Source organism: Felis catus, chromosome A2, assembly GCF_018350175.1.
Source record: "Felis catus isolate Fca126 chromosome A2, F.catus_Fca126_mat1.0, whole genome shotgun sequence".
NCBI classification, from domain to species: Eukaryota; Metazoa; Chordata; class Mammalia; order Carnivora; family Felidae; genus Felis; species Felis catus.
Genome location: NC_058369.1, coordinates 122,510,862 through 122,582,950, shown reverse-complemented (window position 1 = coordinate 122,582,950; position 72,089 = coordinate 122,510,862). Strand labels below are relative to the sequence as shown.

General features: G+C 41.3%; 1 long non-coding RNA gene across 2 annotated transcripts; it reads right to left on the bottom strand.

The window, feature by feature from the left end:
• Positions 1 to 23,941: 23,941 nt before the first annotated feature.
• On the bottom strand, positions 23,942 to 64,131 carry LOC123383931. Of its 2 annotated transcripts, none has more exons than XR_006594360.1 (3): positions 63,999 to 64,131; positions 62,102 to 62,156; positions 23,942 to 24,572 (listed from the first exon to the last, which is right to left on the bottom strand). It is a non-coding gene; the product is annotated as an uncharacterized LOC123383931 (long non-coding RNA). The 2 variants fall into 2 exon arrangements; XR_006594359.1 differs by lacking the exon at positions 23,942 to 24,572 and adding an exon at positions 27,691 to 28,440 and having other exon boundaries at positions 63,999 to 64,130.
• Between the last annotated feature and the right edge of the window lie 7,958 nt (positions 64,132 to 72,089).

Below are 72,089 nucleotides of genomic sequence, written 5' to 3'. Positions count from 1 at the left end.
AAGTGTTTGCCTCTCCAAGGCTGACAAACTACTCCAGTGAAGGTGGGACTAGCTTCTGATGATTACTGCAAGCACACCATCCCCAGGGGTGGAGCCATCTCTGTATCCATCTTTCCAATAAGCCCTTCAGAGACCAGAGAAAAAAGAGATCCACACAATTCTCAGAAGTGGCAACCTGCTGGGCACAGCTGCAAGGTATCATCTATCAGGGCTGGGAAACCCAATGCCTGGCCACGAGTTTGTTGGGGCATATTTGTCTGCCCTTATCCTTGGGATTTCTCTTCCTAACTAGAGTCCATGGCCACCGACTGGGTCATGCGGCCAAGTCTCCCCAACTCCACCCCAATACTGGGGCTGCTGCCACTGCTACTGCTATAGTTGTCACTCTCCAGCGCTTCTCAGAGCAGCCCTGTGGCCTGCTGCACACAGACTCTCACTGGACCTGGCTCTGAGCTCTAGCCATAGCCACCAGCCTGCCAGTGATCAGATGAACCAAAGGTCGGTGTGGCAGGTGTCTGCCCAACCCTGCTCTCCGCAGAGGCTGGAGATTAGGGGAGCAGGATGCTCTAACACAATGACTCAGATACAGTTTTTTAAGTTTACGACTGATGGGACAGAATCAACAGGATAGGGGAATACCGTGGGACCCACACCTTTGCCCGGACCAAGAGCTTCTTGTCATTAACTCCTCCAAGAGGCAGTCACCTCCCTGGCTGACCTAAGAGTCAGTCTTCTGTGGCCCCTGGATCAATATACCTATCTCATTATATTACATACATTTAATTATGTGTATTATAATGATAGTTCTAATTTTATGATTTTCATATATTTATAATTTAATATTATAATTATACATATGTGTACTTGTCTCCTATCTTAGACTATGAGCTTCTTGAGTACAGGGACTATTTATCCCGCTCCCTCCATTGGCTAGCACAGTGCCTGACAGACAGGAAGCAGGCAATAAGTGTGGGTTGCACTGCTCTGATTTCATAGGAAAGAACAGGGTTATAAATTTTCAAGGATTGTTTGTTCTTGTTAAGGCCTAGACTAATGTGTCATATTGGAAGTGTACTTTTAATACAACAGTAAAACCGTCTAATTGTTATATTTCAAATTAGGTCCCCCCAGGCATCCCCCCAAAAAATACCTTAGTGAAATTATTTTATAATTAAAATCATTAAAAGAAAACGTGTACGTCCTTATATAATGTTACGGTATTGAGGAATGCACACGAAAAGCCCACATCACCTTTGATGGGATGCCAGTAGATAACCCTCTGCGATTCTAATCCACATCCCTTTTATCTTCAATTAACAAAAAAAAAGGAGGTGAAAAGTTAAAGTAGAATAATATTGCTGTGTACACAGTTTTTTTTTTCCTTCCCAGTGTTTTTCTCCTCAATGCGCGCAATTGGTAATTAAATGTATTTCTGCTGGTCTTGTGGCCATATGCCTACAATATGTAAAAATACATTTGCGCTTTTTTTCCTCCATTCCTTTTGTTCCCAGTGCTGACTGCTGTCAGAGTGAACGGTCCAGATTCCCGTGTGCTGGTATCCATGGGCTCCGTCTTGCCAAGCTGCCAGTCTGGAGCGTCACACCTTACTGCCTTTAAAGATTGCCCTGCAGAGATAGAGGGAAATGGCAATTTTTACATGATGCAGTCTGGCGACCCAGGAGATTTGAAGTCAGAACTGGTGCCAAGATTTACCCAGGAGAGCAAGCAGAGGCAAAAACAGAGAACCTGGGCCAAGAGGAAAAAAAAAAATAAAAGAAGAAAGAAGAGGAAGGCTGAGGGGGATGGGGAAACCACCATCAACTCTCTCTGGGGGTTCTCTCCAAAGGCCGGAACTTAAGGCCACTGAGTGGGTGATGGCCGTGTTATTAGGAGTGTGTGGGTCCTAAAGAAAGTCAAAGGGAAGAGGTCGGCTTTTTTTGCATGCCCTAAATTGTAGTAGATTGCAGAATGTAAATGAGACAATTATTACACCAACGCTCATCAAGCTGGGCTGGAAAGACTTCAATAGCCTGATGAATATGCATGCAAATTTGTTAATTAAGTTAATTATTCTGCTGAAAATTCATTTGTCTTCCAAGGACATTTTCCCAATGATTTTAACATGCTAGCGCCATTAGTCATGCTCCATGCTATTTAACATTACTTTTTGTCCACTTTCTTTTCCCCCCACCTTTTTTTTTTTTAATATTTTCAAGTTTTAAAAACAGTTGATTGGATCTTTTAATTGACCCCTGCAATGTTGGAAGACACCTAGAGCCAGCTCTGTAGGCATTCTCGGAAGTACGTTTTAGTTAAATATTTCCTTGATATATAAAATGTCTGCAAAGTGTCACATTGGTGGGGAGGAGAAGGGCTCTATCTGGGATCATTAAAGCCAGAATTTGAATCGTTCTCCATAGTGACCATAAGAGGTAATCTGTCCCTGCTGTGGGCGATTTCCCCAGCTCTGAGTGTTATTTGATACATGGGTTTACCTTGCTGTGGGAGTGCCGTGATTCCAGCCTCCTCTGTCCTGCTGCTGCAAGGCGAGACCCCATGAACATGTGTGTTCAAACAGGAACCAGTACTGTGATACTTTTCTGTCACCCATGAGGGCCCAAACCTGTAACCATGGCAACCAGGGGGAATAGTGTGTTTAAAATCACATCTAAATGGCAAATTGAGATATTTGAAAGACACAGTTGAGTTTAATTTTGTTAGCCAACAGTAGCCAAAAAATTGTAGTATGGTATTTTTCAAAACTGCATGTTATTTTGCTGGGTACAGCAGCTTTATTTAATTGAGACCTTCCTTGTGGGCCTCAAAATTAGAATCTTTGTGGGTCAGAATGAGCTTTATTCCACCAGATTCTTGATCTTAAGGCACATAGACACGCATAAAGCAGCCTATAGAAATCTTCCAAAAATCTATGTTACAACGATTATTACTTCTCATCTCAAGTCGAAAATCTGAACATGTGGTCTGATAAATGCAAGCATTCTTAGTGAGACAGTAAAATAGGATATTTGAAATCAAGACTTCCAGAAAATCAGAGGAATATGGTTGCCTGCATACATGAGGCGATCACGTTAAAATAAGAGAGGTTAATCTGTGCGTCACTCAGGGGACTTTGATATGCATGTTTAAAGGTCTCTCTTAAGGTCATTTATTTTCTTCTGAAAGAAGGTAAATTCAGATTCTCCCCCCATCAGTCATCCTAAAAGAACTCACCGATAGTTTTGGGTTAGAACCGGTATCTTCACTTCGGGTTGATCAGACCAGCTTGGAGCTAGGCTAATGGAAAGGGGATTAAATAAGGAAGACAACATGATTTAATTGAGAGTTAAAGAAAAATTAATTGGTATACTACCTCTTTTGAGCCATCCGTATATATTTTATACAGTATGAATGGCACTATGTGTCACATAGATCGTAAACCAATTAAAATGATATTTTAAACCCTGTGATTTCTATAATTCCATCTGTTTTAGAAGGTTTAATTAGCGAAGTTACAAAAGCCAAATATATTTGAATATTTTGAAAGCAGACCGAACAGCAAAAGCTGAGAAGTTCCCATAAGCATTTAACCACACGACCGTGTACATTTCATGAGAGTATACCTTAGTTAAAATGTGTGGATTTTTTAAAATTTTACCAACAATAAGTCACATCTCCCCCAAATTATGATCATATGTTAGGCTGGGTAAATTAATTCAGGGTTTTTTTTTTTCTGTTTTTCATCAAACTTCCAGAGATTTCTTCTGATGAAACTCCCATACTTGTCATTTGAACTCAATTGTGGGCCTAAAGGAGAGACAGCTACATAAAACTAACACTATTGAACTTTCCCTTAAATATTATTTCCATAGGTTTACAGGAGAGGCTGGCCATTTTGCAAGTGGAAGGGAAGATTTTTCAGATATATCCAAAAACATTTTTCAGCCTACCAGCAACCTATTTTTGAGAAATAAGAGTATAAGTAAGATATGACACGTTGTGTCATCTTTAAAATTTGAACACAAAATCCAAAACTGCACAATAAAGAATTCAACCCATTTCTCCACTGCAAAAGGAAAATATTATTTTGAATTTTTTAAATAATGGGTCAAACACAAGATCTTGCTACGTTCTTTGGTTTGGATGCTGTGCTGAGCAGCTGTGCATGATTCGGGGCCTCATATGGCCGCAGTCACCAATGACTGACAGAAGAGTGGTGACAATGTGACGTACAATATTCTCTCTTATCAAAATGCTTGCCATACCATGATTGTGACTCAGTGGGTGTCCAGCTCTGTCTTTCCTTTCTACTGGATTTCTGACATATAACAAGATGTAATTAATTTTTTTTACACACTTGTCTTTTTCATTACCAGAAATACAGTGAGCATAATTTATTATGAATTCTGTTCCTATTCCATACTATTCCTGAACAAACTACCTTTGTTTCCATTTGTACTTGTACACTGTCAAGTGGGGGGTGGGGTGGGGAAATGGCTAATAAAGGCAACGGGGAATCAAACCTGACTGTGCTAAGTATATACATTGTGCTGGAAAACTGACATTTATTGAGGATCTACTATACGATTGTGTTTCAGGGGCATCATCTCCTTAATCGTTGCATCAATCACCCAAGAAAGGTATAATTATCCTCATTTGACAGGTGAGTAAAGCGAAACCCAAAGAATTTAAGTCCCTTGCTCAATAAAAAGGAAGGAAATGAACATTTCCAATAAGCGAGCAGCAGGAGCAAGATTTGGAGCCAGAAAACATATCCAGATTGTTATGTTTTACCCCAAAGCTTTCAAGTGTTCTGATGTACCTGGCTACCACTACTACTCTTCAAAAACTCATCTTTGGAAGGCCAGAAGAGATCCAACACTTAATATCCTTATTATATTGCAACATCTACTTTAGTCACAAAATACCACCTAGGCTCCCCATGTTTATTTCATTGTATTGTGTTAATCATGGACTTCCTATCTTTTAAAGGGACCATCTTTTCCACTTTGATGTATTTTGAATTTTAAAAAATGGTGACTATTCCCAAGAAGGAGGTTAAATAGATTTTGTTTGTAAATAGTTGAGCAGTTGCAGGAGGCATCTGTTACTCTTGTACTTCACCTGCGCTTCTCTTTCTTTGGATCTGCACTTCCTCCCCACCTGCTACATGGCTGTCATCCGGAGAGGCTCCATCTCCCCCTCCTGCCCTCTTCCCTGGGTAGGGCTGCCCAGAGTCCTGGAGAGAGGGGATAAGTATGTCAGAGGAAAGAGGTTCTTTCTCCTTCTAAAATGATGAATAGTGACAGTTGATGGAGATAGGGGGTGATCTTTGCTGCTGTGAGGTGCGAGATATTTCCTGATAAAAACCAGCAGAGAGGGAAGCAGAGGAGAAAGAGCGAGACAGATAAAGAGAGAAAGAGGAAGAGACAATCAGGAAGTTGATGACAAGTCAGCTTGTCTAGAACCTCTCAGTGACAGGAGACTAAAATTTCTCTCTCTCTCTCTCTCTCTCTCTCTCTCTCTCTCTCTCTCTGTGTGTGTGTGCGTGTGCGTGTGTGTGTGTGTGTGTGTGTGTGTGTGTGTGTTGCTACTTTGACTTGGATAATTGTCCTAATATAGACATCTGCAAAAGTTGGATGAAGTATTATGCACCAATTTATATCTCTTAATTCTGTAGAGGTTTTACTCAAATTTTATGAGGGCAAAGTGGATAAGTATCTCATAAGATCTATATATGTTCGTCTTAAAAGGGTATTCCACTAGCCCATCTTTAATTATCTGTGTCATTTTAGTTACTGATCTGTGTTTATCAAATATTTCAATAGTCATGAGGAATCCTCCATCCACCATAGCAGTGTATCAATTTGTAATTATATGCCAGAGTTGAGTTTCCATACTAGAAAGATTGGCCATGAGACAAAACTGAGTCTTTTTATAGTCTATGCCTGTTCGGTAACACTTTGAGTCTGACATTTGGCAATGATCATTGTGAAATGCTAGCCAGAGAATTGAGACCAAAGAATCTACTCGAGGCCTGAATTGCTTGATGTGCTTGTCTATGCTAATGAATTTAACTTAACAAAAAAATGTTGTATCCATATTTCCAAAGTCCTAAGAAGGACCTAGAATTCCACCGTGCCCTTGGGAGTTAACGTTTCTCTGTCAGAGATGTTTGAACCTTATTTTGTAACGATTTAAGGAAACTTACAATTTATCATTAGAAGACTAAGTTGACAAGCAGTAGAAATAGTACAGGAGCTCAAAACCTGGAGTCAGAGTATAGATTTCCATAGGTTCAAAGCCTGGCTCTGCCACTTAATGACATTGATGTGATCTTGGGCACATTACTTCAGCTCTTTATTCCTCAGTTTTGTCATGTTCAAAATTGGGATAATAGTAGTTTCTACCTCACAGGGTTCTTGGGATTATTAAAGGAGTTAATCATTGAAAAGTGCCTGCAACAGTGTCTGACACGTAAGCAGAGCTCAGGAAATATGGAATCTTCTTATTGAGTTTTTAATTTACTAATGGAATAGCTTCTTTTAGGAAACTCCTTCCTGTCCCATTAGCAGAATACCCAGCAGCTAGTTAGTTAGTGTAACTAATGATAACAATGTGCAAAATCCTGACTAAAATCCTTCATATTTCTTAGTAGCCTTATTTCCACGAATTATCCAAACAATTGACACCTATTCAAATCTATTTGTCTGAATGGAGTCCTTATTATTCACATGCCAGATGTACCTTGAAAAAAATTCTAATTTTTTTTATCTTATAAAAGGTATTACATATCTCCTATGTGCAAGGTACTGTATTGAGTGTTTATGAAACACTGTCACGGAAATACATCATAAAGCGTTTTCGGTAATGTGCTATGACAATGGGGGTGGTGGCAGGAGGTAAGACGTATTTCCAGTGGGACAAACTCCTTTAGGTATTACATGTGGGTTGTCTTCTGGCATCAGAGTATCCCTTATCACAGCCTAAGGCCCCTGGGCCCCTTCACTCAGTACTTGCTGGACCACCATTATCACACCCTTTTGTACAATGGGTATTGGCTCGCCTGGCTGATTCACATGGGACAGTCCTTGAATGTGACGGTTTTGTGCAAGTCTAAAACCATCACAAATGCTTGCACTCAACTACTCTTGTTCCTACAAACTTTCCTCTTTGGGATAGCATCTCTCTCCATCTTCATCGCTTATAGACCAAAACACCAAAAGCAAAGTTTAAAGAAAAGATTTTTCTACACGTTTGACATTCAACTCCATGGGTTGGGGGCAGGGGAGAGTGCTGAGTTTACTTGATCTTTCTACTTTCCAGAAATGTAAGACCCTCTAGTTATTCATTATTCTTTCATATGCTCCAGTTGAGCTTGACTAGATAATAGGAAAGGATTTAAGCTTCCCAATTCTGCAGACTAACCTTTTTGGTAGAGGGCTTCCAGCTACGTTCTTGAGGTCCTTGGCAATGTTGATGCTCTTTCTATCATCTGCTTTAAGCTGTGCACTAAAATTGCTTGTTGTTATAACTTTGCTCCCACCTTCTGACTAAAACACCTTACCCTTACCACCCGTCTTAGCTCACCTTTCCCCAAATTTTTTCCACCTTTCTGAACCAAGACAGAGTGACGCTTCCATAAGACATCAATTCCACATACACTAGGCAACTGCGAGGCAGGACTGTAGCCTCTCAAACTTCCATTTCTCACACCACCAAGAAAGATAAGGAAGATAAGCAAGTGTCTGGAATGGGCCAGGCTGAGTGGTAACATGGAGGTGCAAAGGACACACTGAGTACTGAGAGGAAAGGATGAGAAATGTCTTCCCTACTTCTGGCAGCCAGAATCCATCCTTCCCGCCACAGGGCCCCTTGGACACAGCACTCTGTGGGGTACAGGGGTCTGAAGGTCACTGCTAGATTTCTCCTTCTGGTCAGCATCACATCGTAGACAGCTTTATTTTTGTCGTTGTTGCAGCACCTGTCCCATTGCCTTGCACACATGTGTTCTGGCAGTGTTTTCTGAACAAAAGATGGAAACTCTGATTTAACTTTCCACTTGTTCAGTATCGTTCCAATTGTTATATGAAAACTACAGAACCCACTCAGTGTATTCTCTTCTCAAAGCAAAGCCCAGGACTGCCCTTGACTGGTAGAACCACCTTTCTATGGGTCCCCTGTAGGAAAACGGTGTCTTTTTCCACACCTGCTTTTTCTTAGCCACTTTCTCCAGATTCTGTACCATCACCCTCCAGCTCCAGCTTATCCCAACACAGACATTCCTGAGCTAGAGATTCTAACTAGAAGCTAGTGACCACCTCTCCCATTCACCTGATTAGACCTTTTTACTGCTGACTGGCCAGGGCAGGAGGGCCAGTGACTCTGAATCCTGACCTTAACAGAATGACTCTGTCACCACAAAGCCATAACGGTTCCTTTCCTGGAGGATCATCAACTTGTTCTCTAGGGGCTAGACCTTATCTTCCTTCTATGATGCAGTAGGGCATAGTATCTGTTTTAAGCAAACATTAATGGGACACAGTCCCCTCTCCCAAAAGAGGCCCCAAGTAAGAGTACAACCTTGAAAGAATTATAGACTATGAATTGTTTCCGGTGGAGATCAATTTCTGCAACTAAATCTCAGTTGTTTCTGTTTCTCTTGTGATTAAGGGGTTGTCTTTTGGTAAGGAAAAAAGAGATTTAATTATAGAGCTAAACATCATTGAAATCCAAGCCAGATTTTTTTAAAAGTGTGGTCTTCCCTAAAAAGAAATAGTAATGACAATAATATTAATGGTGATAGCAACAATATGGCAAATTATTGAATGAAATGGATTAACTTTAATAAAATTCTGCCAATTGTCTTCTGCATTCAAAAAACAAAAGGTCATAGAGAAAATGTGGACCCTGCCACCTCATATTAAGAATAAATTAGGGGGCTGGGTGGCTCAGTCGGTTAAGCGGCCGACTTCGGCTCAGGTCATGATCTCACGGTCCATGAGTTCGAGCCCCGCGTCGGGCTCTGTGCTGACAGCTCAGAGACTGGAGCCTGTTTCAGATTCATGCTCTGTCTCTCTCTGTCTTAAAAATGAATAAACGTTAAAAATAAATAAATAAAAAAAAAAGAATAAATTAGGAATTTTATGATATGCACACACAAAAAGGCTAGAATGCAATGTCTAAAGTGAGACATACTGCAAAGAGAGGTGTTAGGGGCTGGCCTGTGTCCCCCTAAAATTCATATGTTGAAGCCCCAACACCCAGTACCTGAAAACGTGACTGGATTTAAATGCAGGCTTTTTGCAGAGGTAATTAAGCTAAAATGAGGTTATCAGGGTGGGCCCTAATCCAATGTGACTGGTGTCCTTTTAAAAAGAAGACATTATTGGGCACCTGGGTGGCTCAGTCAGTTAAGCATCCAACTTCGGCTTAGATAATGATCTCACAATTCATGAGTTCAAGTCCCGCGTCCGGCTCTGTGCTGACGGCTCAGATCCTGGAGCCTGCTTTGGATTCTGTGTGTGTCTCTCTCTCTGTTCCTCCCCTGCTCATGCTTTGTCTCTCTTTCTCTCAAAAATAAATAAACATTAAAAAACAATTTTAAAGATAAAAAGAAGAGGACATTAAGAAGGGACATAGACACGCAGAGGGAAGACCATGTGAAGATAGGGAGGAGACGGCCACCTGCAGGCCCAGGTGAGAGGCCTCAGAGGAAACGAATCCTGTGGACACCTCATTCTGGTCCTTCTAGCCTCCAGAACCGTGAGGAAATAACTTTCTGTTGTTTGAGCTGCCTTGTCTTTGGCACTTTGTTATGGCAGCTCTGGTAAATTAATACAATAGGTAAAAGAGAAAAAGCATGTTACCTCGATCAAAGCGCTGGAAGTGTCCTTCCAGCTGGGAGTCTTGGAGAAAGCTCTGTCTAGGTGGTTTGGATAATGGCCTTTGGAGTAGAAGATGGGCACATGTAGCTGGAAGAGTGGATGTTTTTCACATGTTAAGCACACGACTGCAGAAAAGCAGAGGTACCAGCTGGGCAGAGGGAAGAAAGACTGAGTGTAGGTCAGGGCCAACATAACAAGATTGCATTTTAGGCTGAATGCAAAGGAAAGCCACTGAAATATCTTGGTGGCACTGTAACAAAATCACAGTTGTGTTTGCAAAAGGGTAATCTGGAAGTGATATGATGATCAGTTGGAAGAGGGAAGGGCTGGCAACCCAATGCAATAGAGCAGAGTGAGTGGGTAAAGAAGGCCAAGAAAAGACAGACACAGAAGTGGTGAACTCATTGAGACCCAGCAGATGGCTTTGCCATGGGAGACAGGGGAAGGAAGAACTGAAGAGCTGAGAGACAGATGACTAAAAGGTTCTGATTATGCGGTATGGAAGGATGGGATGATGGAATTAATTCTGGCAATAGGAAGAGAGGGGGAAAACAGGTCTAGGAAAGGATGCTGACCAATGCAGTTCTAGAGCTATGGAAGGCCAGCAATTTCAAATGGTTTTGGAAATACACAATCAATTGACATATATACACACGCGCACCATATACACACAGTGTTTGGAAATATATTATACGTTCCCTTTTGGAAAAGTTTGCTCATATATATGCTTGAGATATTTATGTCTTAGAAGAAAAGGTGAAATTACAGATTTGGGGTCATCATTGAAACAATGAGAGGAGATTAAATTGCCAAAAGAAATAATAGAAAAACAGAAGAGAAGTTTGAGCCCAAGAACATGGGTCATTTAGGAAAGAAGAGTCAAATGAGAAGAAAGTGGTGCATTCTCTGGAGAGAGAGAAGGAGGGCTTCTACATGTCAGAAAACCTCTACTTAGCTACTGTAGTTGTTCTAGAATCTTGAAAAAATCCTCTTCCAGTATCCTCATTTTCAAATGATTAAAATTTTCAATGGGACAGATAAAAGGATTTCTCCTGTCGTAGATAATAAAGTACATCCATTTTTACTTGCGTTATCAGAAGAGAAAATAAAAATCTCAATTTCTTCTTAGCTATGGTAAATCAAAATAGAAGTATCAAAAATCAAACAATTTAGTGACTACCAACTATTGCTTGTCTCACAATTTCCTTTAATGGAAATAAATGTGTTTTCATAAAATTTGAAGAAAAAACCATTCAAATATAGCCTCATAGAAGACTGTCTTAGGAGCAATCCAATCTAACCTCTTTCTCCCCAAGCAGCAGGATTTAAATCAAAGAACTCAGTGGAGGTTACATTGCCAAACACTGGTTTTTCTTATGTTCATTCTATCAATGATAGAACATTGCTATAAATATCAAAGGTTGTAAAACTCCTCTCTCTGGTACATTGTCTGGTCTCTTCTCTCTGATTCTTTCTGAATAAGGTTGCCCCAGGGCACTTATGTGTAGATATCCCCAGTTATAACCACATGCAAGGATGACCCAGTGTCCATCTGACCTTCTGTGGGCAGAGGGGCAGAATCTACCCCACCCTACCAACATGGCTGCCAGGGGCTCACAGGGTGACCCCACAGAAGGCAATGCTCACTGAAAAGGTGCTCTGAGGAGGGCCTCCAAAAGACAGCTTTCTCATTGATCAGAGAACTATCTTGAAACTCTTCCTCGTCATTCCCCAAACCCCTGGGCTTGAAAGAGATAATGATATTTTATATGAGTGGATTTATGAGCACTTGTAAGCTTTATAGCGTACTGAGCCTTCTGTGCATTTTTTTGGCTATTATAGAATAAAGCCATTTACATTTAATATCAATTAGTTTAAAATTAACTAATCTGGGAGAGTTCAACTTTTTATTTTGAATATCATAGTAATTACACCTATTTTATTGTCTAATGAATGTTAAATTTTAACATGAAAGTGGTCTAAGTAAACAATCAAATAATAGCCTTAGAAACAATCCTTAAAAGTCAACGTTTCAGATAGGATTATATCTAAATAAACTCAGATTTCTATCAGACTAAAAGCTACTCCCCAAAGATGCTCCATAACATATTCCCTGAATGTCTGTTTATATGATATCCAGAAATAATTAGCTAACAAATAGAATATCAATTTAATAAATTGAGTTTACTATTCTTCTTGTAATATCTTTGCTACTAGTATCTATCATTTGCCAACAACTACTTAATTGGCATTTTGAACAAACCTTTAAAGCAGTTCTAAAATATGGATTTACAGGAAACACAGATTCTATAATGCAGTTGAATAAAACGTATCATTATTTCTCTTCTGCAAATGGAAAATCAATGGCTAGTAAAAAATTAAAGGCTTCGTTTGGTCAGTTCAATTCGCGATCCATGACCTGTGTATGTCTACATATCTTCTTCCAAATAAGATACGAAAGCTACAATCAACAGTGTAAATTCAATAAGTTTATTACAGAAATAGAAAATCAGAGCCATGACTAGTAAAACAAGGAAAACATGGAATGGAGATAAATCTTGACAGCTAAAACAAAAAGCTAGCTGTTCTATATTTTAATAAAGCCAAACCGAGGGGGTGCAGGATGCAGTACTTCAAAATCGGGCACCCTGCATACTGAATATTTTAAGCTGAAGGAATTTGAGAAAACAGCAGAACCAGAAAGGTCACTTTGCCCTTTCCCTTCACCCTTCTCCACTGAAACAGGTCATAAAATCCTCATGTAAAGGGAGCCCTCCCTACACCCGGAGGAAAGAAGCCTCCTATTGTTGAAAACAAAGGAACACCATCTTAACAAACAGGCCTTGCTAAGGTTCCCCCAGCTTTACCACACTCATTTCATACTACTAACTTATATGTCTGTGTGGCTGCCCACTCTTCATCAAACCTAGCATAAGAATCCTCTGGTCAAACTGTTTCTTCTGGCTCTTCGTTTCCTTATGAAGCCTCCAGTATCACATAAAACTTTTATTTAATAAATTTGTGTGCTTTTGTCCTGTTAATCTGTCTTTTGTCAATTTCCTTTTCAGACCCCGCCAGGGACTCTAAGAGGGTTGAGGAAAAAATTTTCTCCCCTGCAAAACCGTCAAGCCAAGAGAAGCAAGCCTCAAAATATGTTTGCTTAGCATTCAATTATATAGTCATACTGACCATCTCCAGGATCTGGTTACAGGAGTTAGAAAGGATTTTCTTTCCACCTGCCTCATAGGGCACAAGACTGGTGCTCCTGGGGCTCACAGCAGCCTTCTTCTGGGTGAAAGTGCAAATTACTAGATTGAACATCATAATCATCAAAACATGATCTGCACCAACACTTCTTCCTGGATGAAGCCTTTCTGAATGCTTCATATCAACAAAGAATTTTTTTTTTATTTTTTTTTAATGTTTATTTATTTTTGAGACAGAGAGAGACAGAGCATGAACGGGGGGGGGGGGGGGGGGGGGGTGCAGAGAGAGAGGGAGACACAGAATCTGAAACAGGCTCCAGGCTCTGAGCGGTCAGCACAGAGCCCGATGTGGGGCTCGAACTCACGGACAGTGAGATCATGACCTGAGCCGAAGTCGGACGTTTAACCAACTGAGCCACCCAGGCGCCCCCAAAGAATTGTTATTTTTGGCAATGATATATCCTAAATGGAATTTGTGTGAAACCATACTACCTTTTTCAGCTATGTACAGACCATGCCGTGTTTCTGATTTTAAAATTCCCTTTTTAAAAAATGGCAGCTTTGAACTTGAGGATGTGTCTACCAGCATTGGTGACTCAAAGACAGAGGTGTTTAATTAGAGCGGTACAAGAAATTAATATGCATCTGTTCTACAAAGACTAATTTTAGTTAAATCTCTATCATAAGTGCATTGACGTTGCAAAAATAAAATGGTGAAAGGGTTTGCTGGAGATGCTGTTTGCACTGGGGGTGGGAGGTGGGTAATTGGGTCAGTCGAGTTCATATATTAAAGAATTGTCTGCCGGCTACTGCGTTGGCTGTCACAGTCTGTCTAAATCAAGCATAACTGCAGATCTCCAGAAAGCTGTTATTGATCAAAATAAAAATCCACATTTTATTTAGGTTCAAACAAAAAGCCAAGGCTAATATCAACTATATTTGATCACCAAGTATGTGCTGGTTGAATATTCAGTTTTACCGTATCACAGCTTGTTAAAAATAAAAAGTCTTGGTGTCTTTTGAAATACAGATAAGTTTGATAATTCATCTTAGTTTGAGAACAAAAAGTGAGGTTGGAAGGAATAAATGTTTCTTTGTTGATGTTGCATTTCCAGATAAAAAGAAGAAAATAAAAACAAAAACAAATTTATAAAAACAGTTGAACCTCATCACAAAAACTTCTGACTTGCATAATCCATCAACATTTCCTCTAAGACACACGTTTTTTCTTCACCATCTATTTAAAGGGCTCAAAAATGGTATCACAATGGACACACTCCCTTGTGAGAGGAAACAATTACTTGGTAGTACAGGTTATTTCAATGGACATATCCCTTTAAACAAAGCCATCACATCTGTTCCACCTTCTAATTACAAATGCAAAAGGGATACAATTCACCAATGCATCATAAAAAAAGTAAAACATAAGTGATTTAAATGCATATGTATGTTCCCTAGTCAATGCAGCATGCAATCTGCTGTGTTTTTTACATGTTCTGGGCACAAATCAGATGGAAAACCTGTTCTCTGACGAAATGTGATTTCTTCTCCCTGGGTAAGTTTGATGCTGTATCAAAGTGATGGTTTGCACAAACAGTTTGTAGGATACACATAGATACAGATCTATCAACTCTTCCTGGGGATTGATATTCTATGATCAGTACGATGGGTCGCATGGCTCTGATTGCTGATTGAGTACTAAAACGTATTACTCCAACGTATAGAAGAGATTGTCACTGATACATTAAGAAATCATTTCTTTCTCTTTCTAAATAAAGGAGGGAAACTACAGAAGTATTTTCACAGTGTTACCTAACGGTCCTTGCTCATGGGGGTGACTAAGTGGCATTTACTGCTCCTCAATGATTGTTGAAAGAATAATGTTTAGTTCTCATATTAAATGGTACACTATTCATTGTAAATAATATTATTATCATCTCAAAGAAAGGTAACATCTTTCTAGTAAAAAAAAAAGTTCCATTTAAAGGTAACATTTGAATGCAATTCATTTTCTGAACCTCTGAGTGGGTCAAGAAAGCAGGAATTTGATTACAGCTAGAGTTTGGGAGAGGCAAAATCCTGTTCTTAATTAGGACAATGCAGCATACTCAGAGTGCCATGATATCAACCAAAACTCAATGAACAATTCAATCCTAAGTGTTAATAAAATGTAGTTATTATATCTCTTCATCAGTCAAAATTGGATTCATTCAGATTCTTTCATTCACTTTTCACTAGGACTGTGAATGTGGGTCGCATGTAGAGGGGCCTCAGCTCTCTCCCTGCTAAGAAGGAGGCATCTGAAAAGCCAAGGCTGTATTATCCATGGGTGTGCCCCATTACTGAGAATAGACCCATTACAGAGAACAGAACTTCATAAATATTAGCTGGCAGTATTTTTTGAATGAATGAATGAATGAATGAACCTGAAAGTATGGATAGGTAATTGACTGGTCCTGACAAAATACTGCTTTTAAAGTGTCATTTTATGTGAAAATATTAAAATAAGTGTTAATGCACTCTTTCAATCTGAGGGCAATTTTCCTACCTTGTTGCTAAATTGCTAAGTCACAGAAGACCCTATTAGTGTCTCTCCTAGAATGTGTTGTGAGGATAAGATGAGACCATATATGGAGAGCACTTACAACAGTGTGTGGCCCAAAGTTAGTCTTGGTTAATAGCAACAATAATTATTTTGTTCACTCTTATCTATGACTCAAATATCTCAGACTGAGCCCTGGTCAATTTCTTATCCAATGGAAAATTAATTATACTAATTACTAATTTTTTTAAAACCTGAGTTTGATGGCAGCATTGAATAGCCAAAGTTGTTTGCTTGTTTGTTTGTTTGTTTTTTGAGAGAGAGACAGAGACAGAGAGACAGAGACAGAGCATGATAGGGGAGGGGCAGAGAGAGAGGGAGACACAGAATCCAAAGCAGACTCCAGGCTCTGAGCTGTTGGCACAGAGCCCGACGCGGGACTCGAACCCACGAACCATGAGACCATGACCTGAGCCAAAGCTGGACGCTTAACCGACTGAACCACTCAGGCAAAAGTCTGAAATGCACTGAGTACACACAGCGCACAAGCATACATAATTAAAAGGCAATAGATAGTCATCAGGGTAAATGTTATCAAGATATGATAGAGAATAAAAGTTACTAAGAGTACAGCCTTTAGAGCTGGCCGGTCCTGCTTTAGAGAACCAACTTTGTCTCTTCCTCTCTGTGTGACCTTACATTTGCCTCAGCTAAGGCTCTGTCTCCTCATCTGGGACATGGTGATGATAAAGAATACCATCTTATAGGTTTCTTGTCAGTGATCAATAAGGCAAAGTGTATTGCCTAGGTCATTGTAATACCAAATAAATATTAGCTTTTATTATTACTGCTACCACCTCTGGCATCGAATTTCATCCCATGCTGTCAAAGCTTTTAAATTGAATTCTGTCATTTTCATGAGCAAGAAGAAGAAAATCCTGATGGAGTTTGACAAATAAGGAGCCCAAAGTAAATTATTTCTCCTTCACATACACAACTGCCTTCCTTTGATATTAATATGAGCTCTCCGTGTGCATAGAAATGAGGACAGACCAAGTGCTCTTCACATCTATTTGGTTTTCTAACTTCAAAAGCCGAACTCCGAGGCAATCTGCTACAGTGTGTCGTCCTCACAGCCTCCTGACTGGGTTCACTAATACAGCATCAGATGGAATCTCTAGTCTGCACACAGCAACTCTGTATCACCTGATTGGAATATAAGACATGTATACACTCAATATTTTCTTTCCAAGCATCTTCCCCATCTTCTCCATTCCCATTGCAACACCTGAATGTCATGAACATTCCAACTGTTGGAGTCCTAGTAGATCTCCCTTCTCTAAACTACTCAAAATTCAATTGCATGCTACCATTATCCTAAAACATAGTCTAATAATATTGTCTCAACTCAAAAAAGTTGCCATGCATTAAACTCTTTGACATTGGCCATAGTGACTTCTTACTAGATATGCCTCCTGAGGTAAGGGAAACAAAAGCAAAAACCAGCTATTCAGACTTCTTCAAAATAAAAACTTCTGCATAGCAAAGGAAACAATCAACAGAACTAAATGGCAACCTTCGAGGGGCCCCTGGGTCGCTCAGTCAGTTAAGCATCTGACGTCAACTCAGATCATGATCTCGCGGTTTGCTGGTTCAAGCTCCTTGTCGGGCTCTGTGCTGACAGCTCAGAGACTGGAGCCTGCTTCAGATTCTGTGTCCCATTCTCTGCTCCTCCCCCACTTGTCCTCTGTCTCTCTCTGTCTCTCAAAAATAAATGTAAAAAAAAAATTTTTAAAGGCAACCTTCAAAATGAATGGGAGAAGATATTTGCAAATGACATATCTGATAAAGGGTTAGGATCCAAAATATATAAAAAACTTCTAAAACTCAACACCCCAAAAGAAATAATCCAGTTAAAAAATGGGCAGAAAACATGAATAGACATTTTTCCAAAGAAGACATCCTCTTCTGCTGACATCCTCAACACGACTCATCATCAGGGAAATACAAATCAAAACCACAATAAGATATCACCTCACACCTGTCAGAATGGCTAAACTTAACAACACAGGAAACAACAGGTATTGGTGACAATGTGGAGAAAGGAGAACCCTTTTATGCTGTTGGGAATGCAAACTGGTACAACCACTGTGGAACACTGTATGGAGGTTCCTCAAAAGTTAAAAATAGGGGTGCCTGGGTGGCTCAGTTGGTTAAGTGTCTTGACTCTTGATTTTGGCTCAGGTCATGATCTCAGGGTTGTGAGATCAGGCCTTGCATAGGGCTTTGTGCTGAACATGGAGCCTGCTTAAGATTGTCTCTCCCTCTCTCTCTGCCCCTCCCTTGCTCTCTCTCTCTCTCTCTCTCAATCTCTCAAAAATAAAAGTTAAAAATAGAACTACCCTCTGATCCAGCAATTGCACTACTAGGTATTTACCCAAAGGATACAAAAATACTGATCCAAAGGGATGTGTGCATCCCAATTTTTATAGCAGCATTATCAAGAATAGCCAAACTATGGAAAGAGCCCAAATGTCCATTGACTGATGAATGAATGAAGAAGTCATATATATTTACAATGGAATATTACTCGGCCATAAAAAAGAATGAAATCTTGCCATTTGCAATGACATGGATGGAGCTAGAGTGTATCATGCTAAGCAAAATCAGTCAGAGAACGACAAACACCATATGATTCCACTTAGATGTGGAATTTAAGAAACAAAACAAATGAACAGGGTGGATGGGGGGGCGGGGTGGAGGGAGTGAGGAAAACCAAGAAATGGACTCTTAACTATATAGAACAAACTGATGGTTATCAGAGGGGAGGTGGGCAGGGGGATGGGTAAAATAGGTGATGGGGATTAAGGAGGGCACATGTGATGAGCACTAGTTGTTGTATTGTTTCATGTAAGGTTGAATCACTAAATTCTACACCGGAAATGACTATTACACTGTATGTTAAGTAACTGAAATTTAAATAAAAATCAGGAAGGGGGAAAAAAAGTTGCCATGAATTCTCGGTGACTCCAGAATGCAGAATCCTTAGCCTAAGTTCTGGGTCTTCTACATTTGCCCGTCTAGATCCACTCTTCACCATGCTCTGTCCATCAGGCTCACCTCCACAGAGGAATACCAGGAGTTATCGCTCTCTGGCTTCCAGTTGGGTTTAACTAAAGGGAAATCCCAAAAGGATTGGTGAGGACCTTGACTGAAATGTGGGGGAAGAGACAGCCAACTGGAATATAGTTTTTGCAGTGATGGCATTTCTCAGCTTAAGGCCACAGTTCCTGCTGGGCCCCCTTTTTGCACAGATGTACCTCCTTCCAGCTTCTCACAGTTCCTTGTCTTGCCTCTTCAGGCCTAAAGGTGAGGATTGCTTCCCTTATTAAACTCTTCAATGTTATCCCATTTAAGTGTGCCATCTGTTTCTTGCCAGGATCTTGACTAATACAGAGTAGTTCTAGAAAAAAAAAATTCTCAAAATGGGATTCTGGGAATGAGTTGCCCACGCATTTTAGGAAAGCGTAAACTCCTTGCCAAGGAAAAATGAGATACTGGTAATTTATGGCATGTGCTGCCATCATGAACACTCAAATTATCATCATCCCCTAACCACTCCATCAGAAGACCTGGGTGATGCTTTATCAAGGCATTTAGAAATGCATTGGCAAGAGAAGCACCAGCATCTTTGCAAGTCCCTGAGGTAGTGTTATATAGGAGTCCAAGGTAGAAGCTGGCATTGAACTTCCTGATTTCAATGAAAATAATGGAATCTCAGGGTGGTAGAAACCAGATGGCAGTGTTTAATCATCATATGTAATTGCCCCCAATAAGCCAGGAAAGAGATCAGAAAAGATAAGGAGAAACAGGTTGCCTTCAAATGGAAGGGACAACTGTATACTTTATAAGGATTCTTTCTACTCTTTTGCCCTCTGTCATAAAATAGTTCAGAGGGATCTTGATTGCCTTGATATTCCACAGACTATCACACTGGTACAAATCATCATTGACATTATGCTAATTGGATTTGGAGAACAGGAAGTAGCTGAAACCCCAGATGCCCTAGAAAGGCGTACGCATGGCAGGATACGGGAGCAAATCTCCACAATATTTCAGGAGTCTACTGCACTGGTGAAGATTCCAAGGGTACGATAGTCTGGGAGCATGGCAGAGTATCTCTTTTAAAATATGAGACATATTTTAACTGACCCACTGTCCATAAAGAAGCATAAGGTTTTCTGAGCCCCTTTGGGTTCTAGAAACAACATAAATATGTTACTAGGACCCTAGTTTTGAATCCCCTCTGAGGCTGTCAGTTTTGATTAAAACTAGGCTGCCATTCAAACTACTTAGCCACTTGGACTTTATGACCAATCATATCCAACTGGACTGGAAGTGTCTGTGACAGATAGGGATGCTCAATGGAATCTCTGGAAAGCCCCACTATGAGAAGCACAGAACACTTCTGAGAAGTATGAGAACACTTCCCCTGGGGTTTGGAGTACAGCCATGCCAACTTCTGACAACAACAAGTCTCCATTAGAAAGGCAGATATAGACTTGCTACTGGGCCTAGTCGAGACCAAACACCTGACCATGAAACATCAAGTGTTTACTTGTCATGAACCGGGTGTTATTTGATTGACCAAATCAGAAAAGTTGGATGCACACAGCAGCATCCCATTGTCAAATGGAAATGGTTTGCATAGGAGTAGGCCCGAGCAGTCTGAAAAGAACAGTGAGGAACAGTGACAGGTGGCTAAGACTCCCACAGAACTCGCTCCTCATACTGTGCTGAAGAATTTATCATCAATCTAAACACATCCACTTTACAAGACATTCTTTATTCTGTGATTAGGTCCTTTCTACTTTTCAGTATGAAAATATTTTTATTTGATTACATAATGATGATAAGAAATACTAGGGTTTGTTTCCTGTATTATTTGTTTGTTGCTCAGTGTTTATACTTGGCAAAATAAAATACCTTCTGTTAGTTTCTGGGAATTTTATTAGTTTGTGAAAGACAAAGGTTAGAAACCACTGGTGTGTTGGTTATGAGCACTGTAGGCCCTGGAGACAGCTCCAAACCCAACTCCACCACCAGTATCTGGAGGAAATTTATTTACTCTTTCTGGACCTCAGTTTCCTCATTGATTTCATAGGGTTTGGCAGATAATTAAATGAGGTATTGCATAGAAAGTGTTTCTTTCACCCAGGATCTGGAATCTAATTCCAGCTCAATAAACTTTTGTTATTATTGGCTTTGTATTATTATTGCTATTATTACTCTTAATACATTGGTCCAAATCATGGCAGAAAAGAAACTATTAAAACTTTCCTCACCACTTTGAGTGGGTATCACAGAATATGACATCACCTACTCTGAGGACACAGTGTGAGTTCCTGGATTAGACACTGATATGAGAATCAAGCAGTTTAGGGGAGCCTGGTTGGCTCAGTCGGTTAAGCATCTGACTTCAACTTAGGTAATGATCTCATAGTTCGTGGGTTTGAGGCCCCTGTCAGGCTGTGTGCTGACAGCTCAGAGCCTGGAACCTGCTTTGGATTCTAGGTCTCCCTCTTCTCTCTGCCTCTCTCTCTCTCTCTCTCTCTCTCTCTCTCTTTCTCAAAAAGTAAATAAATAAATAAACATTTAAAAATAAAAAAAAAAAAAGAATCAAGCAGCTTAGATACCCACCTGGCCCTCTTCCTAACTTCCAGTGAAACTACTGTATCACTTCTGATCTGCAAAAATGAAGGGTGGGAAGAAACCTACTCTGGCTATAAGAACCATCTCCAAAACAGTCCTAAGCTCTCTGTATCTCTTCAGGAAAGGGGAATGGGTGGGAATAGCATGATTCAAACATGTTTGCTTCCTAGCCACTTTTTTTGGGGGTGAAATTTATATAACATAAAATTAGCCATTTTAAAGGGTATCGTTCAGTAGGATTTAATACATTCATAATGTTATGCAACCACCACCTCTACCTATTCCAAAACATTTTCATCATCCCAAAAGAAAACCTCATGCTCATTAACTAGTCAATCCCCCTTGCTCCCCCCACTATTCCTGGCACCTGTCTCTATGGACTTACCTATGGTGGATATTTCACATAAATGGAATCATACACTACATAACCCTTTGTGTCTCATTTCTTTCACTTGGTATGTGTTGGAGGTGCACCTATGTTGTAGCTGATATCAGTACCTAATTCTTTTTCATGGCTAGGTAATATTCCATTGTATGCATATACTGCAATTTGTCATTCCTTTCATCCATTATGGACATCTGGGTTATCATAGCCACTTCTTATCACTCATTATTATTAATGATTTCCACTGTGATTATCCTTTTTTGTTTTTAACTTGCCTCTCTTATTTTTGCAATAATATATATCTCAGACTATGCATCAGTTGACGTTAAAGGACCCATATTCCAGTATGGCCATATTTCAAAAGATAGTTTTGGGTTCAACAGCATCCTCCCTACCTCCAATCATCTTCTTTTCTCCAAGAGTGGTGCCATTTAAGATGTGTGCTCTAAAAACAGTGCAGATGTGCAAGAGAATATACTGACTTCATAATTTGCGGTGACCAATATATATAAACAAACAAACAAATATGTTCCAGAGAAGGGGGAAAAGAAACCCCAGGTAGCTCCAGGGGTACTCTGGAAGGCAGATGATGTGGTCTGTCACATCAAGAGAGAACATTTGTCCAGTCAGTAAGACGGCAGAAGTGGGCCATCTTTATGGCCCTAGGCCCCTACGTGGAGTGAGCTATTCTGAAAGAGTTCTACCCTGGGTGTCAAAGGGCCTTCTATCTCCTCCTTTATTTCTGTCCACTTAGTCCTCTCATCACAGACCAATAGCATGAGGACCTTTTTCCTAATTGGAGAACCATCTCTCAGGAGGATTATGAAGAACATGGTTCCACACCAGAGACCATGAGGCCGACTGAGCTGACTGTGTGATTCGGAAGTACACTAGGTCCAAGACCTCTCATATGGGTTATCCAAATGTAAGAATATCCCTATCGCTTGTTCCGTGGTGCTTTTTCCTTCCATTTAGATTCTGCTGCTTCACATGATGAATCCTGTCTCTAAAACTGCCTCACCCAAAACGTTGTGTCTACACCCCACGGAGGGAAATGGAGATCTGGCAATGATCCAGTTCATTTGATCAACATAGCTGGCGGAACCAGATAATTTAAGCTCCAAATTTCCCCATTAATCAAAATAGTCTGATGACGGATACATCTGCTTTTACTTTGGGTTGTATAGACACAGTCTAATTGTGCATTTCCTAAAAACAGAATTGTATCATCTGTAACATTCATAGAGCTCTTCCTGCCCACATTTCTTTCCCAGTCTGTTTGGCTGAACAGATAACTCAGTAATTAAAATTCATAATCAACACATGTTGAGTATTTTTCCTCTTTCTTCTGTTTTTACAATCCTTTCCCTGACTTCTGAGTGGTTTGCCAACTGTTCCACTTTTCAGAAGTAAATACTAGAGGTTATCTTCCTATGGGGCCACCACATTGCCCATCTTTCTTATACGTTTCCTCTTCCCTCTTGCCCCAGTCCCAACCCCCACCACTCTTGGAGGCAGGCACTTCAAAAACATTGACAGGTCTGACTAGTCCTTGAAGGCCATTTGGGAAAGTAAAGTAGCAAGTAGTAAGAAAAATAAAGAATGGCAATAACAGAGAGTTTGGTTTGAAGCCAGATATACCACTGTGTTTACAGCCACGGTCTTCTATTTCAGAAGGTCCGTAAGTCCTAGACAAGCTTATTAGCCCTGTGCCATTGGAATGGAATCTGGCCAAGCCTATCTTGCGCCAAACAAGTAGGAGGATGGCTGGTGGGCTGGTGGGCAGCGAAGGTTGCAGTTAAGAGGGTCTTTGGTAAAAATGTTTTTCCTGGAGGGACAAAATGAATGCGTTCTGAAAAGGAAAACCAAGTCCCTGAAGCTGACTTAGGTTCTTTGGGAGTACACTATGCAAGAGCCATGTTCAGCTTTAGAGCAGAGCTCACATGGTTTCTAAAATAAGCCTGAACTATGACTGTCATCAACTTCTTTAACTGGGAACAGACCCCCAGATTCACATCTTCTTCTGGGGTCTTTGCATCTCTCCCTTCAACATGCTAGTAGCTTCTTTTCTTCTCAGCACCTAGGAAAGCCTCCCCATAAATGGATTTCTCTGCTTCCCCACGGCAGCCCTGTGATTCTATCTTACAGACAAAGTCACCACCAAAGTCACACCTTGACTGTGCTGCCAGCCCCTCTCCTTTTTGATGCCCTGAAGCCCTGCTCCTGGCCACAGTTTTGGGCTCAGAGAAGTTTCTGATTCTTTGAAATTTAAAGCATTGAGATTCTAAAGCTGCTCTTGCATAATCCAATTAGAGAACCACTTTTAACTGGCTTGTACATTTCTCCCAGACTTACCTTCATCAGAGTACATAAATGAGGATGCCTTCTCACAGTTCCAGAAATCTGTGAAGTCAAGATGGTATTTTTAACGCACCCATTTTAAACAATGTCTGTGCCGGACCACTTTTGTTTTTGCTGTTGGCGCAGGTGAAGAGCTCCTAACAGCTGAGCTCTGGATTCGACATGTGTGTCCCAGGGAGGGCCTTGGATTTTTCAAAGGGTAATGTTCTCACATGTGGAAAAACACTCAAGTGTTTTCACTATTCATGGCTCAGTATAACTCCTTCATGCGTATTTCATGGACGAACAAGAGGCATCTAACAATGGAAATTCTATCACCTTATCTGTTTTACTCTTCCTCCTATCTGGAAAACACTCACATGCACACATGCACATGCACACACACCTGGGAAGTTCACTTTCTTCTTGGATTCCAAACACTTCTATGAGTATACATAGAATTTTCCGTTGAGTACTCAGGAGGGCTTTGCATGTTTCCCAAACTGTAGAGAAAATGAGATTTGGATTACTTTACTTCAGCCAGAACCTGGCCTAGAAGCTATCAAATCTCCTGAAGTTCCTAGATGAATAGGGCACTGACTTCCTAGCAAGTGAAAGGTCATGTGCCATATTCCATGGGCGATCTAGAAATGGTGTGCAGTGCCCTTTGGCTACAATGAAGAATAGCCTAAGACTGGTCAGGACAGCACACCCTTGAGGCAAAGCCACTTGGTCATTTCTCTGTGCAAAAGGAAAATAGGAAATTTTGGCCTCCCTATGGTCCCTCACAGACCACACTACCTTTTGTGGTGGAGAGGTCCAAAACATGTCACTGCATCATAAAAATTATTTTGAGTAGAAGGCGTTGAGTTCCTAAAATCCCTTATCTGCCTAAAACAGAGCCCCTTGAAAGAGCTCAAAAGAACTCAGTTGTCATAAATACTCTACTCAGGAATTTCTTGCAACCAGGGAGGATTGACTCTTATCACTGGAGAAGAAGACATTGTCATAAAACTGTCAGGTCTTCTATCTTTCTCCCCAAGGGCCCATTTATCTTTCCAAAAATCATTTGTTTTCCCATAAATGCCCTTCTCCCCTTTTCCTTCCCCTATTAAAATGGTATATAAGCCCCAGATTCTAACTGCCATGGTCTTCTGTGAACTGCCTTAAGTATGTGATTAAATCTGTTTTTTCTCTTGCAAATCTGCCTTTTGTCAGTTTAATTCTACAGGTGCCCACCTTCTGAAGCTAACAACAGGGTGGAAGAAAAGACTTTCCTCCTCTAGAATGGGGTCAGCAGGTGCTGGCTATCTTCCATTGGGCCCTTCAGGTCTCTACCATTCTGCCTTTTGCTCTGCCCCAGGAGATTCGCTGTATGGACTATTCAATAGCCTCCCTGGTCTTCTGGTCTCCACTTGGGTTTGGCCAATGGAGACCATCAGAAAGACTACAGAGAAAGAAGAATGAAGTCACGGTCCTTCTATTCCTCCATATCCCCCTGTGGGGTCACCACTGTGGGGTCACCATGGGCTATGTCCCTCAACTCAGAGTCCTAGCTCCTATAAATGAGCCTGCTCCACACCACTTCTCCAGCTCCTGGTTCTGGTAATTGCTCCCTCCTCTTACCCCTTGTGGCCTAGGGATGATAGAGTCCTAACTAGCCCCTGCGCACTGCAAGCACCTCTTGATTTTCCTTTACCCTGCTGCATCTTTGCATATGGTCAGTGGCATATAAATTCCTTCAAAGTACCTGATTTGGATGTGTTTTCTCACCAGAACCCTCAGGGAAGACAGAAAACAATCATGGATTTCAAGGCAATCCCATTTGGGGATTTGGGGAGTCACTGAACACCTGCCACCCCAAGCCCTCTTTCCAGAAGTGGCAGGAAAGTCCAGCTGACTTTTTCTTGCTCCTCTGGAACTGTGAAAGCCCAATCACTCCTCCTACCACTTAGGCCACTGTCCTTGTGCTTATTACCAAGACGAAGGCAATGGCAGTGCACCACCACCACCATTTCAGCACTTGTGAGAAAGACCATTCTGACCTATGTCCCTCTTTCAGCAGAGATTTTATTAAGTCTCCTCAGGACTGGGTAAGAGGATAGTTAAGACCTAACATCCACTGTGTGCTCAAAAGTGCCCTCCATGGTGACTTGACCTTGGAGTGGCAGGACAAAGCTATACCTTCTTCCTTCTCTCCCCCACGGCAAGACAATGTCCCCACCTAACAAGACACTCTTCTTAGAGAGGAAGGCTCTATCTTCTCTTTTCTTTCAATTCTAATATCCTTCTTAGCCAAAGTCCTCCCTGCTTCCTTTCCACAGCAGATCTCCCAAGAATGAGGTGCCCCACCTACTAAACTGCACATTAGACCACAATGCAAGAAGGTGACCACCTGCTTCTCATTAGATGTCATAAACAAAAGAGGGGGAAGTGGGTCACCTGGCCTTCCCATAAGCCACACCTCTGATCACACTGTTTTCCTGTTGTCTGAAAGATTCCATCTGACCTCTTTGTCCTAGAATTCAAAGTCTATCAGAATCTGGCCTCAGTCTGTCCTTCCAATAATGGCCAATAGTCTTGATCAACTGTTGGGTTAGGTGATCACAGACCTGATAGGCCAAGACAGGGGGTCTTGGTCTGCTTTGTAGGTGGTGGGACCTGGTGGTGAGGGAGGGAAGATGCGTACAATGAAAGATCACACAGACATCAGTGTGGCAGAAGATAGAATGGAGGTAGCCTGAGGTGAGGTGGGGAGGTGGGGAGGAGGAAGTTCCACAGCTTCCTTGGGATGTGACCTTCTATAAGGTCAGGAGGGCTTGTGAATGATCCCACCCCCTTGCAGAGGTGAATGTGGTATGGAACAAGCTGTTGCAAGCTCCAGGGGAGGCAAGGGGTCAGGGTCTCTGCTGCTACCGCAGCCCTGCTACTGCCCACCCAACCTCTGCACCAGGGCAGAAAAGGGAGGGGAAAGGAGAGGTTGGGGGGGGGGGGGGAGGGAAGGAAGGGGAAAGAGAGGCATATTTCTGAAAGTAAAAGCTTCTGGGTTCTCCCAGTGTTCTGAGCTTAGCCCTGTTTACAACCTCTCTAACCTTCCCTGCTATTCCAGAAAACTGATCTCGCCCTAGGGCTCTGGGAGTAAAATGACCGGGATATTCAGGGATCAAGGCTGGGAGGCAGCGATTCCAGGTGGTGCTGCACTGCTGGTATCCCCTGCCCTCCTGCCAGCCTGTGTGCTGAGATGCTGTGCAGGGCACCTGGGGATAGTACTGAAGCCCCAAAGTACTGAGGGTCCTCTGTGTTTTGACTCAGGAAGAGACACCACCTCCATAAAGATTTCTCCCATTAAAGACAAAAAAAAAAAGGCAATCTACAAAAGAAGAAATATTCAATAGCACCTATAATGTTGGACGACCTCCCTATCCACCAAAAGAATGCAAATTCAGGCAGGATACAGTTTTTCACTTATCAAACCACCAAACACCGAGAAAAAGAGTATACCCATTACCAGGGAGAATTTTAAGAAATACAGTCTTTTATAAATCACTGGTTGCTATGTAAAGCAGAACTGCTTTCCTGGTACTTTTTAGTAAGTATCCAAACCTTAAAAAGTGACACACCTGTCACCCAGCCATCTCATCGAGCAGAATTTATCCCAGATCACTAATTAAGGATGTAACCAAGCTACTAACTCTTATTGGATGATTGCCTTTTGTCCAATTCTCAGTCATCCACACTGGACGTCTGGAGACGGCAACTACTTCCCTTACCAAACAATCCATTCTGTTACCAGCCGAGTGAGAAAACTGTCAATTTTTCATAAGCACATGTATAAGAAAAACATTATCTTAGTGGCCATATACACGAAAGTCCCAAATTCGTTACCTTTCTATGCTAGGCTTTCGTTGTTGGCTTTGTTTCCACTGTCTGTGCCAGATATAGTTCAACTCTTCACACTTTTAATTTTAATTGGAAATTCTTATATAATGCATATGACAAATAATTTAATATAGATTTGACCCATGATGAGTCAGCCAGGGAAGATTAAAATACAGTAAGAAAAATCCCCCAAATTCGTGTGGTTTAAGCACCACAAAGTGTTATTTCTTGCTCATGCTTCTTATCTCATACGGGTCAGCGGGAAGGTCGGCTCCATGTCTTTTCACCCAGGGATCCAGTCTGCTGGGACCTCCATCTCTCCAGCACTGCTGGCTGCCCAGGTAGAGGAACAGCACCCAGGAGGAACAGTACCACTAGTTAAGTTCTCCAGCCTGGGAGAGACACCTTCCTTTCCACTCACAAGTCTTGAAACAGAGTCACGTGGCTACACAAATAACTTCGGGGGTGTGGGGAAGCCGGATTCCACCATGTCTAGAAGGAAGGATACCAGAATGTAAGTGACCCATCCTCATATTAAGGCTGGGGAGTTCGCCTCGACGGTATGACTTGGGTATCAGCCCGCATAATTCATTCTTGAAATTTTCTGAGGAAAATGTCATTGTGAGGAAAGAGGAAATGGAACCAATCTCATTAATTGATGATTCATTCAGTGATTAGCTATTGAGAATTTGTTCAGCATTATGCTAGGAATTATGAAAATACAAAGAATTATAATCACAATGTTTCCAGGTGTTTAAATCTACCTGAAGGTGTAATATAAATTACACCTTGGCATATAAATTGAATATAAAATGTAGGGAGTCATAGGGTGCCTGGCTCAGTTGGTTAAGCCTCTGACTCTTGATTTTGGCTCAGGTTATGGTCTCATGGTTGATGAGATTGAGCCCCTGTGCTGACAGTGTGGAACTTGTTTGGAATCTCTCTCCCTCTCTCTCTCTCTCTCTCTCTCTCTCTCTCTCTCCCTCTCTCTCTCTGTCCCTTACCCATTTGTGTATACTCTCTCTCTCAAAATAAACAACAAATAAACATTTTTTAAATGTAGGGAGTCAGTGCCTGACAACAATATAAGACTGGTTTCTTAACCTGCTTCCGATGTCAGAATCTATTTCAAATGATACATAATCAAGCTCCAGCACCAGAAATATTGAATCAGAAAATATTCAGTGAGATGAAGGCCAACCATATGAACTTTGATAAAATTCCCTGGGTGACTGTGGGCTTACCCATCAGTTAAGAACCCTTGAAATGTGAGAATCCAACAGTCCTGCTCTTAAGGGAAAAAAAGAGTGTTACAGACACTAAATACATGTAAGGTTTAGAGGAGAAAGAACCTGTAGCCTGCAACCTTGTGGTCAGGGAAGTTTTCAAGAGGAAGGTGGGTCCTGGTCCATTAAAGGATGTGTAGGGCCTGACTACGTGGTTATAAGAGGTAAGGAGAGGTCAGGGCTCAAGGGTAGGCATAGCTATATATCAATTCTACTAGAAGGATAAAGAACAATACAACCACTGGAGACTTAAGCAATGATGCTTAGAATCTAAGTTTTCTGAAAAGTGAATATTTAGTTTAGACCACCGTCCAACTCTGCAGAAAGCCTTTGGATCGGCATAGTTCCTCAGCACTTTGGACAGTGCCAGGCAAATAATAAGTACTTCATCAATATTTGTTGAATTAATTAAATTATTAATAAAACTGAATTGGGTAACCAAGAATCAAACTTCAAAAGTCAAAGAAGGTAATTAATGGCTGTTTATGAATAATTTATAACCAACTTCTCCTTTGGTTCTACTTCTCCCAAAGATTAAAACAAGAAGTTATGTGGCCCTTTCATTTTTTTTTAAATAATATGTATACTACTCCTGTTTCCGTAAAGCATCCTCAGAGCTCACTAAATAAGCTGAAGAGGTCACTGAGATCTCCTAAAAGACAGAAGTATGTCATGGAGAGGCTGATAAAACACAATGGTTAAAGGCATAACTGTTGGAGTAGATCAGATCTTGCTGTGTCCCTTACTAGCTGCCTGACCTTGGACAAATTATTTACCGTGTTTAGAAAGTTGGGATAATTGTATCTAACTCATAAGACTGTTCTGAGGATTAAATAATATCAAGACTATAGAAACAATTTAGAAAAACCTAAGACAATGGCATGGTCAGGACCAATAGATCTTAATAATTACCTGGAACTGTCACTTGTGACAGATGAGGATCTCAAGACACGCATTCAACTGAAGCATCAAAAAAACCTACTTTCTAAAACTTAACAGATCAAACCACACAGTGGCAAATGACCACAACTCAGTCAGTATTGGATTTTAGATTTTATTAATTTATACAATTGCATTAAGCATGCTAACCTTTTCCCATATGCTAAACTACCCTGCTGATAGATGGAAAAAACTCCCTGCATTTCATTTTCACAAATCACTGAGACAAAAATGATTTAGCCAACAAACTTTCTTTGCATTGGCCTGACCTGTATTTACAAGGTTCTCTGTTGGCCATACCACCTCGTTCTCTTCCCAACCTTGTGCCACCAGCTTAAATAAACACATGCATCTGCTCATAAGGAACACACTCAGGTCTTTGTCTCTTCCAGGCAAAGAAGCAAAACAAACAAGTAAACAAAAAAGGTTGATATGATAAAAATTGAGCCAACCATGGTTTTTGGCTATAGAACACCAAACTGGCTAAACTAATTTCAAAAATCAAAACAGACTTGATTGAATGAATGCACAATTTATTGGCTACTAATCCAATTGAGTAGGTTCATAGCTGGCCAAGTAAAAGTAATAACATGAAAGAGTAGTTAGCATTTTAAAGCATATACTATGTGCCAGAAATTCTGCTAAAAGCTTTGTGTGGAGTATTGTGCTATCCATACAATAACCTAATGATGTAGTACTATTTTATCCATATTTCTTAAGGCAGTAGTACCACTGAAAGTGTAAAGAGTTTGCCTAAGAAAACAGCAAATCCCTAAAACTCAAGCTGTGATAACCTGACCTTATTTCCTATGCTTGGTTGTTACATTTGATTATCAGGAATGCCGTGGGTATAATTCATTTTGATTTTTAAAAAAAAATTTTAAATGTTGGTTTATTTATGAGAGAGAGAGAGAGAGAGAGAGAGAGAGAGAGAGAGAGAGAGAGGAGGGGCAGAGAGAGGGAGACACAGGATCCAAAGCAGGCTCCAGGCTCTGAGCTGTGAGCACACAGCGTGATGTAGGGCTCCAACTCACGGACAGCGAGATCATGACCTGAGCGGAAGCCAGACATCTAACCGACTCAGCCACCCAGGTGCCCCTCATCTTGATTTTACACGGCCTTCAACAAAGCTTCCTGAACTCCTTGTGCTCAAGATCTAAACATTTAAACTAGGTATTACCAAAATGAAATAAATGTATGATACCTTGATCAACCCTTGTCAAGCAGAGTTGATGATTATCATTATTATTCTTATTAAATTTTATAAAGGATATTGTCTAGTTAGGTCCTCTATAGCTCTATCTTAATCAAAATATTACTGACTTGGGATGAAAACACAGAAGAACATTTAATATGTTTCTATTAATATGTCACATGTATGATATTTGCATGTTATAAATCACATGGTAAATAATTACAAATGAGAAACAAGATTCAAAGACTCTCAAGAGGCTCATTCTTTTTCTCCACAAACATTTGTTAAACACCTATGAAATGCCAGGCACTGAGCTGGGGACTAGAAACATGTTGGTTGTTGAGAGACATAGTCTCTGACCTCAAGGAATTCATGGTCTGGCCAAAGAGACTAACAGTCTGAAAAATTAGTAAGCTGGTATTGATGAGACAAATACAGAATCCAGTTTTGGGACTCCCACAATCAGCCTAATAAGTACAGGATGGGCAGTGATGTGGTTCCATGGCTACTGATGTGCAAAAGACTTTGGAGTATATTTTGCCACATGCTCTGAGATTCAAGAACAAAATGTTGCTCTCAGAGATACTAATGTATTTTGGGGATGTGCTACTGACATGATAGTGTTCAGAATAAAGAAGATGATAAACTAGCACTCTGGAAAGATCCGATCCCATATATAGCTCTGGATTCACTTCTTGGTATCCAATATCTAAGAGGTGATGAGAGAGATTTACAAACTGGCAAGGACCTAAAAGCAATGGTGGCCAGGATAACAATGAACCAGGATAAAGATAAGTCATGCTCACCATGAATCATGAAAAATGGCTGGAGAACTAAAATGAGAAGAATTCAAGGAGCCTTGATAGCTGTCCTCAAGTATCTCCAGACTTGCCAGGTGAAAGGGGAATTAGATGCCAGCTCTTCTCAGAGAGCAGACTAAGTACTAATGGGAGGAAAGCGATCATGGCAAGATCTTCAAACACCAAAAATACAGCAAAGTCAATGGAAAGAAACCAGAAAAGCCTAAAGGCAGTAGTCTAATGTTGGATTGCCTTTCCTGACATTTACCTTGTATTCGTGTCTGCAGAGAAAGAATAGTACCCAAGATAGTCCATAGGGAGAAGTAAGCATCCCACGACATGAAGCCAAGCCTCTAGGAGGATGCAACTGGAAGACATGAGCTTGAACATCACACAACCAACTGAACCACAGAGCAAGAAATAAAATGTCCAAAGTCCCCACGAAGTCCCCATTCTTTTGCAATTTGAACGTGGGGAAAGTACTAAATCCCAGAAATTCATCCTTGAAAATGTCTCCTGGAGCAGATTCTTCCTAAGACCTGCCACACTAATAGTCAACACCCCACCCCTGTCTCTTTCACCAGATTCCCAAGGGACATTCACTCCATCTGCTTTTTGTATTGGGATAAGGGAAGGGATTCACAAAACGTGTTTAAAAATCACTCTGAGAGTCATGCGAGGGGCGAACTGGAAGGAGTAAAATAGGGGTCCCCAAAATGAAATACAGTGTTTCCCCCAGCCCAACTTCAAAAACTTCCTGTGTTATGCTTCTAATTGTAATAATTTATGGCAGCCAACATTCACTGAGTGTTTACCAAATTAGTCTGCAGGAATTTTTTTTAAATGAAACTTCTTAATTTATGTTTATTTCACAGAGCAAAACTGAGGCAAAGAAAGGTTAAGGACCGAGGAACTCGTAGTGGTAGCCATTTCTTCCCCATCCCACCCGCCATTTGTATGTGGATAATCTGCCTCTGAAGCCCAGCCGCTTAACCACTGCGCTAAGTTGCCAGCTAACCACCTGCCAACTAATTTTTATATCGGTACATGGCCTTTAAAACTAATAATCATTCTTTTTTTTTTTTTAAATAACGAATAAGGTTACGGATAGTAGAAATAACCCTCACTTGAGACTTCAAGTGTGATATCCAGGCTCTTGGCTTGTTTTTCTTCTCTGGGCTTGTTTCTTTGTAAGATGACAGCTGTTAGGAAAGGTATCGGCCCTCTCACACCTCTACCATTTTATGGCTCCGGATGCAATAGATTGAATGCAGCGCCAGCAAAAATGAGAGGTTAGCAGAAAATTACTAAGCCATCTATATCCATCTCTTTTTTTCTTTCTTTGATTTTCTTTTCACCAGGAAGTGAGGCTAAACCCAGTCGTTTATGAAGTTAAAGAACAATTCGACCTCTCTGACCCTGGCCAAACAATCGCGTTCAGAGAGAGAGAACTAGAGGGCGGGAGGAGGCGGCAGGTGCAAGCAGGGCAGCGAGAGGGCAGCGGGGGTGGTCCGGTCCAGCGCTCTGCGCCCCCAGGCGTCCTGCCCGCCGCGCGTTCCTGGAAGCCTTCGCAGAGCCGCGGATCCGGACAATCCCTGCACCACACTGACCCCTAGGGGCAGCGCGGCGCTCCGCAGCCAGGGATTCCGCGCACACAAAAGGAGCCGCCGGAGCTTCCAGCTGGAGCCGGCCAAAAAATCTGCGATGAGTGCTCTCAGATGCAGACACCACAAAGCCAAAACATTAACATTTTGCTTGCTATTTATTCAGCTTCTCCGTCTTTAATTCCCCCTCGCCAAGTAGCCTCCAAATGTGTCTCTTTGAGTATCAAAGCGATCACTTTGGATTAAAGTATTCCTTCTCAAAAGATACCTTAATTAAAATGTGTGTTGGGGGGCGGGGGGGGGTCGGAAGGAGGGAGGGGAGACCTCCGTACCTCTCATTCTTCAATTCTTCAACGGGAAAGAAAAGAAATGATTAAAGGAAAAGGGAGAGGGCCTTTTCACAACACGGGATACAAAATTAGTCGTTTGTAAGCTTTTTATTTGTTTTTCTGGTAGTTGTTCAAACACCGAATCATAGCAACAACAATAGCAACAGTAGCAGGTAACATTCACTGAGTGCTGACTATATGCTAGGCACTGCTCTGAGTACTCCCATTTAGCATACACATTTTATTATGAGGCAACTAAGGCACAGAGAGGTTTAGTGACTTGGCCAAAGTCACACAGCTGGCAGGTTGCAGTCTTAGGATTCCACTCCACAGCCTCCTCTAATTACTATCCTGCAGCCCCTTGTACGCTGCAGCTCTCAAGGCATTTCAAACCTGAATTTACACTTCTAACTACTTCATCTATTATTAGCAAAATTCTGCTAACACTTAGGTAACCCAGCACCCTGACTTCACAAGGAAAAGACTAAGGTTTCTCACGAAGGAGGAAAAGAAGCAGGTTATCTACAGGGCTGAGTCACTGCCGGAGGCAAGGACTCAACATTGGAGACCATCCCAGTTATTTAGAGCATCACTTAAAAGTTCCTTAGGAGAAGATGCAAAACTCTCTCCCTCAGTTTTCCTCATCTCCAGAAGAATGGGAATACTAAAATACCTTTGTCGTAAGTTCTTGTGAAGTCATGTGAGATGAGTCATGTGAAGGGCGTAGCACAGTGCCTGGTACAGGGTAAACACTCAAGAAAAGTAGTTGATGGTTTAGTGTGGCTATGCAGGGTTTAGGTGGAGAAATAGATGTTCGTGAAGTTGATTTCCACGAGGAGGGTTCCCTTGAAAGCCCACTATGGAGGAAGGAAAAGGAATTTCATACCTAAAAAGCCCTAATACCAGGCAAAAATTTATTTACAAGAAAGCATCAGTGAGGTGGACCATGGAGAAGAACATGAAACCTGATGTGGAGAATGTGCCTCATCTCTCTGGACACCCAGAACCGTGCCCGGGGCTCAGTGGCTAAGAAATGGTTCCTGACACTCTCCACGAAGTATTCTTGCCCCAAATTTCAAACCTGAGTCTGATCAAGCCTGTAGACCCAGCTACCAATGGCAATACAGGAGACAGAAGAATGAGTTAAATCATGCCGTAGGAATGCAACTGGCAAAAAGCAGAATGGGGTAAATTCTACAGGACAAATACTCCAGTTTCTTTAACAAATAAATTACATGATATCGACCAAATTCAATGGGCAGGCTTTGAATCCTGATTTGAATAACCAACTATTTAAAAAATTAACAAACATTTCCAAGACAACTGGGGAAACGTAAACATTAACTAAATACTTGATATTAAAGAAAGACTGTTCATTTTTTAGATGTAATCATGGTATTGTGGTTATGTGCTTAAAAAGAGCCCTTATCTTTTAGAGATACTCATGGAAGGAAGTACCTATGGATGAAACGGTATGATGTGTGGCATCTGCTTTAAAATAACCCATTCAGGGGGCACCTAGGTGGCTCAGTCGGTTAAGCGTTCAACTTCGGCTCAGGTCATGATTTCACGGTTCGTGGGTTCGAGCCCCGCATTGGGCTCTGTGCTGACAGCTCAGAGCCTGGAGCCTGCTTCGGATTCTGGTCTCCCCACCCCCTGCCCCTTTCTCTGCCTCTCCCCTACTCACGTTCTGCTTCCTGCTCTCTCTCAAAAGATAAACATTAAAAAAATTTAAATAAATAAAATAGAATAAAACATTCAGGGGTAAAGTTGAAACAAGATTGGCCATGTGTTGCTCATTGTTGAAGCTGGCTGATGGGCACAGGAGGGTGCATTTCATGATTCTATTTTAGTGCATGCAGATGAAATTTTCCAGAATATTTGTTATGAATGACTGATCTAACCATCAGGTGAAAGAACAGACGCATGTTCAGGTACAGAGGTGGGAGTACGCAGGAATTCTGCAAGAAACGGGGAGCAGTGCAGACTCACGCAGGTTATATAAAGCAAGGTAGAGACATACACAGTTGGACAGAAATGGTGAGCTTTGATTATAAAGAGCCATGCATCCCAACGGCAAAAAGAGCAGCTAACATTTTTTTTGACAATTACAGTGTGCCAAACCTATAGTTTCTCCTCACAGTCTTTAGTGTTAGATCAATAATTAATTCCGTTTTCCAGAAGAAGTAAGTGACGCTTATGCCACCATTATGCAAGCATGCACCCCGCGAGCTGAGGAGCCGTGATCCAAACCAGAGTCTGACTACACAGACCTCAGGCTTCACCGCGGCTGACAGGTAGTGTGTGGGCAGCACTGGGGCTGGGCTGAGCTCTGTCCGATCTGCGCTCTGGCAGGAGCTCAGGAGAAGGCCTAGAAGGAAGACTGCAGGTGGGGAAGTCAAAAGATACTGTAGTTGTCGAAACGAGAGCTGGAGAGGCTTGAACAAAGGAATAAGAGAGCAAATAGAGAGCCTGATAGCAGAAATGAAGACAGAAAGAACACGTAAGGGTCAAACAGCAGACTGGATTTAAGTGACCAGAAAAAGGAAACTGTCATTTCTTTGACTGGACTTGGGAGGATATCTAGAGAGAATTCTTTTAAACCATTGGTACAGGTGGGGAGAAGAGCACATATGCTGTTATATTCGATGTAGCTAGGTTCAGGTGCACATTTTTTGCTGTGGGGTATTTTCAGATGACACTTCACAAAATGATGCTTTGCCTCATGATTTATATACCATGATCTACTTAATTTCAGCTAGGAAATTGAAAATAGACACCTCTTTTCAAGGAAAAAGGAAAGCAGCCTTTGCTGGACTTCTGTGCTTCGCAATTGCAGGGGCACCCTTGGATTCTAGCCTGTGAAAATGGAGCTCTCTGGAGCACAGGGCCTTCTGGACAGATCTGGACCAAACAGCCAGACCACCTGGAGCTTGTTTGTTGAGGGAGAGATTAAAAAGGCCCCGAGGGAGAGGGAGAACCTTCCTGTGCCAGCAGAAAATTGAATCTCTGATGCTCCAGTAATCTCCCCATGCTTGATTTACTAGAGATGGGAGGAATTCTCATCTCCTATAAAATGAGTGTCAAGCCCAGAAGACAGAGGCGACTGGTTGGAAGTCACACAGCTAGATGTTGGCAGAGGCAGATCTGGAAGTCAGGGCTCCTGCTGCCTTGCAATTTATATTCCACCAGGCCTTCAGGTTTCTAGAACACAGCTCCCCTAGAGCAAGAAAAAATGTTCTTCATACATTTCTCCAGTGAGCTACTAATTTCTCATATTTTTCAGATTTGGAAACCAAAAATCAAAAGCCAGCTTAGCAGTCAAGGTCTGCTGACTTGGTTGGTAAATGACTGGACTTTATGGTTGTACCAGGAATGAACGTGATTATTTGGCATTACTCTAGGGAGGGTGCCTTAGCCTTTGATCCCAGGCACGATGCCACTTAACATTGGATGTATTCTACATGGCTTTGGTGAGCACATGATACGGGGTTCTGAAAGAAGGAGCTTGACCTAATTATATCTCCACTCCATGACAAGATGATCTTAGCCAAATTTTGTTCATTTACTTTAAAGGCTTGTTGATAAATTAACAAGTGCAGATTTCCTAGGCCCTAGGCAGACATCTAAGAACTCAGACAGGGTTGGAAAAGTCCCTGTACTCAGGCAGGCAGGAGAGCTGTTCCGGCATCTTGGCCTGGCATCCCGATGGAGGTACGCTGGGAGGGATGGCAGTGTCTTCGGGTGCCAAGCCTGCCAGAGGCACTCAAAGACATCTGGTCACTCTTTTGAGAAGGCAGAGACTCAGAACAGCAGGGCAAATTAATTTAAAGGAGCAGGAAGAGCATCTCCATGTTGCTGATGGTTGATCTCAGCAGAATGCGTGTGTCATCAAAGACGGGCAGAAAGCACCAAGAAGTGGATCCAAGCTTCCTGTCAAACCATGATTCTGCATCTGGAGCAGATTGAAGAGGAAGCCTTTGGGGTCTGCTGGGAAGTTGCCAGAATGGGAAGGAAGCATACAGCGGTGGACCCAGTAGTGATGATCAATCATACCAGTAGGAGCCAGGGTGACCTCTGCCACCTTGGCTGCTCTATGCAATCCTATCCCAGAGATCTGCAGAGGAGGACTCCTGTGGCAATGGCCTCCTCTAGGTGTAGAGGACTCCCTTGGCAGTGACCTCCTCCAGGTGCAGAGGCTTCCTGTGGCAGTGACCTCCTCCGGGTGCAGAAGACTCCTGCGGCAATGACCTCCTCCAGGTGCAGAGGGGCATCATCAGACCAAGGTTAGCACACTGTGCCATGGGAGAATTTGGTCCCAGAATTGGAACGATGGCTGATCAATATACGTTATAGATGACTGACCGCACACGTTTGCTCACTTTCTGGGCCAGCCACTGTGCTAAAAACACTGGAGACACAGGAATAAAGAGGACTTGGCTCCCTACCCTTGATGACTTGATGATCCAATGAAGGGGACAAACAGATAAACACTTCTTTACAATATGTGGCATGTCTACAATAGAATCAGGAAAAAAAAGTGCTCTGGGAACTTGGGGAGAAAACAACAAACTCCATCTAGGGGGAAACAGTGGTCAGGAAGGCTACACAGTGCAAGTGACATCTGGGCAGACCCCACATGAGACCAGGTCGTCAGGTTGGGAGAATGTCATTCCCAGGAGTAGGAACAGCATGTGCAAAGGCACACCAAGTTTGAAAACAGAAGGGAGAGTCTTCAGCCTCTTGCTCTGGCTTCACAACTTTCCATATCAGGTGACTTAGAGCTCTGATTGTTGTCCCTCCCAAATGTATGACTTGGGTTACTCACAAGATTTATCGCTAGTGGTAACTCTTATAACTGCTCATTTATGGGTCAATGATGGAATGAGCAACATGGTAGAAAAATAAGACCTACCTTGAACTTACAAAAGTACATGGAAGTAAACTTTCAAGATATGGAGCTGCCCCTTCTCGGCTTGCACTCGCTTGCTTGCTCTCTCTCTCAAAAATAAGTAAACAAACAAACAATAAGACATTTTTCTAAAGCCCCTTCCACTCAGCCCTTAGACGCATGAGGACTTAGAAAGTATTTGTGGCCAAGCACATGCCTTGCTGACTGTCTCTCAGTATTGCAAGAGCAAGGAGGTTATCAATAGCTAGGATTTTCTAGTTTCTCATAGAAATTTCCAGTCACCTTGGACAACCACCTTGGATTGCTCTGTCATGTCATTTCTCAGAAAAGGCTCATTGTTTGCTTATCCCTTCTTGAAATGAAAGGTGTTATGCTCCCTGAAAAATTCTATTTTTATTTTAAATGCTCAGTTGGGAACCTTAAACTTTGTTTTGCTAACTCATTTTTAACGGAAGCTGCACAATGGTATACGATCTGAATTCTATAAATTTCTCTCTTAGCTTCAAAGACTTCCACTCCCAAGAGCTTGAACCCCGGCACTTTATACAGCCACGTGGTTTGAACGTATTGGAGGGCTGAGGGTAGAACTTGCCATCACGATAGCATTTGGGGCTAAAATAATCCCACAGTCACAACTGGGGCATCCCTGCCCTTCTGTCAGCACTTTTTCTGCCCTCCCCAGCCATTCTGGCTACCACGATGACTCCAGTAAGCAAGGAGCTAACCACAGAAGTGGAAAATAGAAGGAGAGGCTCCCTGTAATATAAAAATACAGTGGAAGCTCCCTTGCGGTGTCCCCGCATAAAGAATGCCAAATAATAGCATCTAGTAACCATATCCAGTGTGCCAAGTGCTAGGAATACCAGGACAAAAAGACAAAGTCTGGGCCTCCTGAAAGATGCATTCCTGGGGGGAAGACCGAAAACATACACCAGCATGACAGGCAGTTAGTTATATGCGGAGAAGTAAAGCTGGCTACGCGGGCAGAGATGATGGGGTAGGAGAGGACTGTCCTTGCTCAGATTGTCAGAGCAGGCTTCTTTTAGGAGATAAAACTTGAGCAGAGATCTGTCTGAAAGGAGAGAGAATCCAGATGAATATCCAAGGGAAGTTGCTGGATCATTTTCTGGAAAAGAGGTGTCTGAGGGCGTCACCCCAGAGCAGGAGGGCGAAGGTGGCTCCAGTTCCCATTAGCGACCCATCCAGGTACCGCGAGCAGGTGTGCTGTGCCGGGTTGGCCTCCTAACGGAGAGAACTCCCTGTCTACACCCCAGAACTGCTTTGGCTGTGATCGTATTTAAGATAAATGGGTTTCAGGAGCACTCAGATCGCCAAAGGGAGAAGACCAAATCTGAGATCCTAATACCGATATTCTAGGCAGTGAGAGGAGAATCCTTTCTAACTCAAAATAACCACGTGAAGAATTTCTTTACACACAGATTGATTTCTATTCACCTATTTCTATCAATATTATAGAACATCTATTCACAGAAGCATCTTATGGAAGTTGTATTCGTCAGATACTGTACTTCCCAGGATGAATACCTTTGTTTATCTTTTCTCTTTTTTTGTTTTTTGTTTTCACGTTAGGGGAAATTTCTCCAACTTTACCTTTTAATTCTTCTGTTGAAATTTTAGTTTTGGGAAATAAATGCTTCGTTTCTTTCTTATTCTATGATTGTTCCTTTTCCCATAGCCTACTATATTTATTTTATGGATACAGAACCTTCTTGAACCTTTCTGAGGATATTAAGTAGAGGATTTTTTTTTTACTTTCTTATGTTCCCTGGTTTAACCATTTTCTTCTAGGAGAATTATCCGATTAGATCTATCATGGTATTTGTTTTCATGTTGCTGGTTATCTTTATACCAAGCGAGAGCTGCTAGTACAGCTGGGCGATGCATTTTTTTGCTGCTGTATGTATACATCTCCGTATCCATCCCACCATCACTAGGTCTCTTCCAAGAATAGAAAAATCTGGCTATTTCTATGCATAGGGCTGGGGCTTGTTGCTGACAGAATTCTATTACCACGAGCTGGTAACAAGCTGGCACCGGCATCCACATTGCAACCCGAATTCTCCTCAGAGATTTTTACCCAGTTTCTTTAGAGAGACATCTGACATGTAGGCCAGGGACAGAGGGAGGCAAAAATTCAGACTACTTGTCCTCTGAGCAGAAAAAAAAAAAGGCTGTGGGATCAGTACAGCATTCTTTCCAGTGATTCTTAAATGGAAGCAGTACCCCCTTTTCATTTAGAAACAAGTAGGGGCATTTTTCATTGCCATAATAACTGGGGAATCATTGGTACTAGCATTAAATGGGAGGGGCCGGGGATGCCAAAATTCATAGGAGTGTCCCATTTAACAAAATTTGATCAGCAGGGCACCTGGGTGGTTCCGTCTGTTAAGCATCTGACTCTTGGATTCAGCTCCGGTCATGATCTCATGGTTTGTGAGTTGAAGCCCCTCATCAGGCTTTGTGCTGACAGTTGTGGAGCCTACTTGGGATTCTCTCTCCTCTCTCTCTCTCTCTCTGCCCTTCCCAGCTCACACACTCTCTCTCTCTCAAAATTAAATAAACATTTATTTTTTTTTTAATTTTTTTTTCAACGTTTATTTATTTTTGGGACAGAGAGAGACAGAGCATGAACGGGGGAGGGTCAGAGAGAGAGGGAGACACAGAATCGGAAACAGGCTCCAGGCTCTGAGCCATCAGCCCAGAGCCCGACGTGGGGCTCGAACTCACGGACCGCGAGATCGTGACCTGGCTGAAGTCCGGCGCTTACAGACTGCGCCACCCAGGCGCCCCTAAATAAACATTTAAAAAGAAATAAAATAAAATTTGAGCAGCACAAAATGCCAATAATGCCTCCATTGAGAAAGTATTGGACAGACTTCAGGTTAAATGCTCCCTCTCCACGTCACCATCCCCAACTTTCCTCCTCACTCACATCAACCCTTATTCTTGTTCCTTAACATCTGCTCCCGCAGGCCCTCTAGGTCTGTGGCCTGCAGACTGATGCCCTCTGGTGTTAAGGGCCCACTTCTGGATATTTGGAGCTATCGCTTCCCTGCTCTATTTAACCATCAAAGGGCTTCCACATCTTCATTATCCACACATTTACTGAAAGCACTGTTTGCTGCTAATCTCTTTTTTTCTCTTTGGTAATACGGGATTATTCTTATATGACCATTTCACTGAGGTCTCAAGAAAGGGAGAGAGAATAACTAGGATGCTGTGCAACATCATGACTCTATTTTTTATTCCATCGACATGACTCGGTATCTTCATTCCCTTCTAAACACAAAGAGGGTATCGGCACACTTCCCATTCTTTCGAACACTCTTCCCCTTCCACCTTCTACCCTATAACTTGCACTCGACTTGCTGCTACTTTCATTACCATTTCCATTAATTTCTGCAACTGCAAACATCATTCTTTGTCCATAAACCCACTCTGAAAGTTGAAAATCAATAACTTTTATTTACATTTAAATATTATCTACAGCTGTCCTGCATACAATGTTGAATTACATTTCCTACAGGCCCAATGTCCTAACTTCTGGACATTCAACAGAGCACATTTCTAGAAAATAATTAATTGGATTGCCCCCCCCCCCCACCATTCTCTCTTTCTGATAGAGCGATTGTTTATGGTTTTTTATGCTTATTTCTTGTTGTTTTTTAATGTTTATTTATTTTTGAGAGAGAGAGAGCATGAGCAGGGGAGTGGAGGGGACAGGCAGAAGATCTGAAGAGAGCTCTGCGCTAATAGCAGCAAGCCCGATGTGGGGCTTGAACTCACGAACCATGAGATCATGACCTGAGCTGAAGTCAGGCTCTCAACCAACTGAGCCACCCACGTGCCCCTCTAATAGTTAATATTATGTGTCAATTTGGGCCATGGGGGGCCCAGATATCTGGTTAAAAAAATGTTCTGGGGGCATCTGGGTGTCTCAATCGGTTGGGTGTCTGACTTCAGCTCGGGTCATGATCTCACAGTTTGTGAGTTCAAGCTGCACATTGGGCTCTGTGCTGACAGCTCAGAGCCTAGAGCCTGCTTCGGATTCTGTGTCTCCCTCTCTCTGCCCCTTCCCTAGCTTGCACACTCTCTCTCTCAAAAATAAATAAACATTTAAAAAATATATTCTGGGTATGTCTGTGAGGGTATTTCCGGATAAGCTTAATATTTGAATCTAAATGAAGTAGATTGCCCATCCCAGTGTGGACAGGTCCCATCCAAACCATTGGAGGCCTGAATAGAACACAAAGCAGGGTAAAGAAAAATTCATGGATAGATTTGAAAATTAATATTGAGTGAAAATAAAGGAAAAAGAAAAGTTATTGCAAAAGTAAAAATGGTTATATTTATAGCATGCTACGACTATTATAGAAATTTTTAAATGGATGGGCAAGATAGGTGAAGGGGAGTAAGAGGTACAGGCTTCAAATTATGGAGTGAATGAACTACCGGAATAAAAGGTACAGCTGAGTCACTGATACTGTAACAGTGTTGTATGGTGACAGGTGGTAGCTGTACCTGTGGTCAGCACAGCATAACCTGTAGAGAGGTTGAGTCACTATGTGGTACACCTGAAACTGACGTAACATTGTGATTCAACTATACTCAAATAAAAAAATTGATGAAAAAAATTGAAACAAAATAAGAAATCCAAAACAACACTAACCGCTAAAAAATTAAAAGTGTTGGGAAATTAGATCAAAAGGGCACAGCTTGAACATACAGCGTGGGTGTGGACAGGACAAGGAGGAGGAGACTGGGGGGAAGGATGAATGGGTGGAAAAAACAAAATCAAACCAAGCGAGACATCTCACATGGACCAGTGACATTCATGGTCCCGAGCTGAGGAGCATGAGTATGTCCATTCGGTTCACCCGAGGTCCCCACCTCGCATCCCTGCAGTGAGAAGTAACAAAGCTGAGACAAAGGGCAGAGAGGGTGGGCAGTTGTCGCACACTCTTTCTCTCTGGGCCTCACCAGCCCCACCTACCACCTCCCTCCCGTTCACCTCATCTTCAGGACCCACTTCATCTTTCTAAAAGCATTTCCGGCCAACCACCCTTTCCTGAGGTGTCCTTCCACCGTTGAGCACTTAGGACCTCCTGAGATGTCCCCAGGGGGAGGCATTCATGCTCACCCTGGGCCCCGCAGAGCACACTCGGTGGGGCTTGTGCATTATCGGTCTTCGTCACAGTGTGAGGACTGTGCGTGGAGTCCTCCACCGGCCTGGGCTGGGGCTGCCTGGGGGGTTCGGATCCCACTTAGGAATTCAGCAGTGATTCTTCTAACCTTTCTCCGTGTACTGGGAGCTGCACAGACTGCTCCCTTCAGCTTTGTGCCCGATGCCTGGCACATCTGTAGCCATACCTGAATTTTCGGTGTGCGGAGTGAGGGATGCAAAATACGTACCTCAGACGGACAGTTTAGTAACACTGTAGAGAAATGACGGTACATCTTCCTTTTAAAACTTTGCTACTGTTGTGTTTAATAACTTTTGAAAAGGGATTTCTGAGGGGAAAGAGACAAATTTCCTATACAGAAGAATTCAAATAGTCTATATAGAAGGAGGGGGAACCCAACTCCCTATTTCTTAGGTGTGGGCTGCACATAGTGCATTTGAGGAAAACTAACTTTAGAGCAGTGAAATCTGACAGACACTACATCATCCAGGTGATCAAGGTCAACATCAGTGGTCAGAAATCATGTTGATAGTATGTGTCTTTGAAATGATGTGATGAAGGCAGAACTTTACCTCTGGGACCTTCCTCCCCAAATCCCCATAACACCTGCCTAATCGTAAGAAAAACATCAGATAAATTCCAATAGTGGGCATCTACGAAACACCTGACAACTACTCTTCAAAACTGTCAAGTCACTGAAAACGAGGAAAGTCTGAGAAATTGTCACAGAAAAGAGGAGTCTAAGGAGGCACAATAACCAACTGGAATATGGTAGCCTGAGTGGGATCCCAGGATAGAAAAAGGGCATTAGGTAAAAATGAAGGAAATCTGAATAAACTAGGGGTTTTACTTAATTATGTACCATTCCTGGTTCATTAATGATAACAAATATAATATACTGCTGCAAGACGTTAGTAATAGGAGAAACCAGGTATGGGGTGGATGGGAACTCTGTACTACACTGGCCACTTTTTCATAAATCTAAAACTGTTCTAAAAAATAAAGGCTATTAAAAAGAAATCAGAGTTGTAAAGAAAAGTAATTGCCCATATCGTAAGAGCATGTGCCCATACCATAGGAGCTTACGTGCTTTCCGTTGTTATTAGCATTGTTGGCCTACAGAGCAAACCACAGGCTACTCCCTCCCTACCCCCTGTCAAACTGGTTAAGCCCACATTTAATGAATATGGCCACTCCTCTGTGAAACTGACACAATCTGAAAAAAGAGTGAAGAGGAGACAAGTTGACCCTCTGGCTCATAGCAAGTAGAGCAGGATCAAGACTTGGAATCCTCTCCATCTCGAGTGAGTATGTGGGGCAACTCTCTTCTCAGTGGAAAAGAGGTCCCACTAGTGGCAAGGGAGACACAGTCTCAAAGAGAGACAGACAGATGATAGAGACAGACACAGACACAGACATAAGGTATCAATCAGGGTTCTCCACAGACCATCATCTGATGCAATATTTTGCTGGCGAAATCAGATTTTCCCCCCCAAGACATCATATTTCATTAAAGTTAGAAGAGATCTGCATATGAAAGTGGTTTATAAACTATGATAACTGTTCACATATCAATTATAACATTCTACCTTATTGGCACCTTGATGTGATCAATAGAACCAATACATATTGATCTACAGCCTTAAGGCTGACATATCCAAAAGTATTGCTGATAACAACTAAGAAACCTTAATCTGCAAAAACTATACTGGAAACCCCAAAACAGGGTACATATAAAGGGAGACCTCAGCAAGTCCATATAGAGTGGTGATGGACACTTAGGCAAAGGGACCATCCTTCCATAGCAGATGTGAAAATTAGGCAAGGAAAAAAAAAAAAAAAGCTAAGTCAAAACAGAAGTGATCTTCTTCATTAGCTGAAAGTATTTGATTTTCTTTCTTTTTGGGGGAGTCATTTCCTGCAGGAGAATGGACTGTTAATAAGAAGACAAATAGTATTTTGATACCTTATGTAGTGTTAAGAGAAATAGGGGGATATCATCATTAAATGCTTAACATAAGACTAGTGAATAAAATCAAACTCCCTCTTCTCCCAATAGCTTTTGCGAAAGTTTTGTGCCAAAGAACAATCTTCACAGATAGCACGAAGGAGCGCGTAGTTATTATGCAAGGAGAGTTTTACCTTGCTGTCAGAAGCATTCAGCAAGAGTGCTGAGAGCCTCTTTGGATGCTCAGAAACAGAGATGAATTTTCGACTTGGAAATCTGACTGCCTGGGATCTCTCTGGTTTCCATTTTGTTGCCTTTGTTTTCACTGTTGTGCGATGCTGGATGGTATCAGGCGAGGATCGAAGGTGGGAGAAATGAAGTTTCGTGGAAACAAAATGATCATTCAGAGACTCTCCTGCTGAATATTGCAAAACCCTAGGGGAGGAGCTGAAGAAAAGCCAAGGAGCAATCCTCGTTTCCCCAGCTGAGTTAAGTTCCTGTGTTCTTCCTGCGCTCCCAACTTCCTTTAGGGAAAAAGATGCATCCATTAAATGCCTCCTCACAGAGTCTGAAATACCTAGCAAAGTGAATCCCAAAAGGATAAATCTAGATGGTTCCTACAACAGAACGAATTGGTTTAATAACTTCAATCGCTGCGATTTTGTTTTGTTTTGTTTTTTCTTAAGTTAGCTGATTTCTGTTTGTGAATAAAAGTTCGTATCTGGACAGGCTCTCTCTTCTCTCCACAGAAGCCTTAGAAGGCCTTAAATCAGTATTTCTTAAACTTCTGTGAGATTATAGGTCATCCCTTTAAGAATGTAATTAAAGCTCAGGGCGCCTGGGTGGCTCAGTCAGTTAAGCAACCAATTCTTGATTTAGGCTCAGGTCATGATCTCACAATTTGTGAGTTTGAGCCCCACATCAGGCTCTGTGCTGACAGCAAGGAGTCTGCTTGGGATTCTGTCTCTCTCCCTCTCTCTCTGCCCCTTTCCTGTTTGCATGCGTGCTTGCGCTCTCTCGCTCTCTCTCTCTCTCAAAATAAATAAAAGAAATATATTTTTTTAAAAGAATGTAATTAAAGCCATGGATTCCTTCATAGAGTGACATGTGAAAATACACACACACACACACACACACACACACACACACACACACGTCAGGTGAGAATCCTTGCTCTAAATAACTTTCCTAGTTCCTCACATTCCCACAGTTTCATACATTTGGCATGCATTCACAGGAGCTTAAGCGAGTTGTAGCAAAATTAAATGCATTCTTCAGAATCCTTGCAGGTATCATTCCAGGGAGGCATACAAGCACAGGTTTGAGTCGAGAAATAAGGCAACGTGTGAGTAAGTAAGGCAGTACGGCTTGGAGGTCGGAGCGTACAACTCCGTTCCATGCTGGTTGAACTGCTGTGGCTCTTTGGGCACAGTACTAGAGCTGTTTTCTCAGCTGGGAAAAGAGGGTAAAACAGTACTGCCTCATAGGCTAGGTGCTGCCCAACACTGCCAAGGACTTGGCCAACTCTCAGTAGAAGTTCGCTATTATTACTTAGGTTTCAATGAACTCAAACTATGCTCCCTTTTTCACTTGGCTACCCTATCATCTCCCCTCTCCCAAATCTTATGATTCACAGACACACATGGGGAGTCTGAGTGGCTCAGTCGATTGAGCATCTGACTCTTGGTTTGGGCTCGGGTCATGGTCTCACAGTTTCTGCACTGTCAGCTCAGAGCCTGCTTGGCATTCATTCTCTCTCTCTCTCTCTCTCTCTCTCTCTCTCTCCCTCCCTCCCTCCCTCCCTCCCCCCCCTCTTTCTCAAATAAATCAATAAACTCAAAAAAAAGAGAGAACTTATGAGAGGTGGAAGGGAATAGAGAATCCAGTCCAAGAATAGCCCAACAGGTGGTCATCCTGTCCCTACAGGAGTCTAGAAGACATCTGCAATTCCTTGTCATCTAAACTACTTTGAATCACCACAGCAGGAAGGCTTGCTGTCTCTCAAACATAACCCCTTCTAACTTGGGACAGTTCAGTTTATAAAGATCCGTTTCCTTTTATGAACTGAAATTTTGTCTTAAAGCCGCCACTATTATTCCTACCTTGCTCTTTAGAAGCATGCAGAGTCAGTCTCCTTTTCCTTCCCTCAAGAGAAGTGTCCAGAAAGCAGGACATATTTGTATTTATCTTCTACCCATCCCGGATTCCATGCACAGTCCCTGGCCCCAAGTTGCTGCTCAGTTCTTAATTTAATTCATTAAGACGCTCAAGAGGTCCCCTCTTGAAAGCTAACTTTCCTGTTTCTTTCAAATTCTTCATATAACATGGCTCCCATGTGGTCACCATCTCAATGGTCCTTCAGTTTGAGTACAATATTCCAGGTGCAGTCTGACCAGGTCAGAGAGGGAACATTGTCATCCTTGTTCCATTCCCTCATTCATTCATTCATTTACTTATTCACTCATTCACTCATTCAACAAACAATGCCTTTGATTCTTCTTCCTAGAAAATTCTTGGGGATTTAAAAATAGGTATGGTTTCTAATACACAGCTCAAAACGCTTGACTGTTGACGGAGTGATTGTTATATTTCCCTCTAGGAAAAAGACATGCTAGTGCTTCCTAAACCTGTTGTGGCATTAATTTCAGCTCACATGGACCATTTGCTGCTCCTTACTCTGGACATCAAGCTTTTTTAACGTTCCCAATTGACCTCCTCTTTCTCCAAAATTAATTTTTAAAAAGCTTTCTTCCTCTTGCAGTTGTAAGTTTCTTATTCCTTCAGGCATGGCTTCCAGTGACTGTTAATCTTTGTTTGTTTGTTTTGTTTTGTTTTTCCACTCAGTGGCCAACACGCACCTCTGCCTCACTTTTGACCTGTGTAGTTGCAGAACAACGCGTCAGCCATTCCCAGAGGAACTTGGCTTCCAGATACTAACAACCAGCAACCACAGGGGCAGGGGGAATACAAGAAGAAATATTTTGCCAAGGGGAAATTCAAAAATACACAAAAGAAAAACTGCTTCCATACTTTTGCAGGCAAGTCAGCTATACAACTGTCTGCAACTTTGTGATTCTCCCAAGGAACAGCCGACAGGTTTAATTTTAGCACAATTTTTGAAAGAGCTTAGGGAGCCCAGGATAACTGGTTGTACTGTAAATCCATGATACGACAGGACAGGAGGGGTGTGTGTCCCCTAATAAATATTGATACTGGCTCTCAGATTTTCATGGGATGACTGTTTTCAAAGGAAGTCTTTTATCTGCAGGATCGGATTGACAGGTAATGGTTTTGGAGGCTCTTTCATCAACAGAATGGGTGGAGAAACACTGGCATAATTAGCTCTTTTAGCTGCTGATTTTTTTTTTTTGAGACCTGTATTCTACAATTCTCAATTCACTATTCTCTTTCTGAAGTGAGTTCCAATTCCCAGGAGGTCGAGGAAGGTCTACCGACTTCTGAAAGGTCAAACTGCAAACTAGTGACAGACCTGAAGTCAGGACACCCCAGTGATCATAGTTGAGTCCGAAAGGAGCACAGGGTGTGGTGAGTGCAACCCTCCACAGGGTGGGTGAAGGTCTAAGGGGGGCAGAAGGAAGAAGAAGGGGCCTGTGGGAAGACCCTAAAGAGATGAAAATGTCCTCTGACAGCATGTACAGAGCCACCTCTGAAGGAAAAGCTACCAAAGTTCTTTGAACCCCTGGCTTGTGCCCACTTACACAATTTCACAGAAAATAAATACAAAGCCAGGAGACACACGGGGTACAAAGCAAGGGTATACCCGAGTAGAAAAGAAAGGAGAGTTCAGGCGGTGTTTCATCACTTCTTCCCTAGAGAGTTTTGGCTCTGGAAGACAGAAGAGGCTGGGGGAAGTGGCCAACTGGACTAGATTCTTAAGGTACATTTTACAATGTCAAGATGACTACTGAAATGAGGCAGAGGGCATCCAATGCAAACCAAGGAGAAGTTTTGGGAAAGATACTTCCTTTTTTTAAAGTTTACTTATTGAGAGCGAGAGAGCGTGCATGTGTGAATGGGGGAGTGGCAGAGAGAGAGAGGGAGAGAGAGAGAGAGAGAATCCCAAACAGGCTCCATCAGCACGGAGCTCAACTTGGGACTTGAACCCACAAACCATGAAATCGTGACCTGAGCTGAAATCAAGAGTGAGACGTTTAACCTACTAGCCACCCAGGTGCCCCAAGATACTTCTGAATGGAGCCAGAGAGCTTTAAATTGGGCAAGAGAGAAAAGTGCCCACAATGCAATGATAAAAACAGAGGACAATGGAAGACAAATCAACATCACTGTGTGTGTGTGTGTGTGTGTGTAACATTAGGCTTCTTTAGACAGCACATAAAACATCCTAACCTCTTAATGTTATTATTCTTATTAAATTTTTATGTAAGCAATTAACAGTATGAAATTCAGGACTCAAATTCAGCAGTGGAATGGTATACATTGCCCCGTTAAAACAGAGTTTATTTTAGTCTAATAGGTCCAAGTGAGATAATGCATAAAAGAGTCTGTTGGTGGGGCGCCTGGGTGGCTCAGTCAGTTGAGCGCCCGACTTCAGCTTAGGTCACGATCTCGCGGTCCGTGAGTTCGAGCGCCGCATCGGGCTCTGGGCTGATGGCTCAGAGCCTGGAGCCTGCTTCCGATTCTGTGTCTCCCTCTCTCTCTGCCCCTCCCCCGTTCATGCTCTCTCTCTGTCTCAAAAAAATAAATAAATGTTAAAAAAAAAAATTAAAAAAAAAAAAGAGCCTGTTGGTTAAAACTCTGTCCATTCATGTATTGATTCTATGGAGACTTACGGCCTAGCAACTCTATGTGCTGTTAGGCATGCCCGTGCTATAGGCACCACAGCTATGTAAGTAAATGCTCTTGAAAAGCTTATTAGCTTATTAGCTAGTGAGTTCCCCATAGTACGTGTCATCAGAAAAAAAGATACAATTGAAGTCAAAGACAGAGGAGAAAAGATTCTAATAAAGATCGTGTGAAGAAAAGACCACAATGGAGCCAAAATGTGAAAGCTTACAAGCCAGCCAAGCAAGAATTAAATGCAGTTCAGTGCAATGATTAAGAGAATGGTTCTTGCTACCTGGTAGACTTTCTAGAAAGCTGATTTCATCTGTGTGTCTCATTTTCATTCTCTGCAAAATAGGAATATTAATGCCTGTTCATAGAGTTGTTGCAAGACATGAGTGAGGGTATGTATATATAAAGTGTATGGGACATGATAAGTACCCAACAAATAGTGACTTTTTTTTTAATGAAAGAAACTTTCACATTCTGTCATATATTTCTGTGTTATTGGCACTTTTATACTAAATATATATTATGATAATAATCAGAAAAGAACAAAAAAAGGGAGATGCCAGAATACAACTAGGCAAATTAATCCTCAATAAAATGGCTTTTTCTGAAAAAATAAATAAGGAAGTATGTAGGTGATATGCTGATCCCCAAAACGAGGACAGAATTACCCAATGCCATATTCTTTCTCCTGGAGGTCACACTACTGAATCAAGTTCCCACCCAAATCAGGTCCAATCAGGACCATTACTTCAAGTAGAGCCCTATGTATGCTGGAACCTGGCAGCCGGCAGGGGTGCCTGCCACACAGAGCGTGCCAACGTCAGATACTGAGAAGGAAAACTCCAGGCCTCCATCGGAAGGGGCAAAACAGGAGTCCGCTGGAAAGTCAAGCTGCATGGAGACTTTTCACACAGGACCCTCCTTGGGTAAGGAGCGTTCTCTTTTCCGATACCCATAGAACTGGGTGGGCATTAGGGGATGCCAGTGCCACATAAAGAGTAATGAGCTTCTGAAAGCAGCCCTTGATCTCAACCAGTACAGATGGCCCATGTGAGTCATTCAGACCGTTAGACGCTTTGTCCAGGCTGTGCATTTGAGAGTTCCCAATATTCTGTGTTCTGTAGTGGAAACAGGAGGGCTTGGGTTCAGACAGACTTGACTCACTAGCCTCTTTCTATCACTTATTAATATGTGGTCACCCGTAGTTTACTTAACTATCTGCTTCCGTGTGTTCCACTGTAAAAACAAGGAGAATACTACTTGCCTTGCAAACACCTTGTAATAAATAAATGATCTCTCAGTCTGTGAAATCTCGTAATCTAATGTCACTTCAATATTTAATGTTTAATAAATGGTAGCTATAAATGACTGGCTTTCTGGATTATTATTACTTGATAAGCCAAGGAAATTGAAAATTTGTCCAATATTTACTTAAGTTTATGTGGATTAAGTAAGAGGATGATGGTATTATGAACAATATATTAAATATATTTCATGGCCCCAGAATAATAACCACTGACTATTAAGAACTGCCAGTCTAACTTGGTTAGACCTCTTTAGACAGACCTCTTATTTTTTTTTTATCCTTTTTAAATCTTTTTTAATGTTTAGTATTTTTGAGAGAGACAGACAGACAGAGTATGGTGAGCAGGGGAGGGGCAGAGAGAGAGGGAGACACAGAATCCAAAGCAGGCTCCAGGCTCCGACCTGTCAGCACAGAGCCCGATGTGGGGCTCAAACCCACGAACAGCAAGATCATGACCTGAGCCAAAGTTGGATGCTTTACCAACTGAGCCACCCAGGTGCCCCCATTTTTCTTTTTTTCACAAGTGCAAATAATTAAGTAGTAGCTCCCAAACAGTTTCAATGCATTTTGTACTCTCAAAAGTTTGAGAAGAAAGAAAGAAAGAAAGAAAGAAAGAAAGAAAGAAAGAAAGAAAGAAAGAAAGAAAGAAAGAAAGAAAGAAAGGAAGGAAGGAAGGAAGGAAGGAAGGAAGGAAGGAAGGAAGGAAGGAAGAAAACACACTTATAGACAGATATAGGGCAAATGTAGTTAAATGTTGACAATTGGTAAATATAGATAAAGTATATATAGATGTCCACATTGATATGCTTTCAATTGTTCTGGACAGTTAAAAAAAATTTTAGGGGCTCCTGGGTGGTTCAGTTGGTTGAGCGTCTGACTTCAGCTCAGGTCATCATCTCGTGGTCCATGAGTTCAAACCCTGTGTCAGGCTCTGTGTTGACAGCTCAGAGCCTGGAGCCTGCTTCAGATTCTGTGTCTTCCTCTCTGTGACCCTCTCCTGCTCGGGTCAGTCTCTCTCTCTCTCTCTCTCAAAAGTAAATAAACATAAATTTTTTTTAATTTTTTAAAATAAGAATTTGGGGAAAACTTTACTGAAACATTAAATTAAAATTAATTTAATTTAATTTAAAAATGTAAAATTCATATTAAAAGGACATACTAAAAATTTTCCCAGAATGGCCAAGGCAAGACATACACTAGCGGTTTTATCAAACTTTTAACAAAAATAAAATAAAGCATCTTTTGGATATTCAGACAAAGAAACTAAGTCCCTGATAGGAGAAAGGAAATCAAATCATTTTATTTTTGACAGCAATGTAATATGCCAGAAAATGAAAGAGTAACAGGTTTACACACTTAAGAAAATAAAATATGAGTCAGATTTTTTATATCTGGTCAAACTGACTTCAAGAATAGAACACCGGGCCCCTGGCAGGTTCAGTCAGTAGAGCATGCAACTCTTGATCTCAGGGTTGTGAGTTCAAGACCCACGTAGAGCTTACTTAAAAAAAAAAAAAAAGAATACAGGACACAGAAATTTTAACTTTTTATTTTGCAATAATTTTTACAGTTACAGAACAGTTGCAAAAAATGATAGTACAAATAGTTACCGTATATCCTTCACCCAGGTTACTCTAATCTAATGTGACTGCATCCTTAGAAGAAGAGACACCAGAGAGGCACCCAGACAGAGAAAAAGGCCATGTGAGGGCACAGCAAGAGGCAGCCATCTGCAAGCCTATGAGCGAGGTCTCAGGAGAAACCAATCCTGCCAGTACCCTAATCTTGAACTTCCAGACTCCGGATCTCTAAGGAAATTAGGTCTTCCTGTTTGAGTCATCCCGTCCGGTATTTTGTTACGGCAGTCCTAGCAGACGAATACAAGGAGTGATCTGGTCTGACTTCCATATTTTCTGCAGCTAGTCCTTTCTTCCCAGTCTCTCTCCTTCAACTTAGGATATTTTACTATACATCTGCCAGAATCTTCACCTCTGATATCCAAGGCTCTTGGGTTCCTTGGAATGTTCCCCACAGGAACTGAGTCTTTGTTGTCTTCTTTCAATCTGGTATTTAAATCTTGTATACAATTCCTACATGTTTCTGGCACGAAGAGGCATCTTCTCCAATTTCCGATTCTGTTGTATTTTTGCCCTATTTTATATTCAAATAGCCATTTCACTGAGAATCTGCAAATATAGTATTATATACACATTCTTCTTCAGCTCTCCAGGAAGTCTGATGAACAGTCTTCTTAAATGAATATTGGTTAGAGTAACAGATTTGTTAAAGATTTCTTGATGTAGCAAGGTTATGCATTTAATAGTCTTTCTAGTTTATGAAAATCTTCTAACCTACCTGGTAATGAAGCAGCAGACAAACAACATCTGGGCATATATTTATCTTGTTAAGTTAAACATGCACCTGGCCCCTTAATTATCAACTATAATTGACAACTTCATCATTGCAGAGCACTTTTCTGTCCATGCCACAGTGGTGCAAGTAATTAGGTAATAATTAATGATTCTTTAAGTGCATTATTTCCTAAGAGTTCAATTCGCACTGTATGTATATTTAAAGAGCAACAATTCTGTTTGTTTTGTCCATATAGACAATGCTAGAATAAACGAAAATTGCCATGCTTATCATGGGTAACTCAAAGTACCATCCATAATCATTTCTAACCTTTTTCTATTCCAGAGAGGGCTTATTTTCTTTTCATTCAGCCTTACCAAATAACCATAAAGTTTTAGGGCTAATTATGGAAACCAAATGAATATACATTCACAAAGATACTCATCACCATGTTACACATAATAAGGAAACATGTAAATATACAAACGACCAACACTAGGGAAAGGATAAGTAAATTATGGTACATGCACTAAACAAAATATTATGCCAAATTTTAAAATAATACTTTTGAACACTATAAAAATATGAAAAAGCTATATAAAAGTAACATAAAGTTATCTTATTATAGCTACATGGAATATGTATATTAATAGAAAAATAGTAGAAGGTAATAGGTAGTATAGTAATGCCCACAAGTGAAGACTATTTCATTAGAATACATCAAAGTGAATGTTTTCTTCTAAAAAATATTTTATTTCTATTATTCAATAGGTCACACATGCCCACAGTACAACATTCAAAAGATACAGAAGGTTATGCATTAAAAAGTTAATGTCCATCTGAGACCTGTCTCCCAGTGACCTTGTTCCATTCGCTAGAAGTAATTTTTCTAGAAAGTAGGAATTTTTAATAGTTCTTATACAGTATTCCCAAGACAACTTATTCATTATAAAAAATACATACACATTTTTTTTTTGACACAAATAGTAACAGTAACAGCACACACATTTTCCCACACCTTGATTTTCTCACTCAATTCCTCTTGGAATAGTTCCATGTCATTACATAGAAAGCTACCTAATTATTTTTAATGGTTATATCTTAATATATGGAATTTATCATAATTTACTTAACCATCTTGTATTCATTTACATTTAGGTTCATGCCAATCTTTTGCTCTTTGAAATAATGTTCCAGACAATAACCATAGTGATACATTTAAAATGAAAATGAGATTAGACTTCCAATTTGAAGATAGCATTATAAAGTTAGAATTTTTTCTTTCATTTCCCTGGAAGTCTTTGTAATGTAAAGAGAAGAATGAGAAACATAAACACAAAAACCATAAATAATTTCTCTGTAGCGGTGAGGAAAACTAAAAATCCCATATATATTTATCCGATTCATAGAAAGGAAATAAAAGTGAACTTATGTACCAAGCCCTGCATCATAAGAAAATTTTCACCTAGCTTCACACAGAGCCCTTACTATTCCTCTCTCTCTTATAAAAAGTTCCTCTGGGACAACTGTACATTCAGTTAAGATAAGTAATCAGAGATTTATGCTTCTGGTAATGACAGAGTAGCTGGATTCAGACCAACTGTCCCACGAAAATCCACTAGAGATGCTTGGGAATATGTTTCCTAAATATGTATTTGAAGATGTTGAGGAACTACAAAGGCAGTGAAGACTTGAAAAAACAAGATTCTGGGGAGAAAGAATTACAAAGAGGTGATATAGGCATTTATTTCAAACTGCTTTTCTGATCAAGGAATTTGATGGTTCACAAATGGTGGCTAAGAGACAGGCTGAGCAAAGATTTCCTGCATTCTTACAAGTCTTAGGGGAAATAATTGGAGGAGGAACCCTAGTAAACACTCCAGGATTTCTTTTAAGAGCCCTCAACAACCTATACTGCAGAAATAGGGATGACTCAGAAATAAAACATCCCTGGGGAGCCTGGGTGGCTCAGTCGGTTGAGCGTCTGACTTCGGCTCAGGTCATGATCTCACAGTTTGTGAGTTCAAGCCCCGCATCAGGCTCTGTGCTGACAGCTCGGAGCCTAGAACTTGCTTCGGATTCTGTGTCTCCTCCTCTCTCTGCCTCTCCCTTGCTTGTGCTCTGTCTCTGTCTCTCAATGATAAATAAACGTTAAGAAAAAAAATTTTTTTTAAAAAGAAATAAAACATTCCTTACAAAGACTGAAGCCCAACTTCAAATTAACTCAACATCTGATTGGATTAAAATGATTGTATTCCACTCTAACTTTCTACCAGAGGCAAAACAAACCCTAGGCATAGATACCACCAACCAGAGCATCTCCAAAGTGTTTTCATGCTCAATGAAGGGATTAAAATAAAAAATGACTGTTACATCAGGAAATAAAACCAGATGGTTTAGGGGTGCCTGGGTGTGCAGCCGGTTAAGTAGCCAACTTCAGCTCTGATCACGATCTCATGGTTTGTGGGTTCAAGCCCTGCACTGGGGTCTGTGATGACAGCTCAGAGCCTGGAGCCTGCTTCAGATTCTGTGCCTCCCTCTCTCTCTCTGACCCTCCTACCCTCACATTCTGTGTGTGTGTGTGTGTCTCTCTCAAAAATAAATAAACATTAAAAAAAAAACAATAGATGGTTTAAATCTTGGGGGGGAGGGGGACGATAACACACCCAGAGCCACAGGTGATTCAATATTGACTCTATCAGATATGGCCTTTTTTTTTTTTTTTTTTTTTAATTTGAGAGAGAAAGTTTGTGCATAGGGGAGAGGGGCAGAGGGAGAGAGAGAGAATCTTTTTTTTTTATTTTTTTTAACGTTTATTTATTTTTGAGACAGAGAGAGAGCATGAACAGGGGAGGGTCAGAGAGAGGGAGACACAGAATCCAAAACAGGCTCCAGACTCTGAGCTGTCAGCACAGAGCCCGACGCGGGGCTCGAACTCATGGACCGCGAGATCATGACCCGAGCCGAAGTCGGCTGCTTAACCGACTGAGCCACCCAGGTGCCCCAGAGAGAGAATCTTAAGCAGGCTCCACACTCATCATGGAGCCCCTCATCACCCTAAGATATGGTCTTTAAAATAAGTGATTACTGTTGTTCAAGAGATTAGATGACAAGATGGTGTATGTCATTAGAGAATATAAGCTGTACAATAGAAAAATCAAATTTAAGGGGTACCTGGGTGGCCCAGGTGGTTAAGCTTCTGATTCTTGATTTTGGCTCAGGTCATGATCTCACGGTTGTGAGATGGAGCCCTGCATCAAGCCCTGCCCTGGGTGTGGAGCTTTCTTAAGATTTTCTCTTTCCCCTTCCCTCTGCGCCCCCCCCCCCAAAAAGAAAAGAAAAATCGAATTTAAAATGCAAAACTAAAATTAAAAACTTAACTGATGTGTCTAACAGCAATATACACACATATACATGTGTGTGTATACATAAATCTGATCTAATAATAGATAGATGGAGATACAGATGGGGAAAGGAGAGAAAATTAGTTAACTGGCAATAAACAAGAAGGAAATATCAAAAGTGAAGCTTGAAAAAGAAAGAAGAAATGGATTAAGAGACATGAAAGACATGGGGAAAAAAAAGTCTAATATGTAGAATTGTAGTCTAGGAGAAAATGTAGAAAACAAATGGGACTGAAGCAATATTTGAAGTAATGCCAGACAGAAAGTCTCTAAAACTGATGAAAGACATCAAGCCACAGTTTTGAGAAATATGAAACCCCAAGCAGGAAAATATAGAGATAAAACACAGTCAATTTATCACAGTAAAACTGCTGAAAAAATATTAATAGACAATAAAATGTGTTGAAAGTAACAGAGGAAAAAGAAGACATTTCCTTCAAAGAAGCAAAATAAGAATTACAGCTTACTTCTCCATTTAAATAATGGAATACAGAAGACAATGGAACGTCTTCAAGCACTGAAAGAAAATAACTGTTAAACTTGAATTCTTTCCCAGAAAAAGTATTTGAAAACAAAAATGAAAAACAGAAAATTCAGTAAACCTACAATAAATGGAATGCCAAAGACCTATGGAAAACCATCCCAGATTTATCACGGTAATGTAGGAAAAAGATAAAGAGCAAAAGAAAGGGCCATATGAGAGTGAATCTAAATAAGTACTGATTATATAAAAATAATAACCTGATCGAGATTAATAGGCATGTAAAATCAAAATATATAATTCTATGGTTTTTGCATTAACAGAAGAGCGGTAAAAGTACGAATGTATGTTGCATTTTAGTAAGTCAGAATTTGCAGACAACATAATTATGTGCAGAAAATTTTTTTAAACTACAGATAATTTATAATGCTTAATAAATACATTTAACAAGGTTGTTTCATGCAAAAATTAACTCTATTTCTTTAAACAAGCAACAAAAACTGGAAAATAAAATTTTTAAATATTCTCAAAAACTATCCAAAAGTTAAATACCAGAAATAACATTTTAAAAAATGTCATCTCTTCACAGAAAACTATAAAACATTACTGAAAAATATTTCTTAAAAAACAAATGGGTGAGGGGTGCCTGGACGGCTAGGTCTGTTAAGTGTCCGACTCTTGCTTTCGGCTCAGGTCATGATCTCACAGTTCGTGAGTTCAAGGCCCACATGGGGCTCTGCACTGATGGTGCCGTCTGTTTGGGATTCTCTCTCCCTCTCTCTCTGCCCCTGCCCTACTCATGCCTGCATGCGTGCACTCTCTCTCTCTCTCTCTTTCTGTCTCTCTCTCTCAAAATAAATAAACTTAAAAAATGGATTAATATCACCATGTTCACTGACTAGAAGATGATATTGTTGAAAATGCCAGTTACCCCACACATGGATTTATAGATACAAAGGAATTTCATTCAATCAGCTTTGACAACTGATTCTAGAATTTATAAAGAAAAGCAAAAGGGGGGAAGAAGTCAAGACAATCCTGAAAAAATAAAAAGAATTACCGAAAGACTTACATCACTAGATATCAAGATATATAATAAAATCACTATAAAATAAAATCACAGTAATATGATAACAGCACAAAGAGAGACAAACAGATCAATGGAATGAAATAGAAAGTCTGGACACATATATATGGACGCTTGATATATGACGGTTAGTGACTGTAGTAGGCTAAAAAATGCTCCCCCAAAGATACCAAGTCTTAGTCCCTAGAACCTGTGAACATTACTTTACATGGTAAAGTTCTTACAGATGTGATTATTAACAATGAAATGAGATTATCCTGAATCATCCAGATGGGCCCCAAAAGCCATCACAAGTCTCTTTAGAAGAGACAGGCAAAGGGAAATTACACACACATAGAAGGTCACACGAAGATGGAGGCAATGACTGCAGTGATGTCCCCACAAACAGGAATGCTGGCAGCCACCAGAAGCTAGCAAAAGCAAGGAACAGATTCTCCCCTAAAGCCTGTGGAGCGAGTGTGTCCCTGCCAGCACCTTGATTTCAGCCCAGTGACACTGATTTTGAACTTCTGGCCTCCAGAGCTGTGAGAGAATAAATTTCTCTCTTGGTGCCTTAACTCACCAACTTTGTGGGAATTTGTTACAGTAGCCATAGGAAACTAATACAGGGGTGCCATGGAACGCGGGGATAAGGGTGGTCTTGTCAATAAATGGTGCCAGGTCAATTGAATAGCCATATGGAGAAAAACGAATATAGGCCTTGACTTCACATTATACACAAGTATAATCTTGAGATAAATCAAAAGTCACGAAACTTACACATAAATGATTTTTAAAGGAACATCAAAAAGATAACATAGGGAAACATATTCATGAACTTGAGGTGGACTAAGATTTTTTAACTAGAACGTCAACAGCACTAACCATAAGAGAAAAGTCTGGTAAGGTGGGCTACATTAACATTAAGGACTCCTATTCATGAAAAGACTATATCACAAGAATGAAATTGGCAGTCATGTAATGGAAGAAGATATTATAAAATATAATAACTCTCAAGAGATCTGTATCCAGAAAATATTTTTAAGACACTTCCAAATCAATACAGAAAAGACTGTCAACTCAATAGAAAAACAGACAAGAGCTTTGAGCAAGCACTTGACAAAAGAGAACATCCAAATGTCCAAGTAAGCATATAAGATGCTCAATGTCATTATTTAACAGAGGAATAAATATTGAAACCATAATGAAATATAGTTATATACCTACAAGAATAACTTCAACTTTAAAATATTGATAGTAGCAAGCATTGGTGAGGAAATAACACACTATTCAGTTTCTTACACCGTCGGGGGAAACGTAAGTTGTACACACAGCATCTTTGGAAAAGCATTTGGCAGTATGTCCTAAAACTTAACATATATATACCTTATGACCAGCTGCACACTGTACTCCAGCCAAAGTGACACATAAAATTAATCATCACACTTCCTAATTGTGAAACATTCTAACATTTGCAGAATAAACATGCAATAGTTGTGGAATATTATTTGCATTAATCTGCTACTGAATTCTGTTTACTATTTTGCACATCAATATTCAAAATAAAGATTGGTATGTAATATTCTACTTCACTTTCATCTTTGACAGGGTTGATATTAAAGCTTTTCACACCATAAAATAAATGTAGGAGATTTTTTGCCTTATTCTCTGCTCAAGACATTTAAACAACATTGGACTTGCAAGACCATCAAAGGTACCATAAGATATTTCCATGAAACCATCTGGGTCTGGAGCCTTTTGTGGGAACTGACAGTAGCTTTTTGGCAAATTTCTCTATTTCTTCTATTATACTTGCCTATATATTTTCTAACTCTTCTAGGATTGATTGTGTTACTTCACATTTTCCTAGAATATCAACCAATTTCATGTAACTGCTCAAACGCATCTCCATAATATTGAGCAAAGATGTATTTTTCTGATTCTTTGAATTTCCTTTGGTTTTGTAATTAGTTCTACCTTACTTTTTGAATATGTGAGTTTGTGTTTTCCCTTTTTAAAAATGAGATTGTGCAATAGTTTATCTACTTCTCTAATTTTTCAAATAAGGAACGCATGGGTTTATTTAGAATTTCCAAAAAATTTGTCGTCCAATTTATTGATTTCTGCTTTTAATTCTTTTTTTCTGCTTTTCTTGGGTGTATTTTATTGCTTCCTAGTTTTTGAAACAATGCTTAATTCATTTGTTTTCATCATTTATTTTTTATGACCATAAGTGTTTGGGGTGTGTGGATTTTTTTTCAAATTCTTTCAAAATATTATTGCATTGTACTATTTAAGAATAAATACACATATGGCAAAGTTTTCCAAGAAAGGACATGAAATCCATGTTCTGTTTTCAAGGCTAATGGAAATATACAAAAGGTGGATGATTACTGATTTCCCACTACTCTTTGGAAATATGGCAAAATAGTATGGTGACAGTCTAGCTTATGGTGAAGAACTTGAGCTGTGTCTTACAGCTCAGGGCTAAAATCTTGACCTTACTACTTACCTGCAATATGATATTTGGGAGGTGACTTATCCTCTCACAGCTTCTGTGTCCTTATCTGAAAAAAAAGCAAGATTTAAAAACAAAATTAGGGGTACCTGGGTGGCTCAGTCTGTTAAGCATCCAACTCTTGATTTTGGCTTGGGTCATGATCCCAGGAGCCCTGGCTCAGCTCAGCACTGAGCCTGGAGCCTGCTTAAAATCCTCTCTCCCTCTCCCTTCGCCCCTCTCTCCAGCTCACACTCGCTGTCTCTCTAAAATAAACTTTAAAAAGGAAAAATAAAAACAAAAACAAAATTTTAAAGATCCTATTGTATAAGGGTGTTGGGGGGATAAAAGTAAAAATCTTTATGAACAGCTTAGAAAAGTGCTTTAATACAGAATTTCAATTGATCTGTTCATTTGTTTAGTGAAAAAAAATGAATATGATTACTTCCAATGTATTTCAGAAGGATCATGGCACAGCAATATTTATTCTACAGAGGTCTGGACAAGGATGCCTGGTTGACACCCGGGACTGAAACTGTGCCTTTTCATTCACTATTTCCAAGGCCCCAGTGGCTCTCGATGACCCTTAGAACAAAGTGTCCAATGGCTCCAGGGGCTGCAAATACTCTCTGTTGGCCTGAGGACAGAGTCTAAACTCCTGAGTGCAACTCCACACACTCCAGTCTCCAGCCACATCCCCCTCCACGCCTTCCCACCATAATAAAACTCACCTAGTTCCTCAAAAAGCCATGTTCCCTCACCCCATGCTGCTTCCTCTGTCACAAGGTTTCTCAACCCCAGCACTGTTTTTTTTAAACATTTATTTATTATTTTGAGAGAGAGACAGAGATAGAGCATGAGTGGGAGAGGGGGCAGAGAGAGAGAGAGAAATATACACACACAGAATCCGAAGCTGGCTCCGGGCTCCAAGCTATCAGCACACAGCCTGACACGGTGCTGGAACTCACGAACCGTGAGATCATGACTGAGCCACCCAGGTGTCCCTCAACTCCCGCACTATTGACATTTTGAGGCTGAATAATTCTTTGTGGTGGGGGCTGTCCTGTGTGTTGCTGGATGTTTATCGGTATCCCTGGCCTCTGCCCACCGGATGCCAGTAGCACCGACTCCTGCTTGTAACAACCAAAAAAAAATGTCTACAGACATTGCAAAATCTAGGGGTGCCTGGTTAGGAACCACTGCTTTATGGAGAAGGCCTTTACCCCCGTCTACCTGGCCACCTCCAACTCATCCTTGAGATTTCAGCTTAAATGCTTCTGTTGTATCCCCAGCGTTAGCACCGCTGCTATATTGAAACACATAGGTAATGAAGCAAACAGCAGCAGCATTCAGTGCACCGGGGCAAGAATAGGACTGAACAGGCAGAGGTGAAGGGAGGCCACATTAAGTGGTAGCAGGGTGGGTGGGAGGGTGAGAGTTATATAGGAAATTGGACGGCTTGTCGGTGAAATGATTGGGTTATAAGGTTGTAAGGAACGAGGAGGGAGCTACAAAAAAGAATGGATTGGGGTGCGGCAGGATGGAAAGAAGGAAGCAATGGGTTCAGACTCTGAAACGGTAGGCTGAGGTGCCTGTGGGACAGCCCTGTGGGGACGCTGGTGAGAGAACAGGAAACAGTTGTACTTTCTTCATATATATATATATATATATATATATATATATTTTTTTTTTTAAGAAAATTAATGTCTGTTTATTTTTGAGAGAGAGAAACACAGCATTAGCAGGGGAGGGGCAGAGAGGGAGACAGAATCCGAAGTAGGTTCCAGGCTCCGAGCTGTCGGTCAGCACAGAGCTGGACTCCGGGCTGGAACCCACCAACCATGAAATCGACCTGAGCCGAGCCGAAGTCGGAGGCCCAACCCATCCAGCCACCCAGGCGCCCCTGTTGTACCTTCTTTCTTGCCCGGAGTTAAATCTGTGCCTTTAGAGAGACCAGCCAAAGTTCTGGTGGTACCTGCAAACTCCCTCTCCCTCCCGGCTCACGGCCTTTCCATACCAAACACGCATGCACGCACGCACGCGCATACGCACTTGATTCCTCTGCTTCAAAATCACGCATGCAAACGTGCTGCTGGAAGAAGGCAAAATTTTAAATGGGGTAAGGATAGGGCGAGAAGACGGGGAGAGAAGTGAGAGACTGAGATAGAGGGTGGCAGAGCGGAGAAGCCAACTTCAGACCCTGCCTTCTCAGCAAGGACCCGTGGAGCTCCCGAAGGAAAGCGTTGTAATCTGAACAGCGGGCGCCATCTAGTGGCTGATTCTTATAAGGAGTGGAACTGTGGTCGGCGGTGAGGACCAAAGCCCGAAAAGGCAGCCGGTGGGGTGGGGGAAGAGTAAGGGAGTTAGGAAAGTAGGGAAGGCGAGAGGTAATGATTGAAAAGTCACACATAAGCTGTTCTTCTGGGACCCAGGATTCACACATCCAGCTTGGAACAGGGCACCTGAACTGCATTCAGGCTGCCCGTTGACTGTCCTCCATCTTCAGCAGCCCCTCTCCTGGGAGGCTGGCTTCTCAGAGCCACATCATCGCCCTACGGTTGTCTCCAGATCCCTGGTCCCTTTTCTTTGCTTGACCAGAAGATCCCTCACGTCTGGTTGATGCCGTCCCTTGCTGACGTTTTTCTCCTAATTCTTAGCAGTCTTTAGTACTAGTGCCTGGATATAGTATTTCTTATTTGGAAATCCAACACGCTTTTAATTAGAGAAGCAACAGGAAGAGATATTAAGCTGTATTAATGCATCTGAAAACCCAGCACAGTCAAAAGAAAGACAATCTCACAGATACCAGCACTGTTGAAAATTACAGGAACAGCTTCCAGTAAATAACTAAATGGAAAATCCCAGAGAGGGTCAATTGTTGTTAGTTAATATTTGTAGCAAAGCACAGCACTTAATAATGAGGCTGTTTCTTATCCTTATGGGAGGCAAATAATCAGAATTGGGATTTCCACTTTAGATGGTAATTCTGGCTCACTTGTAAGGGCCCCAGATTTTGCAATAATGAGCCTCATGAAAGTTTGTCTTAGAAATAATCCCTCCACCATCAACTCTCAGAAGAAGGGCTTCTAAAAATGCCTCTCTTTCCAAAAAATTTCACAAAAATGACCTTAGATCAGGTCATAAGATAGACCCTGAAATAGATTGTTTGTCATAAAATGGCCACAATTACTCCCTTCTCTGTATTTAGTCCTTGAACCTGGGATGAATTTGATGTGTTTTGTCTAATAAAATGCAGTGGAAAACACTTACCAATTCTGATCCCTTACACACTTCAGCCCAACCTCTTGGAACCCTGACAGCTGCCAAGTGAACAACCCCAAACCGGCCTCGTGGAACATGCAAGAACATACGGGGCAGAGACACGCCATTGTAGCAAGGCGCTAAGACATGGGGGAGAGCCCGACCAAGACCAGCAAAGCCATCCACAGATGCATGAGAGGACCCAGCAGAAACTGCAAGCACTACCCAGCTGATCCCAGCCCAGATTGCTGGTCTTCAGAATCATCACGAGCTAAACAAAATGGAGGTTTGGAGGTGGTTTGTGATACAAGCATTATGGCTAAATTGCATATAGAAAATGTGTATTTCCTGACTGCATAGGAAAGCAGGATACAAAAAAAGGGGGGAGGAGCACATTTGAGGGATAAGCCAGATGGAAATAAGGATGTTGGCCCTTCTCGTGTTGCCAGTCAGAGGACTCATGATTTCCTTCTGGGCTATCTAACCCCAGCTGAAACTAACTCTGTTCCTCATTGGTACATTCTAGTTAAGCAGACATGAAATTTTAATAAGCTGCTGTTCCTGTCGTTACCACGTTTGCCGAAATCCTCATTTCACATGGAATTTATTGTAGCAGCTGATTTTTCTTATACTAAATTTATTTCTATTCCAATTTATATTGTTGTCTACAATCGGACCAAGTGTTTTTTAATGTCTTTTTCTATATGTTGCTCCCCTCCTCAAAATGTTTTAAAATCTATTTCCTGTTGCATAAACAGGTCTCTTTTAATTTTTTTTTAAATTGATACATGAGACTTCATAAAAATTTCAGAAGTCTGTTCTTCCAAAGATGCCATTAAGAAAATGAGGACAAGCCACAGACTAGGAGAAAATATTTGTAAAACACATCTCTGATGAAAAACTCGTATGAAGATTTTTTTTCGAGAAACGCTCACAACTCAATAACAAGGAAACAAATATCCCAGTTGTTTTGAAAAAATGGGTTATATGAGCAGATATTTAACCAAGGGGATGATGTGAGTAGCAAATAAACAGATGAAAAATATTCAGTATAATTCACTAGGAAAATGCAGATTAAAACTGCAAGGGATGTCATTACACACCTAGTAGAAAGGCTTTTTAAAAAACCACCAATATCAGGTGCTGGTGAGGTTTCGGAGAAACTGGAACTCTCATATGTTGCTGGTGGAGATGCAAAATGGCACAGCCCCTTTGAAAAACAGACAATTTCTTGCAGACAGTAGGGAGAAATTATGGCCTAACCTGCAGCCCATTTACACCTTAAAATTGTGCACAGCCTTTTAAAATAGCTAATCACAAAAGCTTAAGTGAAACATAAAAAAATACTGAAGGCAGATGAAGTATAAAAGAGAGAATCCATGATAGTATTCATTTACATGAAACAAGCACAATTTAAGTTGGCTAAAGAGAAGAAAAACTCAACTTGTACTATTTACATTTATTATTATTATTATTATTAGGTAAGGCTCAATTTACAGATCCTCCCACGCATGTCTGATCAAATTATTCAAAGCTACTTACAGCAGCATTTCTCTTCTCTAGTAGTGTTTCATTTTTTAACTTTTTAACAGTTTTATTGAGATACAATGCACATACCAAGCAATTCACCTATTTAAAGTGTACAATTCAATAATTTTTATTGTACAATTCGCCTATTTAAAGTGTACAATTCAATAATTCCAATATTTGCAACCATCTCCACAATTTTAAAACATTTTCATCATTTCAAAACACACACACACACACACACACACACACACACACAAAACCTTTTCACTATCATCCCTCTGTATTCACAGTCCTGCCCTAGCCCTAAGCACAAACCTACCTCCTGTCTCCATAGATTTCTCTGTTCTGGACATTTCATATGAAAAGCCATGTAATCTATGGCCTTTTGTGACTGGCTTCTTTCACTTGGCATAATATTTTCAAGGCCCATCCCTGTCGTAGCCTGTGTCAGTACTTCATGCCGTTGTAAAGCCAAATAATATTCTGTTGTATGGCTGTACCACATTTGTTTATCTATTGATCAGTTGATAGACATTTGGGTGGTTTCTACCTTTTGGGTATTATGAATAATGCTGCAGAAACATTCTTGTATAAGGGTTTCTTTACTCTTTATTCGTTCTCACTATAGAAATGTATAGCTATAAATTCTCCTCTAAGCTCTGCTTTACCTGCATAATATAAGTTTTTGGTATGTTGTATCTTTGTTTTCACTCATTTCAAAGTAGTTTCTCACTTCTTTTGATTTCTTCTTCAACCCGTAGGTTATTCAGGAGTATGTTGTTGAATTTCCACAAGTCTGTGAATTTCCCAATTATTTTCCTGCTGTTGATTTCTTATTTCATTCCGTTGTGACTGGAGAGCATGCTCCGTATTATTTCTATCCTTTTAAATTTATTGAGGTTTACTTTATGGCCTAGCACATGGTCTGTCCTGGAGAATGTTCCATGTGTACCTGGGAAGAATGTGTATTTTCTTGTGGGGAAGAGGGTTCCACACATGTTAGGTCTTTGGTTTACAGTGATATTCAAGGCTATGAATATTTTCAAGACTATGGCTATTGAACTATTTCCCCCTGCATTTCTGTCAGTTTTACTTCATGTACTTTAGTGCTCTATTATTCGATGCATATACATACGTAATCATTACATCTTCCTGACTGATGGACCCCTTTATCATTATACAATATTTATGTCTATGTGTCTGATATCAGCACAGCCCCTCCAGCTTTCCTGTGGTTGCTGTTCACCTGATATACCTTTGCTCATCCTTTTATTTCCCACCTACTTGTCGCTTAGAATCTAAAGTGCGTCTCCTGTAGGCAGAATGCAGCTGGATTGTGTTTTTTAATGCAATCTGATAATCTCTACCTTTTGATGGAATTGTTTAATCTAACTTTTCATTGTAAGATACAGATAAAGAAATTATACAAAAATGTATAGTTTTAATAAGTTATTAGGTAAAACCCTCATAGCCAGCACCCAGAACTTTCATTAGCTCCTTCAGAAGCCCCTCCGTGTGGCATTCCAATCACAGTCCTGTCCCTGCTCCCCGAATTAATGACTATCTTGACTTTTATAGTAATCATTTCCTTGACTTCTTTAAAGTTTTATTATACCAGTGTATATCCATAAACACTATAGTTTAGCCCCTCCTGTTTCTTTCTATCTAGTAAGTTTCTTCTTGAAAGCTATATGGTTTGGTTCAAGCTGGCCTATGCAAAATGAGAATGGAAACAGGATTCAGCCTTGTTAAGAAGGTCTAGGAAGTCAGTGAGGCACCTGGGTGGCTCAATCAGTTAAGTGTGGGACTCTTGATTTCAGCTCAGGTCATGCCCCACGTTGGGCTCCTCACTGAGAGCTCAGAGCCTGCTTGGGATTCTGTCTCTCCTCTCGCCCTCCCCCGATCACACACGCACTGTCCCCCCCCCACCCTCTCTCTCTCTCAAATGAACTAAAAAAAAGGTCTAGGAAGTAAAAAGTCAGAGAATCAAACGTCTTGCAGAACTGCAAAAGCTAAAAGTCTGCCACACGTATACTAAAGCCTGTCTGAACAGAGGCAGAAAGTGGGAATGCGGCTGGACGTAAGATTCAGGCTAGAGAACCAAAGAAATGGGAGACATAAGATCCTCAGCCCCCTCCTGCCCCCTGCTATCTGCCTGAGATAATGCCTGTTGCCATCAAGGAATGCCAGCTGGAAATGGGGTCTGAAGGCAGGAACGGATGGGTTCTACCCTCCCCCACAAAACACAAATGTATTGCTTAACCTTCGGAGGCAGAGGTCAAGAAAGTAGCCACCAGACTGGGATGGAAGATAGAGTGAGAGCCTGTGCTAGGAGGCACGAACTGTAAAGGCAGGATGCCGACTCCAAGGCCACCGTACAACATGGTTTATGACATTGGACAGCAGAGTACAGCGTTTCCAAGAATCAGATCGTCAATCAGCATTTTAGAAAATCCCCCAAACTGGTAAATGGGGGGTCAGAGATTACTAATCCCCAAGACCATCTCCTGGTTCCCAAAACAATGCCCACACTTAGCTGCTGAAGCATAACGGCACTTGGCGGAGCAGAATCCTCCTGGATCTTGCTCTTCAGCATCGCCATGGAAATCAAGGCACGAGGGAAGTCCCTCCAGGGTGAAGCTGAGGTCAGCTGCGTATGGCGAATGGCGGGTTGGGAGAGGAGGGCACAGAGGACCACAGGAATCTGGGAACACCATCCTTTTCAGAAGCAGCTAAGAACATGTGCTGCCCGCAGTGTGCTCCCATTCCCCATGGACTATTTTCATCTGAGCCAGCCCAGCCCAAGTACCACTATGTCCTGAACCAGGTCTGGGCCATCTAACACTGGGAATAGCGGGAAGGCACTGGGATGCGGTGGAAACCCCAGAGATCCTCCTCGGAGGTGGGGAAATGACTTGCATCATGAGCTCTAACAACCCAGTGAGGAAAAGTTCGGGATGTTCCAGAAACATACCCGGCATTTACGGCGCTGGCCAGCAGGGCATGGCGTACCCGGCCCTCTGCGCACCACTGTGCTGTCCTATATGCCAGTCCTCGTGCTGCCACCAGAGACAGAGTCCTAGAGGACCTGGCCATAGGAGCAGTCCTTCAGCGTGTGCTAATAAGAAAAACTCAGCTGAATAGAATCAGCTTTAGAACATCAGTCCGACAGAGTCAGGAAGCTACTCTTACACAAGCTGGGTGGTGGTAGGTAACCTGAAGAAGTATAGGGCAGCATCCTTCTTCAGGAAGACTCAAGAGCTTTCAAGGAAGGAAAAGCCCCGTCTCTAAGTTTACTTTGGAAATTTGGGTGGGGGGGCATTTTTGGATAATGACAACAATGAGAGCTGGAGCACAACTGACATCTACTGGGCAGGGGCCAAGAACAGTGGACATCTCGCAATACCCAGGGCAGGTCCGCACTCTGAAGAATTGTCCCACATCCTGGACAGCCTTCCAGTATCCTAAAGGACCTTTGTGTAGGCAAAAACATACAGGTTTTTAACTTAAAACCTGGGCCAGTATAGGTTTACATTCAAACCTGGACCAAGAACTCAATTCCTGTTTATATTTGCAGGCAAAGTATTAGGGGCGTGGTTTTAGAATATTTTACATTTCCCAGCAGAGCAACTGCTTTGTTAATCAGGGGAGGATTAAACTCTTGTCCAAAACTCTACTGGGATGTGTTCCTAATTTTAGATAATTGTGTCAATGACAATAGTTCTGCTGGTGGCGTTTGGGTCACTGGCACATCTCTAAGAGCCTGTCTTTGCAGCGGCTGTATTTATGTATAATATCATAGATATTTATCGTAGATGGACAAAAGCATCTACTTCTTTATGTCTGCTATAGTGTTGTCAGCTGAGGGCTGACATGTACTTATTGAATAAATATCATTACAGTTTAATGCCCCCATTCTTTTTTATATTGCAGTTAGACCATTATATTGCTTTTTAAAAATTGTAATAAGTACATTTGCCTACACATATAGACACATACACACACATATATACTATGTGAATTTCATTTTAGGAAAGTATAATGGATGCATCAATCATAATGAGCTAATTATGCTGCAGAAATTAACAACTCTGTGTTAATCTCTGCGATTTAAAACAGCCAAAGCTTATTTCTGGCACAAATGGCATTTCCGCCTTGATCTTTGCTCCAGCAGAGGGAACAAGAACATGACAGATCTCACATGGCTCTTGAATGCTTCGATAGCAAAGCGGCCCAGCTCACTTCTGTTCACGGTTCATTGGCTAGTCCATGTCACGTGGCCATATCCGACTAGGGTGTATGCCATCCAATTGTGTGCCCATAAAGAGAAGGTTCAAAATATTTAGAAAAGCCCTAACAGCCACTCAAAGTGTTATGAGAAAGAAATGTTTCATAGGATTGATAACTGCTGCATTAGGAAGATCCTATCCTACACAAATTATAGAAAAGAAAAAAGAAAAAAAACGTTGGCTCTAGGGTCACTCTTCCATCCCAGTGATCATGACAGCCTTTGTGGAAGAGGTGAGATTGGAAAGGTGAGTCCTTTTGTTATTGGGAACACAGACTATTTCAGAAGTGAAGGGGGTGGAAGATGGGAGCTGGGGAACGAAATATGTTGAGCAGCTACTCTGTACAGGCAGGAGTGGGAGGCTGTATGCTTAGAAGCCATTTGCTCTAAGTCACAGACTTTGGGATTCCACTGCAGGCTAGCTATCTCAAAAGCCCAGGGGTTTCTTTAAATTCCCCACACAGCCACTGAGCAGGAGAACAGGCTGAGAAAAGGCAGCAAAGGCTGGAAAGGGCATGAGGCTTGTCCAATGGAGAGAGGACTGTGGCCTGGCCTTTGGGGAGCATGAGTAAGGCAAGCAAATGGGGATTAAAAAGCGTCCTGGAAGTCACTCACTTCCACAAACATCACTCGTTAACTCCTGTGCAGTAAAACTGTTTTGTGCCCTATGGGGCATAGAAAGATGAATAAAACACACCCCTACTGCGAGAGTTTACAGACCAGTGAGAAGTTTTAGGTCTTAAGGCCACAGGTCTTCGGAAGGCTTATTAGATCAAAGGACAGCATATTCTCAGGACACTGGCATGGAGAATGGAACTGATAGCCATGCAGAACGAGGACAGCCTGGGCTCCCAGAAGGACCCAAGGTCCACTAGGTCACAAAGGCCACCTGCCTTTGTCACCAGGGTCATTCATCAGGTGACC